The following is a 72,089-nucleotide window of genomic DNA, read 5'->3' as shown; positions in this document are numbered from 1 at the left end:
CCTGATCAGAATAGAGCGAGAGAGGAAACCGCCAATGAAAGCCCCCAGGGGCATCTCCAGGAAACTCTAAAGTAAGAACAATCATAGCATGATCCGAAACATCATATCCCCCAATCTCCGCCGAGCTCACCTGCGAAAACAGGGAGTCCGTGAGCAACCAATAATCAATACCGGACTGCGTTGCATGGGCGCTAGACGTATGAGTGTATTCGCGGTCTCCAGGGTGTAACATCCGCCACACATCAATCAAAGACATAGAAGAAGCAAATAAGGGAAGGCCTCTAGTCGGGGCATACCTGTCATGAGGAAGGGGAGTAGACTTGTCAATAGTGGGATCAAAAGCTTGATTAAAATCCCCCCCCAACACCACGGGGAGATCCTGATGAAGGAGTCTGGTGAGGGAATGCATAAAGGACCCATCCCAAGTGTTAGGAGCATATATGTTACACAAGAGCAAATCCTGCCTATTAAGTGTGACTTTAGCTAGAAGATAACGCCCCTTCGGGTCAGACCATACCTTATGGGTAGTCAGATGCAGACCCTTGCGACATAAGATGACCACACCTGCTCTCCGGTGCAGACCCGGAGACTCCAAAAGCTCGCCAACCCACCAACGGCAGAGTTTAACATGTTCCGCAGAAGAGAGGTGGGTCTCCTGCAAAAATGCTATATCCGCCTTTTGTCGATTCAACACACTAAGAATTTTTTGGCGTTTAACAGGAGATGTGATACCATGGACATTCCAGGAGATAAACTAAATTACCATGAGTAGGAAAGGCTAAGGTAAAAAAGAAAGATAGCTGAATAGACAACCGGGGGAACCGTCCCAGCCAGCGGCTCCTTTCCGGAATAAAAGATCACCCATAGTCCAAAAAAAACAAACAAACAAAACCAAACTCCAGCACCCCGGGTCTCACAGCCACATCCATTCACACCCAAGCACACCCACCCATACACTCCACACATACAAACCCCCCTCCCAAGCCCTGCCCCAGACCACTCAACACCCCCCCCACCACCCCCAGCAACCTCCCAATCTCCACACCCCAAAATCCCATGCACGGATCTGGGAGAAACCCAGATACAAGTCACGCTGAAAAGCCCTCCCGAGCCCACCCCCCAACTTCCAGATAAACTAAACACCATCCCACGAAGAGGAATTACATTAAAAAAAAAAGGAGTTTATATATATAACTAAATAAATAACTCAAGAAATAAAAATAAGAATAAAATAATTACTGAAGAGGAACAGGCAGCTATGCGGGGGAAAACACTCCCAACACAAACCCCAAATAAGACAGCAAAGCAGAAAATAAAATAAACACGCATTATGCTGAGAGAGAACAGAACGAGAAGCTATAGCAAAAGCAAAAGGAGCACCATGGCAGGAAAACTGGCTATCCACAACGGGGGATCAGTGCCATGAAATCCAACACACAGTCAAACAAAGACAGCAGAAACATAACCAAAGGGCTGGAGTCCGCGGACATGGGTCTGGCGGAGAAGATGTCAGCAGCCGCCAAACCTCCAGCGATGCCGCTCCAACGGCAGCCTATGGCAAAGTCCCGAGGCTGCATGCTAGCAGCAGCAAAACAGCAAGAAAACCAGCCCAGCAAAGCCCAGGAACCAGGAACAAGGAAAAAGAGAAAGGTCAAGGGCTAGGTGCCGCTCCCGCTAGGCGTTGCACAAAAGCCAAGGCAGCGGCTGCGGAGTCAAAAAGGTGAGAGCGACCCTCATGTTGAACTTTGAGACGTGCAGGATAGAGAAGCGCGAACTGGATGTGCAGCTCATGGAGTTGACTGCAAACAGCAGCAAACTCCTTTCTCCGGGCAGCCAATTGAACTGAGAAGTCCTGGAAACACAAAATCTTCTGATTTTCATAGGTGAGGGGGCCCTTCGCCCGAATAGCCCGCAGGATCTCCACCTTGTGGACATAATTCAACACCTTGAAGATCACCACCCTAGGACGGGTAGCATCCTGGCGGCAAACTCCCAGACGATGCGCTCTTTCAATCCGCAGGGGCCCCGCAGTCAAAGGAAGCTGAAGAGACTGCACCAACCAGGATTCCAGAAAGGAATGCAGCTGCCCATCCAACACCGACTCGGGAACGCCAACAAGTCGCAAATTGCTGCACCTGGAGCGATTCTCCAGGTCCTCCACCTTGAGTTCCAGCTGGCGTATTTTTGAGTCTGCCGCTGTCTGGGCCTCCCGAGACTGCCCAGCCGAGTCCTCCAAATCGGACACCCTTTGCTGAAAGGAACCAAACTCCGCTCTAAGATGGCTCACAGAATCATCCAATCCATCCATTTTGTCAGAGAGCTTTTGGAGCTGGGAGGTAAGGGTGTCTTGAATCGCTGCCCGCACCTCCGTGATAATATCCGCCACCCACTCAGAGCGTGGTGAAGAAGAAGACACGAGGGCCGGTTCCGCCATTTTGGAGTCAGCAACCCGAGGCTTCTCCCAATCCTTGCGGGTCACTTTAGCAGCCATAGCTCCCCAAAAAGAGCACGAAACGCTGCAGGGACTTCCCCTCCGAAACCGGAAGTCGGGGAAAGCAAACTGCGCCAATAGCAACGCCGGCAGAGCACAGGAAAAGCGAGCGGGCCCAGGAGCTCCTTTCATACGCGTCGGCTCACCAAGACGGCATCACGTGACTCCTCGTACTCACCTTTATAGGACCCCCAGGGACCCCTGAAGAAGACTTTTTGTCGAAACGCGGACCGTGTTGGGTCCTGTATCCCTAGCGGTCTAGGTCCTTTAAGGCTCTTATGTGGATGGAATTATTTTATTTGGATGATTTTAGTGTACCTTTGGAACTTTGATACTTTCAAATAAAGTCCATTTGGGAACATCGTCACTCCACAGAGTATGTTACAGTAGTCTAAGAGTCCTAGGATTAATGCCTGTACTATGAGTTTGAATTGCTCATTGTTTGTTTGTTTTTTTTAAATATTCTTTATTAATTTTTAAAACTTATAATAAGTGCAACAGCATATAACATCAATTTATATTTAAATATATCACTTAATATCCTATTAAAATTTAATTCAGATCCCATAACCCTCCCTCCCCCATATACAATCTTTCATAAAACATAAGAAGACATATAATAACCCTCCCTTCTCCACATTATTTGCACTCATAAGAAAACCAAAATGCCTGCCCCACCCTTCTCCCCGCCCCCCCCCCCCACCTTGGATGTGTATATTTAAGGGGAAAAAATGATATTCATTCATTACAGTATTTTGTTAATGGTTCCCAAATGTTCATTGTTGAAGTATTTTCTGACTCGTCTTAAGTTGCGCATGGTTGCGAATGCCTTCTGAACCGTTTTGCTGATTTGAAGTTGCATGGTGCAATATATTGTTAGCTGCTAGTATATTAGGCCAAGAAAACCCTGGCCTAATTTTTTTTATTTTAGGCATTTCTATACCGCCTATCAAGGTTATCTAAGCGGTTTTACAATCAGGTACTCAAGCATTTTCCCTATCTGTCCCAATGGGCTCGCAATCTATCTAACGTACCTGGGGCTATGGAGCAGTGGCGTACCAAGGGGGGGTGGGGGGGCGGTGCGCCCCGGGTGCCAGCCCTAAGGGGGTGCTCCCGGCCTTGCCGTTCAGTCCCCCCCCACCCCCGAAGTACCGTTCGCCCCACTGACCTTCCTGCACCACTTGTGAAGCAGCCCGCAGCAGGATCGCTAAGTCAGCGTCAGCGATCCCTGCGCTGCTTCCTGCGCCGTGATCCCGCCCCTCCTCTGATGTCAGAGGAGGGGCGGGACCGTGGCGCAGGAAGCAGCGCAGGGATCGCTGACGCTGACTTCGCGATCCTGCTGCGGCTGCTTCATAGGTGGTGCGGGGAGGCCAGGGGGGCGAGCGGTCCTTCGGGGTGGGTCGGGGCATCAGGCCTTCAGGGTGGGGCGGGCGGGCAGGCAGGCAGGCTTTCAAGGGGGAGGGGGTGACAGGCAGGCCTTCAAGGGGGGACAGGCCTTCGGGGGGGGTGCAGACCTTCAAGGGGTGCATGCCTTTAAGGGGGGGCAGGCAGGCCTTCAGGGGGGTGCAGGCCTTCGGGGGGGTGTAGGCCTTTGGGGGGGTGCAGACCTTCAAGGGGGTGCAGGCCTTCAAGGGGGAGGGACAGGCCTTCAAGGGGGGAAAGGCAGGCAGGCCTTCAAGGGGGGGACAGGCCTACAAGGGGGGGACAGGCCTACAAGGGGGTGGGACAGGCCTTCAAGGGGGGGGACAGGCCTTCGGGGGGGTGCAGACCTTCAAGGGAGTGCAGGCCTTCAAGGGGGAGTGCAGGCCTTCAAGGGGGGTGCAGGCCTTCAAGGGGGAGACAGGCCTTCAAGGGGGGGAAAGGCAGGCAGGCAGACCTTCAAGGGGGGACAGGCCTACAAGGGGGGACAGGCCTACAAGGGGGTGGGACAGGCCTTCAAGGGGGGGACAGGCCTACGGGGGGGTTCAGACCTTCAAGGGAGTGCAGGCCTTCGGGGGGGGTGCAGGCCTTCAAGGGGGTACAGGCCTTCAAGGGGGGGAAAGGCAGGCAGGCCTTCAAGGGGGGACAGGCCTACAAGGGGGGGGAGAAGCTACAAGGGGGTGGGACAGGCCTTCAAGTGGGGGACAGGCCTTCGGGGGGGTGCAGGCCTTCGGGGGGTGCAGGCCTTCAAGGGGGGACAGGCCTTTGGGGGGGGACCATGATTTAGAAGTACACGGAGGGAAGGGGGTGTTCAAAGAGACGTGCATATGCCAAACTTTGGGGGGGGGAAGAAATAATGGGTCTGAAAATAGAGGAGAGGGAGAGAGATGATGGACCATGGGATTTAGGGAGGGAAGGAACAGAAAGGGAGAGAAATTGGACACAAGGGATGGTGTGGAGGAGGGATAGAGATACTGGATAGGAGGGTAATTAGGAAAAGAAAGGGAGAGATGGTGGACTGGGGTGGTGGGGAAGGAGGGAGAGATGCCGGATGAAAGGGTATTTAAGAAAAGGTGGATCTGTGGAGGGAGATTAAAAAAAGGAAAAATACCAGACTTCCTGGGAAGGGAAGGGAAATGGAAAGGGAGGACAGAGTTGGCAGATGGATGGTTAGCATGCAGAAAGAAGGAGACCCTGGCAAGCAAGTTATCAGAAGAAAACCAGAGCCTTGGACCAACAAGATTTGAAATATAACCAGACAACAAAAGGTAGAAAAATTAATTTTATTTTCTGTTTTGTGATTATAATATGTCAGATTTGAAATGTGTATCCTGCCAGAGCTAGTGTTGGACTGCAAACGTGAGCTAGGATTTAACAGAGAGAGGAAAAGTCCTTTTTGTTTCTTTATTTTATTTACACCACAGCGCCAGTGTGGTTAGGAGAAGCCAAAGGGGGTGAAAAAGCTATAAAACCCACCAGGAGTTTTGAAAAAAATCACCCAACTGGGCAGGAAAATCGAATTGAAAAACCAATTCAATAGGGCTGAATCGAATCAAAATTTTTTTTCCTGTATCTGGCAGCATTAGTTTGCGCTACTGTCTTAGACTTTAGGACCTGAGATTGGGGATAGATGGCATCCTCAGTACTTTATAATGCAAGTGAAATGAGGATTTGGTCAGACTTTTGAAGGGTCTGCAGAAAAAAAATATTGTATAAGCCGGGGACATGAGACAGCAGGAAATGGGAACTATTCTTCCTTCTATTTTTGTGAATGGAAAGGCTGAGGATGTCAGAGAGTTCAGTTAAAATATGTGCTTTATAAGAAAATATAATAATGTGTTTTATAAAGTTTATAGCATAGCTGGCCTACCCAGTGAGGTGTTCCTAGTGGTGATGGTGGCAGCGTGTCAATGTGTTGAGAGGAAGAGGTGGTCTGGGAAATTCTGCTGAGCAAACTCCGGGCCCATTTCCACCCCCCAGTTAGTCTACTCCACTCAACTGGTTCACACACTGAGTGGGTCTTTGGGTGTTGTTTTGGGATCTCTTCCAGTGGTTTATCTCCTTCTGGTCCAAGGAAGGAAACTTTGTTATCCTTAGCATTGACCTACAGAATATGTTTGTAACAGCGCTGCTTGTGTGGCATTAGGCTATGTAGTGATCGAAAGAAAAAAACAGACCTTTGCACATTTTTGCACTATATGATGGGTGTATGAGGAGATTCACATTTCCTGCACAGCTAAGTCCATGTGAAGTTACCTTGTGCTGTATTTGACATCTAGCAAGGTCTCTGTTTGAAAGGAAAGATCTAAACTTAAAAATGAAGTGGCCAGAAGTTATGGTAAAAGCAGATAGTGTAGCTGGTTTTAAGAAAGATTTGGACAAATTCCTGGAGGAAAAGTCCATAATCTGTTATTAAGACATGGGGGAAGTGTCTGCTTGCCCTGGATCGGTAGCATGGAATGTTGCTACTCTTTGGGTTTTGACCAAGTATTAGTGTCCTGGATTGGCTACCATGAGAATGGGCTACTGGGCATGATGGACCATTGGTCTGACCCAGTTAGGCTATTCTTATTTTATGTTCTCATCTGTAGGGGCCTTTGTTTTCACTTCTTATTTTAATGTATTTTTTTTCTAGGAACTTATCAGTGTTTTTTAGAATGGGAACAAAAATGGAAGAGAATTAATGTGTGTGGGATGAGGGGGTAACTAATTTCTTCAGCTAAATAATTCAATCCACTTCAAACAGACATAGGAGAACTCATGCACCATTCACACCATTCACACACCCTCCAACCAAAAACGTCAAAAGAAAAAAACTGTTCGACAACCTCCTAGCCATTCGAGCTGCAACACTCGACCCCCAACTCTACAATCAATTGACATCGACCACCAAGACTGCAAAACCTTCAAAAAGAAATAAAAACCCTTCTATTCAAAAAACACATAAAACCGAACTAACACAATCAGAACTGTCCCAAGCATCACCTGCAACTACTCCATATGTACTTTTGATGTCATGACAATTCAGACATAATTTATGTTATGTTATGTTTGGAATATAAGAAAATTTTCACTGCCTGTTTCTATTCTGACCATTTATTCTGTTTCATGGTCATTACAAAAAATATTTTTTTACATAGGGGGGGTGTCAAAAAATGATGGGCCCCGGGTGCCACATACCCTAGGTACGCCACTGCTATGGAGGACTAAGTGAGTTGCTCAGGGTCACAAGTAGCAGTGTGGGATTTAAACCCACAACCTCAGGATGCTGAGGCTGTAGCTCTAGCCACTAGGCCACTACCTCCACATCCGGTGCCTAGCATTATAATGCCTACTTGTGCCTCACGTTCTCTACGATCAACCAACCATAAACTTTTAACGGTTCCCTCCTTAAAAGTTATTGGAACCCGCCGACAAGATATGTTCTCTGTATCAGCACCGCAACTCTGGAATTCATTACCATTACAGTTAAGAGATGAAAATAACTTAAGCGATTTTAAAAAGAACTTAAAATGCTTTTTATTCAAGGATACCTTTAACTTATAAATCACTTTTGAGCTCTTCTTCTTTCCCTTTCTTCTTCTTTTCCACGCTTCTTTTCCTAATTCTTTCTTTTTTATGTTGATATCTTTTTCATCGTTGTATAAATTTATTAGCCCATTATATATATTCGCTATGTAAATCCTCCCTTTTTTTTTTTTTTAAATTGTATTCATTGTATAAATTGCTAGTTTTATAGTATCTTATATGTTATTTCTTATTTTAGTATTATGTTTAATTATATGTCACTTTTATATATTGTAATTCGCTTAGAAACAATTTTAATTAAGCGATTAATCAAATATAAATAAAACTTGAAAAACTTGAAAACTTAAGGCATGATTCTACAAACAGCACCTCTGATTGCCATAGCAAACTAGGTGCCTACCAAATTAGATGCCGTTTATTGAATCTGGCCTATTATTTGGAACTCGGCACCAAATTATATAAGAGAAATTTCATCACTTGATAAATTTAAAAGTAACTTAAAGACGCATCTGGAGTACAATAGTCCTTCTAAGGACGGTAATGGAAACTTGTTCCTTGCCATCTTTTAATCATTTTAACCTATTTTACAAGTACCTGACTATTTATTTTTTCGTTCCCCTCCCTTTTGTTTTGATCCTGCTCCCTCTCTTTGGGCTCCTTTTATCAAGGTGCGCTACGGGGGGAGGTCAGCGCGTCGGACATTTCATCGTGCGCTAACCTCCGCGGCACGCCCAAAAAACTAACGCCTCATCAATGGAGGCGTTAGCGACTAGCGCGGCAGGTGGTTGAACGCGCGGTATTCCGTGCGTTAACCGCTTACCGCAGCTTGATAAAAGGAGCCTTTTGTCTTTATTTAAAATGTATTTCTGCCCTTTTCCATCGTGTATCGGTACGTTAATGTTTGTCAGTGCGTTTTGATTGTTTGTAATATTAATTGTCATTTGTTTTTCACTTGTCCTTTTTATTCTTTGTTCTCATATTATGTAAAACCGCTTTGAATTTTGATAAGGCGGTATATCCAATTTTTAAATAAACCTGAAACCTGAAACTTTAAACAGTCCCTTAGGAAGGTCATTCTAAGTGCTGCAAAGACTATGCACTTTTTTTTTAGCCACACTATAATAAGGGCAATCAACTCGCATGCATAAATTACTATTCACCCATGTAAATAACTTTGGAAATTTGCCCTCTGATAGCTTACAAGACATTAAAAAAAAACCAACTACATCAAAGCCAATTTTCAGCCATGCTGAGAAGATAAAGTGAAATGTCTAATCTAGACATTATCAAATTATAACAATATTCAACAGTGCTAGCTTACTGTGTAACTTGACCCATGTAAATTGCATATTTCAAGTGAAACCTGTTATTTGTGTGACCCGCTTGGCTATCCTTTGTAAACAATTATCTACGGAATCTTGCTGCTTAAATTTAGAATATAAGAACATAAGAAATGCCTTCACCGAATCAGACCTTTGGTCCATCTAGTCCAGCGACCCGCACACGCGGAGGCCAATCTAGGTGTTCCCTGATGGAGACCTAGGTGTTATTTCTAAAATTTCTTAACCGCCTATAACTAAGCGTAAAACAGTCAGAATGATTTAAAGAGCAACATATAACGATACTTTCAGTACACACATTTAACCCACTAAAAATAGCGGGGAACTGCAGTAGGATTACATATCATCAGTCGTTAATGACTCAAGAACATTATTCAGAGTTCAGATTCCTCTTTAAGTATATATGAGAGATGTCCAAGTGATACTACCTACTGGAAAACTCCAAATCTCACCCCGTTTTTGAATGGATAAGCTGTGGTATCTGAAGGGAAATGCTATAACTGAGGCTCCAACAAGCTAATATAAGGGGAACTTAAAACAGTCACTTAAGGTACAATACAAATTTTGCCCTCCACCCTCCCCCATTAATATATATATTTCATCGATCCTCAGCTTTCTTCGCTGTCTTTCAATGATGTTTAAGTGCTCAACGCATTAGCCACTTTTGGCATTTGATCATGCTATTTTATTCTCCAAAATTAATTCTATCCTTTATATACTCGGTGTGAAAAATTAAAAATAAAGAAAAAAAGAATGTTGGAGGAGTCTCAACCTTGAAGAAGTTATTTGAAACATGGACATGTCGGGAGAGGGAAATTTTGCAACGGTTTAAATTCAGATAAGTGATTTCATTAATTCAATTACGGATTATTTATACAGGATAGAATTAATTTTGGAGAAAAAAGGAAAAAAAAAAATAGTATGATGCAATGACGAAAGTGGCAAAAGCACTGAGCGTTTGACCATCATTGAAAGCCAGCAAAGCCAGCTGAGGATCAATGACACAACTAAGGCTCCACCATTTACAGGTGCGTTACATGCGTAAATGTTTAGAAAACTTGCACTTACTCTTAAGATGACCAAATGCTAAAAGAATGTTTGGGTACATAAAGAGAGGAAAGACCAGCAGGAAAAAGGAGGTGATAATGCCTCTGTAGAAGTCTCTAATGAGGCCCCGTGTAGAATACTGTAGAAAATTCTGGATACCACACCTTCAAATAGGTATAAACAGGACGGAGCCAGTCTAGAGGGCTACTAAAATGATCAACAGACTTTGTGAAATCCAAAAGAAAAAACTGCAGACAGTATGTACAAGATGCAGGCTGTGTTTATTAAACCAAATATAAAATGCGGTAACTATTGTCACCCTTTGTTTTACAAACCCTGGGAACCGACACGGTCCGTGTTTCGGAGGACACGCCTTCTTCAGGGGTCCACGAGTTGTAAGGGCTAAAACAAACGGCAATATAAATTGGTAATAAGCAAAGCGCCTGTGTTAAAGCAATCAATGCGATCCGACTGTACGCCGCAAAAGCGAGGGTTTGTAAAACAACAGGGTGACAATAGTTACCGCATTTTATATTTAGGGCTCCTTTTATCAAGTTGCGCTACGGGGGTTAGCGCGTCTGACATTTCATCGCGCGCTAACCCCGCGGCAAGCCAAAATACTAATGCCTCGTCAATGGAGGCGTTAGCGGCTAGCGCGGCAGGCGGTTTAACGCGCGGCATTCCGCGCGTTAATCCCCTACCGCGCCTTGATGAAAGGGACCCCTTAGTTTAATAAACACAGCCTGCATCTTGTACATACTGTCTGCAGTTTTTTCTTTTGGTTTTTGCTTGCTGTTCTTGAATCCGTTGGATTTCCTTCTTGTTTGCCAACGGACTTTGTGAGAAATCATAAGGGGGTAGACTTAAAGATCTCAATGCGTATACTTTGGATGAAAAGCAGGAGAGAGAAGATAGGATGGACACGTTTAAATACCAAATAGCAGAAGGGAAGATTGACACCCCTCCCTCTACCCCCCCCCACACAACAATCGCAGAAGGAAATCAAAACAGGAGTGGGAATGACCAAATCAACGGACCAGTAAACAGGAAAACAATTCAACATCTTGCAAGTAAGATGTATAATGACAAACTTGGGTCCGCTTTTGAAGTTTGGCATCATACATCCTAATGGGAAATATATTTGTAGATTTTGCTTCTGCTCAAACACTGCCCAAACCACACCCACTTGTGATCTACATGTGGGTGTGGTTTGGGTAAGTATTTATATGTGTATATACAAATACCAGCATTTATATATACACACTAGTATTTTAGCCCGTTACTTTAATGGGTGCTAGAATATATGTCTGTGTATCTTTATTTCTGTCTCTCTCTCCCTCCCGCTGTCTGTCTGTCTCCCTGGCCCCCTTTGTCTGTCTGTCTTTCTGTGTCTCTCCCTGCCCATGTGTCTTTTCTTTCTATCTATCTGTCTCTCTCCCTGCCTCCTATGCAGCAGCATTTCTCTCCCACCACTTCCCTGTGCAGCAGCCACAGCAGCATTCCCTCCCCCTCCATTTCCCTCCCCCCACACCACTTCCCTGTGCAGCAGCAGCGTTTCCCCTACCCCCCTTTCCTTTCCCGTGGTCTGGCCGGCTCCCTTAGTCCCTCTGCACATGCTGCTTCAGGGCCTTCTACTGCCCAGCAAATCAGAGCCGATAGGCTCTGCGCTGCTGTGCGCATGCGCACTCCTACCTGCGGGTCCCTACAGCGCACGGAAAACGGGAGCACGCAGGTGGGAGAGCGCATGTGCGCTTAGGGCTTTATTATATTAGATATAGATGCTGGTATTTTTAGCGGCAAATCATGACTATGGTTTTTAAAAAGAGAACCCTCATCCCCTTCAGATCATTGTTGGATTACAAGTGGTGTTTACATATCTGTCTGGTACATTATATTGCTGTAGTCTTCAGCTTCACGCAATAATGGCTGCCTCTCCTCAGGGATTATCTTGCTCTTCTTCCGGCACACCACAGCAAACAGACCTGCAATCAGAGCAGTAATTAAGCCACCAACCACAGCTGCTCCAACCAGCCACTGCCAGATCTGTCGGGCTTGCTCCAGGAATACCAGGAGGGTATCCTGAGAGAAACCAGAGCCTGAAAGAGAAAAAAAAACCAAGAATAACCAGTAGCCAAAATGCCATAGGGTGACTTAAGCTGGAAGATGTTGAAATGATAGAGTTCCATGACAAATTTTTGCAAAACCTGAAACTGATACATAGAATAATTTCACCCCTAAAGGTAATGCTTCAAAAACATTTTTATACGCAATAGGTCAGATATTTTTTTTAAAAAGTCAAGATCCTCAATGTGTGGCCTGTTTCAGACAAATTTAAAAGTCTACGTTTTCAGCTGAAAATGCCTCTTAATTTAAGAGCCTAGCACTGAAACTTAGGGGCGGATTCTATAAACGGCGCCGGTCTCGGTGGCTGCCTACAAAATGGCCACCAGTCGTGTGCCAACCACACGTAGGCACTGTTGATAGAATTGCAGCTGTCTTTTAAAGCAGGCGCCATAAATGTAGGCCAGAATTTTAAAGGCCTACATTTAAGGCGCTAGCCTCACACCTAGGCGGGCGCATACGGATGCCTACGTATATCTAAGGCCACTTCTAGTGCAAACCATGACCCTGCCGGACTTAGGTGACCGTAACCATCCCTAGGCACCTCCATAGGCACAAAGCAAGCACCTTAGAATGGCAACCTCAATTTTTTTAAATAAAAAAGAAGTGCTCCCTGATTGGTCAGTTAGGTGGCAGTAGCAGTTAGGTGGCAGTTAAAAAACCACGATAGTGTTTTTTAGTGCAGGTTAGCACACTGAATGCTCCGCGCTGCTCCTGATGCTCATAGGAACTCTATAGGAACATAAGAATAGCCTTGGGTCAGGCTAATGATCTATCTAGCCCAGTATCCCGTCTTCATGGAGGCCAATCCAAGTCACAAGTACCTGGCAAAAACCCAAATAGTAGCAGCATTCCATGCTACCATTCCATGGACTTTTCCTCCAGGAATTTGTCCAAACCTTTTTTTAAAATCAGCTACATTAACCACTCTTACCACATCCTCTGGCAACATGTTCCAGAGCTTAACTATTCTCTGAGTGAAAAGAATATGTCTTCCTATTGGTTTTAAAAGCATTTCCCTGTAACTTCATCGAGTGTCCCCTAGTCTATGTAATTTTTGACGGAGTGAAAAATCGATACACTTGTACCCGTTCTACTCCGCTCAGCATTTTGTAGACTACAGATCACATCCTTTTTTTTTTCTTTTCAGCTAATTTTTGCCTCAAAATGGGGGAGGTCTCAACCAGGTCACCCTGCTCCTGTTCTCTTCCTGCTGGAAAACATGGCTGCACCGGGTGATGGCCCAATTTAAAAAACCCGTCGCTAGCCTTGCCCTGCCCCCCTTTCCCCCCCCCCCCATTGGCTCCTCTACTCCTTCCTGCCTTTCCCCCTGCTCTTCTATCCATCCTGACCTGGGAGGACCCTCCTTTTGTGGCAGGCCTCGTGATTTGCTCTGGCCTGCTTCTTTCCCTTGAGCTACTTGGCAATCATTAGACTCGGTCTGTTTCCCCTGTTTAGTGTACATCAGTGTCTCAGTCCTCATCATATCATTCCATCCTTGGATTTATTCATCCCATATGCATAACCTTGCACTTTTAATTTAACCGATGCTCATGACCACTTCTCATTCTGCCTAATCTGCAGTGATAGATCTCAGTTAAAGCTGCAAAAAAGTTATAGTGGTCTAAGGAGGAGAGTTATTCCACGAGTTTTATTTCTTAGTTTAAAAATTATCTTTTGGTGGGTTTTTTTCCCCCCTATATTGGAATTTACTCTGTATTTCTAGAACAAGTGTTGTAATTTGTAATGATTGAATAAATTTATACAAATAAAATAAAAAAGCTGCAAAAAATAGAAAAGCTTTTCCTACGAGCAAGCAGAAATCAATTTCTCTGTACAGTACTCCCCCGAAATTCAAATTTCAAAAAACCACGAATGCAGTTTTTCACCTGTCAAGAGGCAGGGGAGGGCAGCTGAAGAGGAAGGAGAGGGCAGCTGGAGCGTCGGCAGGTGAAGAAAATCACTCGCAGTCTGCTCCGACTGCCTCTTCCTGTGGTAAAGTCGGGCTACACCAATCAGGAGCTTCTTTGACACGCAGCTCCTGATTGGTGTAGCCCGACTTTACTACAGGAAGAGGTGGTCGGAGCAGACCGTGAATGAGTGAGTTCACGATTCGCAAACCGCGAATTCACGGGAGAACACTGTATATAATAGCAGAAGGGGTTTTGTCCATCTGTCTATCTTAATACTCTATTGTGCTGAAGCTTTTGTGAGCTTAATAAAGAGCCGTGTGATGTCCCATGAATAAGTACACGCTGACAGTCTAAGAGTGTTGGATCTATTCTCCTTATTGGCTACTAAACAGACCCAGTGGCTAAGTGTCAATGTGCCCTGTTGGTTGCTATGACACATGACACATAACAGGGCAGATATGATTCAGACGTTCAAATACTTGAAGGGTATTAACGTAGAACAAAATCTTTTCCAGAGAAAGGAAAATGGTAAAACCAGAGGACATAATTTGAGGTTGAGGGGTGGTAGATTCAAAGGCAATGTTAGGAAATTCTATTTTACGGAGAGGGTGGTGGATGCCTGGAATGCGCTCCCGAGAGAGGTGGTGGAGAGGAAAACGGTGACGGAGTTCAAAGAAGCGTGGGATGAACACAGAGGATCTAGAATCAGAAAATGATATTAAATATTGAACTAAGGCCAGTACTTGCACGGTCCGTGTCTGTGTATGGCCGTTTGGTGAAGGATGGGCTGGAGTAGGTTTTAACGGAGATTTCGGCAGTAGGAACCCAAGCACAGTACCAGGTAGAGCTTTGGATTCTTGCCCAGAAATAGCTAAGAAGAAAAAGTTTTAAAAAATTTAAATTAAATCAAGTTGGGCAGACTGGATGGACCATTCGGGTCTTTATCTGCCGTCATCTACTATGTTACATGGAGTTACTAAGAAAATCATAGGGCTCCTTTTACCTAGGTGCACTAGTGTTTTTAGTGTATGTAGGATTTTAGCGCATGCTAAACCTGCGCTACGCTTCTAGAACTGTCAGCTCAATGCTGGCGTTAAGGTCTAGCACGCACAGCAATTCAGCGTGCGCTATTCCCGCGTTAAAGCCCTAACGCACCTTTGTAAAAGGATCCCATAGTGTTTTACACTGAAACTGGAAATCTTTTTTTTTTTTTTCTTCTTCTAGTTAAATTTGTAGATTACAGATATATTGCACAAGTAATCTAAGAAAATACTTCTTCACGGAATGGGTGGTGAATTTGTGGATATGAAAACTATCTGAATTTAAGAAAGCTCGAGAAAAGTACAAAGGATCTCTAAGGGAGAGCAGATGGGGTGGAAGGGCAGACTCGAAAGGCCTTTATTTGTCTTCATTTTTTCCTGTTTCTATATTTCTAATTATCCTCGGCACCACTCCACTTCCAGCTTTCACTTTAAACGTGCAGGTCAAGCTAGCAAGGGTTGCAAGTAACGCATTATCGGGTAAGAGTTCTTTGACGCTGCGAGAAGATAAAACAGCCACACTATGCTCCATTGTCCTCTGTCTGAAGATGCTCTGAATGACATTCGAATGCCCAAGAAGTGATAGCTCTCCAAGAGCTTATTATCAAACGCATAATTGAAAGTGGAATGCCATTCACATTAGCGTTAAACAGAAATGGCACAGCACTCCTGAATAAGAATAACATAAGGAAAAAGAATAAAACATCTCCAGATTTCACTATCCACTGACCTGTTGATCACAGAATCAGTATTTTGATGGGGGCTTTGGCTCAAGTGGAAAGTGTTAACCAGGGCCGGCTTAACATTTAGAGCAGGTGAGGCTCTGACTGAGGGCGCTGACGTTAAAGGGCACCACACACCCAGGGCTGTGACATCACCATAAGTTAAGCTAACCTGCAGCTGAACACTTCCCTCTTTCTCCTCCTTCTGATGCTGCTGCCCTGTCGCGGCAGTTCTGGCTTCATAGGCCACCTGCCACCAAGGAGGGCCAGCGTCAGAGAAGGGCAGTGCAGCACATTCCTCTTCTGACGCTACTGCTTGATATTGACACTGGCCTATGAAGCTGCATCCTGTCAGGACCAGGAAGTAGCATCTGAGGTGGGAGGAGAGATCTGGCCGGGGGCGGGGCATAGACTGCGGCGAGGCGTAGACCAGGGGTTTCAAAGTCCCTCCTCGAGGGCCGCAATCCAGTCGGGTTTTCAGGATTTCCCCAATGAATATGCATGAGATCTATTTGCATGCACTGCTTTCATTGTATGCTAATAGATCTCATGCATATTCATTGGGGAAATCCTGAAAACCCGACTGGATTGCGGCCCTTAAGAAGGGACTTTGACACCCCTGGCATAGACCAAGGAGTGGGTCATGGATCGGAAAGCAGTGCTACATGCAGAAAGTGAAAAACGATCTAAACTTCACTTTCTGCATGTTTATCGGTTGTCATTTACGATGTTACTATACCAGACAGGTGATCGGTTGAGCTCAGCATCTTGACATTCACTTTGCTTGGTCAGAGGGAATCTATACCCTCTGCATTTCCTCTCTTTTTTTTTTTTTTTTCCTTTTCTTTCTTTAAAATATTACCTCCTATTTCCAACAGGTTTTTTTTTAATGAGATCTTGATCTATTGTACTCACCCTTTCTGGGTTGTTGTGTTTTTTTAAATTCTTTATTCGTTTTTGAAATCAATTAAATAGTGCAAAACAGATGAACAATCAAGTATTATAACATATTGCACTCTATTCCAACAAATTGATACAAAGCTGTTTAACCCCCCCCAACCTAACCCTCCCCTATAGCATGTGCTAAAACCGCTAGTGCACCTTCATAAAAGGAGCCCTATATTTAAGTTATCCCAACTTTTCCAATTTTTCATTATAAGCTGCATGGCTACTCCTGTCATGATGAGGAACAATTTATTCTGGTTTGTATTGATTAGTTTCTTGGGGAATGATATCATTCCAAACAATATTACATCATATGATAATGGAACTTCCAATATCGTAATAATTTGACCCCCAAATGGATTTCCAGAATTTAAGCATCCCTATAGCCTTTCTGTTTTATTCTGAACTAACAGAGAGGATAGTTTGAAAGCTCTAGTGGTTGATGCATCAATGTCAGGTTTTTATATTGCGTTTTATTGTTCAAGCTATGTTAGCACTTGGGAAAATGTTGAGATTGACATTGCTTGAATTGCATTTCTGAGCTGATCCATATTACATGTATAGCGGGAGCAGCATTTCAAAGTATCAAGGAACCTAAGAACATGGAAAGCGGAGTGAAAAACAAAAAACCTGTCCAGAATGGTAAGGAGCTAATCAACCACATACAAATGCAAAGTTATTACACAGAATTCCTAATACAATTGCTAGCAAAGAAAGCTGGTTTTCTAAATGTTGGCTTCCCCCAAAGCTTTTCTAGCCTTAAGAATCAGGGACGGAACACTGAAATGTCATAAAACAGATATTGACAAAAAAAAAAAAGAGGTCCCCGCAGGAACACAATCAAACGAAACCAGCGGCGATGACCGAGGGGGAAAAAAAAATCAACATGAATAACGCAGGAAAAATATTTATGCCGAAAGGCAAGAAATCCATCAAGCAACACAAAATGCCCTGCAGCCGTGGAGGGAAGACAAGGACGTATTCTTCATAGGCAGTAGGATGTGCCCCTGACATGGCCCCTCAGGAAGAGAATGAAATGGGGGACTCTGTAGGGCATTCGGCCGAGGCATCCCCTAAAAGAGAGAGCTTGGACTCCTTGCGGACTCACGAAAGCTAAGTTTTCCTTCATATTTGATTTAGTGGAGGAAACTGCTCTTGTCAAGAACTGTTTGATTGGAACGTTTTTATTGATACCCTGACGATTTCTGTGATTCTAAACTTGCACGTGGCACTTTATTATTTATTTTTTCATATATGAAAAAGGCACTTTTGCACTTAAAAGGTTCACAGGGTGACGGAAGGTGATGTTTGTGGGTAAAACCTTGTAGGGCGCTTTCTGCGCTCATGCGCTGAGGATATACCCAGGTGAACCCCTTGTAAAAAAAAAAGTTTTTAGGAAGTTCCCATGAGCTGATTAGTCACCCTGTGTAAACCATAACAAATTTAACTTAATCTAATTTCCTACTTATGAATGGTAGGTGTGCATGTGCAGCTTACAAAGCAACAAAACAACAAAAGAACCAGAGGTCCAACTTGTAGTGACGAACTTGTAGTGCATTTCGGAGATTCACTGGTGTGCTACCAAATGCTATTTTTCCAGGCTTCTTTTTGTGATATTTTTCTTTTTACCTTTATTACCATGGACCCCTGATGAAGGTTGTCCGAAACACGGACCGTGTTGGGTCCCCCGTCTGGTAAAAGGTTTTTAGTTAAGATTTATTTGTCAAAATAAAATTTGCCTGCACAGTGTACAAGTCTGCAGTTTTGGTTTGTTTGCTCTGTGCAGCTTACAAAACCATTCCTATACCATCATAAATATATTAAGATTTTTACCCTTAGTACTCTCTAATTTTCTAGTTACCAAACATTATCTAAAACCCATAATTCTCCCTTAAAATTTTATCTCATCGTTTAATCCAGTGGTTCTCAACCCTGTCCTGGAGGACCACCAAGCCAGTCGGGTTTTAGGGATAGCCCAAATGAATATGCATGGGGCAGATATGCATGCCTCTCACCTCCATTATATGCAAATTTCTCTCATGCATATTCATTAGGGCTATCCCAAAAACCCGACTGGCCTGGTGGTCCTCCAGGACAGGGTTGAGAACCACTGGTTTAATCTATTACTTCAAAGTTGAAATGTAATTCTTGTTTTAGTTTGGATGTAATCCGCCTTGAACCGCAAGGTAATGGCGAAATAGAAATCACTAATGTAATGTAATTTTTAAAAAAAAAAAAAGATTTTTGTTAGTGATCATAAAAAGTTGATAGACTACCAAAGCCTAAATAGATCAATAGCAGCATACTCAACAAGACGTGATCATCGCACCAACATCAGGGTCCTCAATGAATCTTTCAACAATGTACAGTACTTATCACAGAAAGTTTTAAGCTGTTCATTCACTGGCAGGAGCTGTTCTTAATTGGTTAAATAGAATTTATTTATTTTAGCATTTATATACCACTTATAGCGAAAGTGGTTTACATTCAGGTGGTACTCAAACATTTTTCCCTATCTGTCCCAATAGGCTCACACTCTATTTAATATATCTGGGATAGTGGGGGTTTAAGTGACTTGCCCAGGGGTCACAAGGAGCAGCATGGGATTTGAACCCACAACCTCAGGATGCTGAGGCTGTAGCTCTAACCACTACGCCACACTCTCCTCCAATACAATATCAGAAGTGAGCCAAGTATAGACCAATGAAGCCATTGTGACATCAATGATGAGGTTGGCTTTTATTGGTGGAATGAGGCATTATGACATCAGGGAAAGGGTTTGGGACTTGTATACTGTCTTTTTGTAGTTTTACAAACACAGTCAAAGCGGTTTACATACAGGCACTTCAAGCACTTTCCCTCTCTGTCCTGGTGGGCTCACAGTCTATCTAAACTAAACTAAACTAAACCTTAGGTTTGTATACCGCGCCATCTCCGCAAGCGCAGAGCTCGGCACGGTTTACAGAATTAAGAGGAAAGGAACTACAATGAAGGATAAAGGAGAGGGACTAAGAGGATAGAGAGGGACAGAATACTGGAGAATGGGAGGTGATTAGATTTTTGCAAAGAGCCAAGTTTTCAAGTGTTTGCGGAAGGATTGGAAGGAGCTTGAGTTTCTGAGTGGGGATGAGAGGTTGTTCCAGAGTTCTGTGGTTCTAAAGGGGAGAGATGATCCAAGTTTTCCTGCGCGGGATATACCTTTTATAGAGGGGAATGATAGTTTCAGTTTTTGGGAGGGTCTGGTGGGAGTGTGGTTTTGAGGAATTCCAAAAGAGTGGGATAACGGGAGGAAGGACGCCATGTAGGATCTTGAAGGCTAAGCAGGCACATTTAAAGAGGACTCTGGAGTATACTGGGAGCCAGTGAAGCTTGGAGAGGAGTGGGGAGACATGATCGAACTTGCCTTTTGCGAAAATAAGCTTAGCTGCGGCGTTCTGAATTAGCTGAAGTCTATGGAGGTTTTTCATAGTTAGGCTTATATAGATGTACATGGGGCAGTAGAGGATTAAGTGATGTGCCCAGGGTCACAAGGAGCAGCATGGGATTTAAACCCACAACCTCAGGGTGCTGAGGCTGTAGCTCTAACCACTACGCCACACTCTCCTCCAATACAATATCAGAAGCGAGCCAAGTATAGAACAATGAAGTTATTGTGACATCACTGATGAGGCTGGCTCTTAGGCATTGGTGGAATGAGGCATTATGACATCAGGCAAAGGGATTGGGACTTGCATACTGCCTTTTTGTAGTTATACAACCACTCTCAAAGCTATTTGCATACAGGTACTTCAAGCATTTTCCCTATCTGTCCCGGTGAGCTCACAATCTATCTAGTGTATCTGGAGCAGTGGAGGATTAAGTGACTTGCCCAGTGTCACAAGGAGCAGCATGGGATTTGAACCCACAACCTCAGGGTGCTGAGGCTGTAGCTCTGATCACTGTGCCACACGCTCCTCGTGAGCCAGTGAAATGTTATTATTCAGCACAAGATGGCTGATGAAAGACAAAAACAAAACCCCCAAAAGCTGGAAATTCAATGCTGGTCTCCAGCTATAGCCTAGTATTGAATTTCCGGATTCGCCGCCAACCGCAAGAGTCAGTTCAGCTTACTCCTGTGGTCTGAAGCCTGTATATAACTAACAGTTGAAAATGGTAAAGATCGTGAAACTTAGCTCATGTCAGGACCAATGTGCCCTCTAAGGGTTGATGAGGTATGTGCAAAAAAAAAATATGCATGAGCGACAAGCCGTGCATGCGCACTCCTATCTGCTCCGAGGAGAATGACAAGCGCTGGAATTGCGCCACTTCCGTCCCCTTTTGCGGTGCCGCGCCAGAGCTTGGCCCGAGCCGCCGCCGCCGCTTCCTCTCACCTCCGCCCGCGCTCGATTCCAGTGAGCGACACGAGAAAAAGTATGAGCGACGCCAATGAAAATAGTGAGCAATCGCTCATGCTCAGCTTAGACCCTACTTGCATGGACTCTAGGGGCCTGATATTTAGACCGTGGGAGTTAGCGGCACATTTCGGGCACCTTTTATATAATAGCAATCAGCGCTATATTTCCTTTGCCAATTTTTCTAAGCACCATTTATACAATCTAGGCCTTACCTCCTCTTTTGCAAAGGTGTGCGCTAAGCTTTATAGCGCACGCTAAATATTAGTGCGGGCTAAACACTAACACGTGCATGTTATCCTATGGACGCATTAGCAGTTAGCGCACGCTTTGATTTAGCACGCACTAAATCCGTGCTAAAACGCTTAGCGCGCCTTTGTGAAAGAGGGCCTTAGTGCTTTTGTGTTAACTAGGAGCAAGCGCCAACATAGGCCCGAATAAAGATTCAACAGTCCCCAAACTAGAATTCCTTCAAAACTTCCAAGGAAAAGCCGTGCTGCTAGTTTTATTGGTTTTGGAATCAGAATGGAAGTCAGCTTGGAAAGCGCTTTTCTATTTTTTTTTTTTAATAGTAATGAGAAGTTTTACAGCTGTTGCTAGGGCAACCCAGTCGCATAGGCAGAGATTTCTGAACCTCAGATGGAAATGGGTGCACATTTTTTTCATTATTTATACTTGTAAAGGCAAAATTAAATTAGATTTGATCAGAAATCGTAAGGCCTTTTTAGTCACATTGCCTGCTTATCTATTTTTTTGAAAGCTTACTATTTCCAGTTTGAAATGTTAAAATCTACCTCTCCAATTTCTCGAGGTCCAATTCTTGAAGGTTAAATTTGTTTGATCTTTTGTTCTAAATTGATAATTTTACAGTGCTCTTCCCCCCATCTCTCTCAATCTAAGCACCCTCCTCCCCTTGTGATCCAAGATCCGCCCCCCCCCCACAAGATTCCATTATAGAATAGCCTTCTAACATATGTCCACGGGAAACTGAAATGGAAGCCCCCATTACAGAATTATCCCCTATGAGATACACCTACATCAAATGCTGTGCAGCCTTTTCCTGATGCATGCATTCTCCTAAACTAAACTAAAGCTTAACTTTATATACTGGGTCAGCAACCTAAGGAAGCTCGACTCAGTTTACAACAATTAAATAAGAAATGAAAGAAATAAGAATAGAGGTTTCAAAAGAAAATTTTCAAAATGTTTAGCAAATAGAAAAGTTTTTAGAAATTTACAAAAAGATTGGAAAGGACTAGGGCTCCTCAAAGTTAAGGGGAGTTCATTTCATAGTTGCGAAAGTTTAAAAGCCAAAGATTGGCTATAAATCTTAACTCCTTTAATTCCTTTTCTGGAAGGAAGGGAGAGTTTGAATTGTTGGGTGCCTCTTGCATTGGAAAATCTATAAACGTTCCATAATAAGGGAACGAGGGGAATAAAAATGCCATATAAAATTTTGAAAGAGATGCAAGCACATTTGAATTGAATTCTAAGATAAACCGGGAGCCAATGAAGACTCTGGAGCAAAGGGGAGGGTCACATGGTCAAATTTACTTTTTCCAAAAATCAACTTTGCAGCGGTATTCTGGATTAATTGCTATCTTTGGAGACAGATCTTTGTGATGCCAAAGTAAATAGAATTGCAGTAATCTAGTTGGGATAATATGATTGATTGGACCCAGAGAGAAGTGTCAATGATGAAAAAGATGTCTAACCTAAATGTGCTGCTCACCCAGTATAAAATAGAGAAGAAAAAAAATTAAAATATATATATATATATACTAGCTTTATAGCCCGTTACATTAACGGGTGCTAGAATATATGTGTGTGTGTCTGTCTTTATTTCTTTCTCTCTCTGTCTCCTTAGCCGCTTTCTGTATTTGTCTTTCTTTCTTTCTATCTTTCTTTTGGCTGTCCACCACCACCCCTTGCGTGCTCCCCCTGTCCATTCTCCCTTCCTTTTACCTCCCCTGTGCCCACCACCACCCCTTCACCTTTCTCCCTTTGTTTTACCTCCCCCCTGTCCATCAGCACCTCTTCCTGCTCCCCCTGTCCAGCAGTAGGCCTCCCTTCCTTTTTTAAATTAAAACAGTATAAAACAAATACAATCATATAGGCAAAATGGGGATAGAAAAACCAAGTCCTCTATTAATTACACCCAGGAACTGTATATGGAACCAATGCATGGCTTAAAGGAATTTGAGAAGTACATACTCGCAAAGTCTCGTCCTCGTTCGGCGTCAGTTCATGTGGACCTGCACTCCCGTCCTCCTTGAGCCGCCTCCCTCCCCTAGGCCGGTTGCCGGCATCGACCAGGACCCGCTTCTCCCCCGCAGCCTCCCCGCCCTAGCGCAGCCTGGGCCTAAAAGAAGCGCATTCGCCTCAGAGGCAGCCACAGGGAAGGCTCACCGCCCCGGCTCCGTCCCCATCTGCAGCCCGGCACAGGCCTCCCACGCTTTCTCACTGTCCCGGCTCGCTCGGTTGGTTGTTGTTTTTTTTTACCTGACTGATCCGCTTCCTGCATCCGGCGGCAAGTCGCGCGACAGGTAACGCCGAGGAGGTTCCTGCGATGCAGCTGCTCTCCGTCCTGGCCCTGCGTCTGCCCTCCGCTGACAGCCTCCTCCCGGCAGCCGCCACTCCACGCGTCCTGGAGTCCTGCTGTAGCACATCTTGACGGCACATCCCGACAGATCAGATCTCAGGGAACACGCGGCGAGAGTGCGCATGCGCGCTTACCATTTTATTATTATAGATTGCATATATTTATTAGGAACACGAGTAAGCCATTTAAAATTGTAAGTATAGATATTCAGCACTATTTAGCCAGACAGGAGAGGCCTCTATCTGGTTACATAGTGTTGACAGGTTGAGACATAATGACCCGGATTCTCCATATGGATCCGATATCAGTGGCCACCTAAAAAGTGGCCTCTGATTGCATGTCAGTCACCCAGTGGAACCATATGCAGAATCACGCCTCCGGAAAAGATGCATGCTGGAAATGTAGGCCAGGGTTTTCGAGGCCTACATTTCCTGCACTTATCTTTGTCGTAAATCACGCCTACGTAGGTGCTTTAGGTGGCCTAATGCCACTTCTGGTGTTAGCCACGCCCACAGTGGTGTTAGGTGGCCTAAAGTACTTACAGACGCACGATTCTGGCGCCGATGTTTTAGGCGCTGGTTAGCCGCTTCAACTTTAAAGTTTTTGCTATTTCAAACGATGTTTCTTTATTAACTTAAGCGCTGGTAGAGTGCCATTTGTAGAATTTCCCCCAATATTCAGGGACACTTATCTGGATAGTGTCTCTGAATATTGCATCTGACTGCAGCGGTACTATTTGGATAGTACAGGGACAGTCCGAGGACGGAGGCAGAGTAGGACCAACTACAAAGCAAACCAGAGAGTGGTAGAAATCTGGAATGCTCTTCCGGAGGCTGTTATTGGAGAAAACACCCTCCAGGGATTCAAGACAAAGTTAGACAAATTCCTGCTGAACCAGAATGTACGCAGGTAGGGCTAGTCTCAGTTAGGGCGCTGGTCTTTGATCTAAAGTTCCGCTGCGGGAGCGGACTAATGGACGCGATGGTCTGACCCAGCAGTGGCAATCCTTATGTTTTAACCATACCCGGTTATTTATTTGATCAGGATAGATTGGAGTCAGGGACGGATTTTACTATAGGCTAACTAGGCTTCAGCCTAGGGCCTCAAGATCAGTGTCACATTTTTTATAAAGGTTAGTACCAATAACAACATGTTTCATTTAACATATTGATATATATCAGAGTAATGATGTATTTTATTATCTCTCATGTAATTTACAAACTTAAAAATGGGAGGTGAAAGGGCCTCATAAGTGGAATAGCCTAGGTCCTCTTTTCATCTAAATCCGACCCTGGTTGGAGTGAGCTTTGATGGCAACTCTGGTAGCTGGGAAGTAGAGCCAGCGTGGGGCAGATATTTTTAAGGTCTAAGCCCTGAAAATGTCAAGGATGAATTAAGAGCTAGTATGCGTACTTGATACCACATTCATATTATATGAGTTAGCTTAGCAGGGTTAAAGAAAAGGTTTGGATAACTTCCTAAAAGAAACGTCCATAAGTCATTATTAAGACAGACTTGAAGAAATCCGCTTCTTCTTCCTAGGATAACAGCATAAAATATGTTCTACTCTTTGGGTTCTTGACAGATACTTGTGACCTGGTTTAGAAACAGGATACTGGGCTTAATGGGCCTTCAGTCTGTTCCAATATGGCAACCCTTATGCTCTTACATTCTTAAGGTCTTGTATATTTCAGCGGGGGAGGGGAAGGCATGTTATAGTGGAACTTAGCAAGTAAAATTTAATAATGCCACTGGATTGTTGGTTCAAGGCCATACAAGTCTTTATCTGCTGTCATTTACTACATTATGTTGCTATGATACTGGCAGCACCTAGAAAACTTCCAATGACAGGTCTGACAATGAATACCTTTGTCTAATTCAGCCTACAGCAATCAGTGTTTAAAATTAGAGAATGACATGGGGACTAATTTGTCCCCGCCTCTGTGGGAACTCATTTTCCCATCCCGTCAAGTTCTTTTCCTGTCTCTGCCCCATTCCTGCAAGCTCCGTCCTCATCTGCACAAGCCTCAAACACTTTAAAATCACAAGTAGCAACATTCTAGAGCTCAGATTGTGATGTCATAATGCCTCATTCCACCAATGCCTAAGTTCCGTCCTCCTCTGCACAAGCATCAAATACTTTAAAATCACAAGTAGCAACATTCTAGAGCTCAGATTGTGATGTCATAATGCCTCATTCCACCAATGCCTAAGTTCCGTCCTCTTCTGCACAAGCATCAAACACTTTAAAATCACAAGTAGCAACATTCTAGAGCTCAGACTGTGATGTCATAATGCCTCATTCCACCAATGCCTAAGCTCTGTCCTCTTCTGCACCAGCCTCAAGCACTTTAAAATCATAAGTGTTCGAGGCTTGTGTGGTTAAGGCAGAGCTTATAGGAATGGGGCAGGGACAGTGACAGTGACAAAACTCACGTGGACAGGATGGGGAAATTGAGTTCCTGCGGGGATGGGAACAAATTTCTCCCCATGTCATTCTTTATTTAAAATAATACTGCCTATCATAAATTTAATACTGGGAGAAAATACTAAGCTTGATGACAGGAGAATAATACCTGGACTTAAATATTCATAGTCGTATCCCAGATCCCTGGATGGGATAAAGAAATCACCATTTTTATAGAGAGGAATAAATGGGACCATAAAATATTCACGATTGTGACCAATTGGAGCATTGGCGGCTGGGTAGACATCTAATAAAGGGCGGTGTCTTCTTAGCCATTGTTCATAAATGCTGCGAAAGAAAAATCTCATTAATATCATTTATAATGCAGAGTCATTTATCAAAGTAAAAAAATTGGCCCTGTTGACAGTTTGCCTTTCAAAAATCTTTTTACCATAAAACACAGTTACTTACCGTAACAGGTGTTATCCAGGGACAGCAGGCAGATATTCTTAACGCATGGGTGACGTCACCGACGGAGCCCCGGTACGGACATTTTTAACTAGAAAGTTCTAGTTGGCCGCACTGCGCATGCGCGAGTGCCTTCCCGCCCGATGGAGGAGTGCGTGGTCCCCAGTTAAGATAAGCCAGCTAAGAAGCCAACCCGGGGAGGAGGGTGGGACGTAAGAATATCTGCCTGCTGTCCCTGGATAACACCTGTTACGGTAAGTAACTGTGCTTTATGCCAGGACAAGCAGACAGCATATTCTTAACGCATGGGTGACCTCCAAGCTAACAGAGAGGGAGGAGGGATGGTTGGCCATCAGGAAAATAAATTTTGTAACACAGATTGGCCGAAGTGTCCATCCCGTCTGGAGAAGGCATCCAGACAGTAGTGAGTAGTGAACGTGTGAACTGAGGACCAAGTGGCAGCCTTGCAGATTTCCTCGATGGGCGTGGAACGGAGGAAAGCCACAGAAGCAGCCATAGCTCTGACCCTGTGGGCCGTGACAGCACCTTTCAGTGAGAGACCGGCCCGAGCATGACAGAACGCAATGCAGGCAGCAAGCCAGTTGGAAAGCGTCAGTTTAGAGACAGGACGACCTAGACGGTTAGGATCGAAGGTCAGAAAGAGCTGAGGAGACGAACGGTGAGCCCTGGTACGGTCAAGGTAGTATGCAAGGGCACGTTTACAATCCAGCGCGTGCAACGCCTGTTCCCCAGGATGAGAATGGGGTTTAGGGAAAAAGACAGGCAACACAATGGACTGGTTGAGGTGAAAAGCCGAGACCACCTTGGGAAGGAATTTAGGATGGGTACGCAGAACCACCTTGTCATGGTGAAAAACAGTGAAAGGTGGGTCGGCAACCAGTGCATGCAGCTCACTAACCCTCCTGGCAGAGGTGATGGCAATGAGGAAAAGCACCTTCCATGTAAGAAATTTGAGCGAAGTTGTGGCGAGGGGCTCAAACGGGGGTTTCATGAGGGCCGATAAAACCACATTCAGGTCCCAGACGACTGGAGGAGGCTTCAGAGGTGGTTTGACATTGAAGAGGCCTCTCATGAACCGGGAAACCAGAGGATGAGCCGTGAGAGGTTTTCCGAGGATAGGCTCATGAAATGCAGTGATGGCACTGAGGTGGACTCTGATTGAGGTAGACTTGAGGCCAGCATCGGACAGAGAGAGTAAATAGTCCAGTACAGTTTCCACCGCCAATGAGGTGGGATCGTGATGATGCAGGAGACACCAAGAGGAAAACCGGGTCCACTTCTGATGGTAACATTGGAGAGTGGCCGGTTTCCTGGAGGCATCCAAAATGCGATGGACAGGCTGAGACAGATTCTCTGGAGAGGTCAGCCCGAGAGAAACCAAGCTGTCAGGTGGAGCGAAGACAGATTGGGATGTAGTAGAGACCGATGCTGCTGTGTAAGTAGAGTAGGAAACACAGGAAGAGGAATGGGCTCCTTGAGCTGAGCTGAAGCAGAAGGGAGAACCAGTGTTGGCGAGGCCACCGAGGAGCGATGAGAATCATGGTGGCTCTGTCCCTGCGGAGTTTGGATAATGTCCGCAACATCAGAGGTAGTGGAGGAAAGGCATAGAGGAACCGATCCGTCCAGTCGAGCAGGAATGCATCCGGGGCCAGACGGTGAGGAGAGAAGAGTCTGGAACAGAACTGGGGCAGCTGATGGTTGTGAGGAGCTGCAAAGAGGTCCACCTGTGGAGTGCCCCAGCGAGCAAAGATGGAGCGGAGTGTTGGAGGGTCCAGAGTCCACTCGTGAGGTTGAAGGATGCGGCTGAGATTGTCGGCCAGGGAGTTCTGTTCGCCCTGGATGTAGACAGCCTTGAGGAAGAGACTGTGGTCCGTGGCCCAGGTCCAGATGCGGAAAGCCTCCTGACAGAGGAGGCGAGATCCGGTGCCGCCTTGCTTGTTTATGTAGTACATGGCGACTTGATTGTCTGTGCACAGGAGAAGAACCTGAGGGCAGAGAAGGTGCTGGAAGGCCTTGAGAGCATAGAACATGGCTCTGAGTTCCAGGAAATTGATGTGATATTGACGCTCCTGAGGGGTCCAGAGTCCCTGGGTGCGTAGATCTCCCAGATGAGCACCCCACGCATAGGGGGAGGCATCTGTGGTGATGATCATGGAGTGAGGGGGTAGATGAAAGTGGAGACCCCTGGAAAGATTGGAGGAGTTCAACCACCATTGAAGAGATCGCTGAAGAGACGATGTCACAGAGATGGGATGAGAAAGAGGATCCGTGGTTTGTGACCATTGGTTGGCTAGAGTCCACTGAGGTGTCCTGAGGTGGAGTCGCGCCAGAGGAAGTACATGGACCGTTGAGGCCATGTGGGCCAAGAGGACCATCATCTGTCGAGCTGGGATGGTTTGATGAAGGAGCACCTGATGACAGAGGTGGAGCAGGGTCCGGTGGCGGTCGAAGGGGAGAAACACCCTCATCAGAGTGGTGTCGAGAACTGCTCCGATGAACTGAAGTCGCTGTGTGGGAAGCAGATGCGATTTGGGGTAGTTGATCTCGAACCCCAAGAGATGGAGGAAAGAGATGGTGTGATGAGTGGCTTGCAGCACAAGTGGAGACGTAGTTGCTTTCACCAACCAAACGTCCAAGTAGGGGAACACCTGGCGGTTGTGAGACCTGAGGAAGGCCGCTACCACAATAAGGCACTTGGTGAACACCCTGGGCGATGATGCGAGGCCAAAAGGTAGTACCTTGTACTGATAGTGGTGGTGCTGAATCTGAAAGCGGAGGTAGCGACGTGAATTCAGATGGATTGGAATGTGAGTGTAGGCCTCTTTATGGTCCAGGGAACATAGCCAGTCGTGTTGAGAGAGAAGAGGTTAAAGCGTGGCCAGGGAGAGCATTCTGAACTTCTCTTTGACCAGACACTTGTTGAGGTCCCTGAGATCGAGGATGGGGCGGAGGTCTCCTGTCTTCTTGGGAACCAGGAAGTAGCGGGAGTAGAATCCCTGACTCCTTTGGTCCGGAGGCACCTCTTCGATGGCATTGAGAAGAAGGAGGGATTGGACCTCCCTCAGGAGGAGGGGGGTTTGGGAGGAGTGAGAAGCAGACTCTATGGGAGGATTGTCTGGTGGAAGAGTCTGGAAGTTGAGAGAGTAGCCGTGGCGAATGATGTTGAGGACCCATTGGTCTGATGTGATGACCTCCCAACAGCTGAGGAAAAGGTGTAGGCGACCTCCGATAGGCTTAGGAAGAGGCAATGATGTTGGGAGACTGGCTATGCCCTGGAGAAAAGAGTCAAAAGGGCTGAGATGGTTTTGACGGAGGCAGAGGCTTGGCAGGTTGGTGAGACTGAGAGCGAGCCTGAGTTTGATGTTGCTGTCGAGGTCGGCGTGGCTGCTGTTGAGGCGGGTTGAGAGGTCTGGCCGAGAACCTGCGCTGGTAGGAAGGCTGCTGTCTGTAAGTGCGAGCAGGTGGAATCTTCTTTTTAGGTTTAATCAGAGTGTCCCACTCATGTGCGGAGAGTTTTTGGGTTGTTGAGTCGAGGGACTCACTGAACAGTTCATCACCCAGACAAGGTGCGTTAGCCAGGCGGTCCTGGTGGTTAATGTCTAGGTCAGAGACTCTCAGCCATGCCAAACGGCGCATGGCCACCACCATGGCAGATGCGCGAGATGTCAGCTCAAATGAGTCATAGATGGAGCGAACCATGAATTTCCTGAGTTGAAGGAGGCTGGAAATATGTTGCTGGAAAAGAGGGACCTTACGTTCAGGAAGATATTTCTGTAAGGAGGAGAGCTGTTGCACCAGATGCTTCATGTAGAAGGAGAAGTGGAAGGTGTAGTTGTTGGCTCTGTTGGCTAACATGGCATTTTGGAAAGGCGCTTACCAAATTTATCCATGGTTTTTCCCTCTCTGCCAGGAGGGGTGGAGGCATATACACTGGAACCCTGAGATTTTTTCAAAGTAGATTCCACCAGGAGGGACTCGTGGGGCAATTGAGGTTTGTCAAACCCTGGGATTGGAATAACCCGGTACAAGCTATCCAATTTACGAGGGGCTCCAGGAATCGTGAGGGGAGCTTCCCAGTTTTTATAGAAAGTTTCCCGTAAGATGTCGTGGACGGGCAACTTCAGAAATTCTTTGGGAGGTTGCTCAAAGTCTAGGGCATCGAGGAAAGCCTGAGACTTTTTAGAGTCGGACTCTAAGGGAATGGAAAGAGCTGCTGACATCTCCCTAAGGAATTTGGAGAAAGAGGATTGCTCAGGTTTGAAGACGGTGTCGGTCATGGAGGGTTCTTCATCGGTTGATGAAGCGTCCTCCTCGGTACCGTGAGGGGAGTCTTCCCACAAATCTGGGTCCCTAACGTCGGGATGCGTACGTTTGGACATCGGTGTGGAGGGCTCGGCATAGCGGGTCTTTGAAAGAGATTTGCCCGAGCGCACTGAGGCGGTACCGGGTGAAGAAGACCGATGTCGTTCCTGGGACCGGAGGGGGTCGGCAGCATCACGGGTATGTACGGTAGGTGTTTCTGCCAAGAGCACCGGCATGGAAGTATTAATCGGTACCGAGGGGGTCGACACCGATGGAACAGTGTGAGGCTCGGACCGGTCCTGTACCGGAAGGTGCGGTGCCAGCAACGCCGGCAAAAGTTGTTGGAGCTGTCGTTGCAGCTGCTCCTGTAACTGTGTTTGGAGTATGGCTGCGATGCGGTCGTCCAGGGGAGGCATCGGTACCGCTTTTTTCTTCTTCGGTACCATAGGTGCCGCTCTACGCTCTGGTGATGAGGAGGCCGATAATGAGGCACTCACCGAGATCGGAGCGGAGCGTTTGCGGGGCCGGTGCGGTGCCGGGAGGGCCGGTGTCACAACCGTGGTAGGAGGGCGCTCAAGGGAAGTGGGAGGCTTCTTAGCCGGCTTACCTTGGCCCAACGACCCCGAGGAAGGGTCCTGTGGTGTCGATGTCGTCTGTGCCGACTTTTGTGGTGCCGTCGACGTCGCAGCCGGTTCCATGGCAGATCCGGTACCAAACAAAATATTTTGCTGGATCTGCCGATTTTTCAAAGTACGCTTTTTAAGCGTAGCACATCGGGTGCAGGTGTCAGCCCGATGCTCTGGACCCAAGCACTGGAGGCACCAATTGTGTGGGTCGGTGAGGGAGATCGGGCGTGCACACCACTGGCACTTCTTAAAACCCGGTTGAGGGGGCATGAAGGGAAACACGGCCTCCGCAAAATTGAATCCGGAGGCCTGTATGGTGGCAACAGGCCTTGCCGGGGCCAGCCTGAAAAAATAAGGAAAACTCGATGAGTTTTTTTTTTTTTTTTTTAAACAAAAATAAAGGGAATCTGAAAAGAAAAATAGGAAAAAAGTGAGAAAATACGCGAGCGGGAAGGCAAAAATTAGTTTTTCAACGGCCGTTGAAAACACATGCATCTTCTTCGCTCCGCGGAAACGAAGAAACTGGGGACCACGCACTTCTCCGTCGGGCGGGAAGGCACTCGCGCATGCGCGGTGCGGCCAACTAGAACTTTCTAGTTAAAAATGTCCGTACCGGGGCTCCGTCGGTGACGTCACCCATGCGTTAAGAATATGCTGCCTGCTTGTCCTGGGAGAAATAATCTAACTGCTTTATACAAATGTATTAATATATCAAACAGTAGCATAGCTGAGACAAATGGAACCCACTAGGGGAGGAGCAATGCTAAATCTTGCACTCACAAATGGAAACAGTAATGCCGATATTCATTACTTCCTGCAGTGGTCCCATATATTCAATGAAAATGGTAAAACCAGAGGACATAATTTGAGGTTGAGGATTGGTAGATTGAAAGGCAATGTTAGGAAATTCTACTTTACGGAGAGGGTGGTGGATGCCTGGAATGCGCTCCCGAGAGAGGTGGTGGAGAGGAAACCGGTGACTAAGTTCATAGAAGCGTGGGATGAACACAGAAGATTTAGAATCAAAAAATAATATTAAAAATTGAACTAGGCCAGTACTGGGCAGACTTGCACGGTCTGTGTCTATATACGGCTGTTTTGGTGGAGGATGGGTTTTAGAGGACTTCAATGGCTGGGAGGGTGTAGATGGGCTGGAGTAGGTTTTAACGGAGATTTCGGCAGTTGGAACCCAAGCACAGTACCGGGTAGAGCTTTGTACTCTTGGCCAGAAATAGCTAAGAAGAAAAAATTAAAAAAAATTTAAATTGAATCAGGTTGGGCAGACTGGATGGACCATTCGGGTCTTTATCTGCCGTCATCTACTATGTTACTATGTATCCGGCCACCAGCATTGAATATTCTGTGCAATATTCACCACTGTGGACTTAGTTGGCCATGCTGGCCGGCTAAGGCTAATGACCAAAGATAGACCTGCTTTTCAGGTGGGTCTATCTGGCCAGCCAATGGAAATCAGCAGCTGTATATTCAGCAGGAGAGAGTTGGCTCTGTCCCGCTAAATATTGATGGATAGCTAGCGAAACGGGACTTAGCGGTCAGGGCGTTGTTCCCAGCTGGCTAAGTCTCGCTGAATATTGGAGGGAGTTTGCTGTACCATGCAGTGATCACTGGATGCCAGATGATCCACCCACTGTAACATCAGAAACGCATTCCCCGTTTGTAAACACTAAGGGCTTCTTTTGCAAAGGTGCGCTAGCGTTTTTAGCACACGCAGCAGGTTAGCACGCGCTACGCGGCTAGAACTAACACCAGCTCAATGCTGGCGTTGGCATCTCGCGCGTGTGCGGCATTGTAGCACGCGGGTTAAAGCCCTAACGCAGCTTAGTAAAAGGAGCCCTGAAAGTCCAGTATGACTAGTGTGACCATATGGCTCCAGAAAAAAGGGGACGGATTGAGACATCCGGGTTTTACTTCCATTGAACGCAACCAAGATGTCTCAATCTGTTCTCCTTACTTCCATTGCTTTCAATGGAAGTAAAACCCGGATGTCTCGATCCATCCCCTTTTTTCTGGAGCCAAAAACCCGGATGTCTCAATCCGTCCCCTTTTTTCTGGAGCCAAAAACCCGGATGTCTCAATCCGTCCCCTTTTTTCTGGAGCCATATGGTCACACTAAGTATGACCCCATTCCACGTAGGTTCCATTACCAACTGCCTATCGAACATAAAATTAGTTATAAAATTTTACTATTAACCTTTGCTACTCGTTCATACAGTCAACCAGAGTTTATTGATAGACTCCTTACTCCTTATTATCAGGGTTGTGGAGTCGGAGTCGAGGAGTCGGAGTCGGAGGAAATTTCGGGTACCTGGAGTCAGAGTCGGAGTCAGAAGTACAAAAAACTGAGGAGTCGGAGGAAATTTCGGGTACCTGGAGTCGGAGTCAGAAGTACAAAAAACTGAGGAGTCGGAATCGGAACATTTATCTACCGACTCCATTTTTGAACTTGGCATACCAATCACGAGCGATTCTTTCAGCTACAGCACCCACTATATACACAGCACAAATGTTGCGAGCAGCTTCTGCGGCCTTAGAACCTTGATTAAAAGCAAAAAGGTGGTGGTGTCGAAAATGCTCATTTCTCTCAACTTGACATTCCATTTTAACGATCTGAAAATTAACCAGTGCTGTGGAGTCGGAGTCGGAGGAAATTTCGGGTACCTGGAGTCGGAGTCGGAGTCTGAAGTACAAAAAACTGAGGAGTCGGCATCGGAACATTTATCTACCGACTCCACAGCCCTGATTATTATCCCGCTAAATCTCTTCGCTCTATGTCACAAAACCTCCTAGTCGTACCATCTTTAAAATGAATTAATACATTGAGATCTAATAACTTCGCCGTCATTTGCACCTTCCCTATGGAATTCTTTGCCTAATCACTTGCGAGCAGAATCTTCGACAAAGCAATTTAAAACAAAACTCAAAACATTTTTATTTGAGGATGCTTATGGATAAAACTGTCCTTTTTAGGACTAAATCAACTAAAGTCCCTCCCCTACCTATTGTTTTATCCCTAAGTGTGCTTTATTTAAAAACTGTAGTTCAGCCCTTCTTTCCCAATGGTTTGTAGTCTGTATATGTGTCTTTTGTTAATATCAATTAACCTAACATTGTCTTGCATAATATTTTAATTTTAATTTGTTTTGTCTCTTTTAAAGATATCTCTTTTATTATTGCTGCACGCCGCCTAGAAATCTGAATAAGCGGTATAAATTTTTTAAAATTAATCACACTTGGTGTGCATCCACGAGGATGCGGCAGAGATGCTTGATTTGTGGCTTCAGTATTATAATCCTGACAAACTGAAGGTCTCGCACTTCTAGGGTGTGATGGAACTGATCATTGAGGAGCCTTGGGGTGGGTGGGGAAGGAATGGCTGTGTGTTGCATTTGCTCACGTTTCATGATCTGTCCTTGCTTAATAATTCTCAGTGTCTGCAGTTATTTGTTGAGAATGTGCTAGAAATGGTGGTGAGTGGGAGATCCTAGATTCTGAGTGATTTTACTAATGCAATTTGATTTGTACCTTTCTTTAAGCTCTCGTGTGGGTAAGTGGTAAATAATTATGAGCTTTGGGCTGTTCTTGTGTTGCATGGTGCTGCTTTGATCCTCTTATGCTGTCTGTCTTGGGGCTTCAGTCTGCTTTATTCTTCTCATAATGTCGGAGGTGTTGATGCTACTGGTGGTCTGCACTTGTCACAGTGCCTCGGGGCGATCGAGGCATTCTCTGCCTCTTTACTTCATGTCTCTGCTGCCAATACCGCTTGCAGGTTTCATAAAGCTTGGATGTAAACTTTAGCACAGAAAAATAAGATGAGTCATTTCCCCATTGACTTTAATGGAAATGACAGCAAAGAAAATAAGGGCTCCTTTTGCTACGCTGTGATAGCATTTTTAGCGCACGCCAAACCCGCGCTACACGGCTAGAACTCATGCCAGCTCAAAGCTGGCATCAGCGTCTAACTCGCGTGGCAATTCTGTGTGTGCTAAGGGTGTGCTAAAACCGCTATCGCAGCTTAGTAAAAGGAGCCCTAAATCTGTACCATGAAACAAAGGAAAAATGAAAATAAATGAAAATAAATTACAAAAATAAATTAAAAAATAAATAAATTACAAAAATAAATAAAAAATAATAAATTATAAAAAATAATAAATTACAAAAATAAATTAAAAAATAATAAATTACAAAAAATAATAAATTACATAAATAAATTAAAAAATAAATACAAGAATGAAACAAAGTAAAGTTGGGATTGTTCATATTTCTAAACATTGAAACATTTTAAAATTGAAAATAATCAGGTAATTTTGAAATACTTACAGCCAAGATAAGTCACATGATCTATGTCTTAGTTACAGTATAACTAATTATGGGGGCCTTTTACTAAGGTGCGCTAACTGTTTTGGTGCATGCCAATTGATTTAGCGCGTGCTAAGGCTAGATTCACTAACCCGTCTTCCATGGGCGATCTGTGGGCAATCCCAGCAGGCCCGACGAATTCACAACATGAAAAAATTCAAATGAGGGCGATCGGAGGAATGCCCTCATCTGCCGACACGTATCGCTAGTGTTCGATCCTGTGCATGCGCAGACCATCTGTAGATGGTCTGCGCATGCGTCTAAAACCCCTCTGAACCGTGACTTTTTTTTTTTTTTAATTTTAACTTTTTAACTTTTTTTGAAGCCCAGCGAGCCCGTGGTTTTAACCCGCAGGTTAAAAACCACAGGCTTGAAGTGCAAGGAAGGGCAGGAGAGATTCGGGGCGGCAGGCAGGAGAAAACCGGGGACAAGCATGGCGGCAATTCGGGGAAGAGCATCGGGGTGGCAGGCAGGAAAGATCAGGGCATGCAGAGAGCAGGGCTTCAGTGGAGCTGGAGAGTCGGAAAGACGTTTGCAACTAGTCCCCAGCAGTCGCTTCTTGGGTCGATCGGCCAGCCCAGTCGGTTTCAAAAATTTCTTTGGTGAATCGCGTCCCTGTCTACTTTGCATGCGTTTCCCCTCATTTGCATGCACGGATTGGAAGAGGATCGCAGGTAGAGAATGACACGGTGACAAAATTCATCATCGTCCCCGCCCCCGCAGATAACCCCGGGAAACCATCTTCATGTCATTCTTTAAGGAGAGAGGGAAGAATCAGAGTATGAATGGCCACAACCACTGAAGAATACTGGTGTAGAAGGACTGAGGTTGAAACAGACACTACAGAATGACAGTCTCTGGTATCCAGAGCAGATATTGTGATGTCATAATGCCTCATTCCACCAGTGCCTAAGAGCCAATCACATCAGTGATGTCACAATGGCTTCATTATCCTTGGCTCACATAAGAATCAGAGTATGAATGGCCACAACCACTGACCACAAGCTTTGCTTTGAAAACTGCTGGTGTAGAAGGACTGAGGTTGAAATAGAAACTAGAAAATGACATGGGATTATTTCCCGTGGTTATCCGCGGGGACGGGAACGGTGATGAATTTTGTCACCGTGTCATTCTCTAATCGCAGGAGAGGTTAGTGAATCAGGCCGGAGGGAAATCGGGTTGCAAACTGATTGGTACACGATCGGTTTGCTTAGTAAATCTAGCCCAAAATCGGTTAGTGCGCCTTAGTAAAAGGACCCCTATTTTAGGCCACTCATTGTGACTCTGTTTTCATTTTGCTGCCATATTCCTCTGTATTAACTCATTTTCTCTGCTCTGCAACAGAAAACCGAATTATGTAAAGGAGAAAATCCTGTACCAAAGTCATATTTGAATAATAATTTAGTTGGCTTAGAATCTCATCCTAATATAAATGATTGTCTAAGGATATTTTGTACTTTGAAATCTGATGAAAGCAGTAATCATCTCCAAAGGAGGATTTAAACTGAATCTTTGGGTTCTTTAATTCCAAAGCAGTTCTTTCTGAAATTGAATAGGGACAATGAAATAACCATTCCCCAGACATAAGTTATTACTAGCTATAAAATAATAATAATAATTTAAAATAATTCAAGGGATAATTTAAGAAATATTAACATGCACTGTCTTAACATCAAGTTACTTTAAAACTTCAACATCTGGAAAGTTGGTAGACTCGGAAAAAGTCCACAGTTGATGCAATGTGGGGGTGTCGGTACCTTTTCAACTCTCTGCCCCCCTGCTACTTCCTGCCCCCCCCCCCCCCAGTACCACATGCACGCTCCCTTCCCTCGTACCTCTAATGTTCGCGGTGCAAGCAGCAACCCCCAACCTGCTGATCATGCCAGCGTCGGATCTTCTTCTGACATCACTTCCTGGACCCGCACATAGGAAGTGACATCAGAGGAACAGCCGACATTGGCACGAGCAGCAGGTTGTTGGGGTTGCTGCTCGCGCTGGGAACATTAAAGAGGTACGGGGAAGGGAAGGGGCGAGGAAGGAGTGGATGGGGGTGGGGGATGCAGAAGAGGGAGGGGGGAGGAGCACCTCTCACTCTCGCTAGGCCACTGCAACATCCATTCATGCACCTGACTCAATCGAGGTGGGAATAGGAGATTGATCCTCCAGAGGCGGGAACAGCACTGGATTTTTCTTTTAAATACAGTACAACCGCTTGGTTTGAGCCATGCCATTGATTGGTTCTGTTTTAATTAATGAACATTTTCATCAATGAACGCCATGCCTGGTTTCAATTGGCTGTTTGCTTTGCATCCTTTGTGTCCTGATTGGAGCAGTGTTGCTCTGTAGGCATGCTGATTGGATCTGCCTCGGGGTGTGTTTATCTTTTTCAGCCTATTAGCCATGATTGAACCCAGCCATTTAAAGCACTGCGACCCTATTGCTGCGGTGATTCGGATTTCGACCTGCGAGCGTAAATGCACCAATTAGATTCGCTACAATATTGCAAAAGGTGAAGTGGGGAAATATAAATAAAGTAGTGCAAAAAAAAAAAACTCCACTTAAAGCAGGGGTGTCAAAGTCCCTCCTGGAGGGCGGCAAATCAGTCGGGTTTTCAGGATTTCCCCAATGACTATGCATGAGATCTAGTTGCATGCACTGCTTTCATTGTACGCTGATAGATCTCATGCATAGTCATTGGGAAATCCTGAAAACCTGACTGGATTGCAGCCCTCCAGGAGGGATTTTGACACCCCTGACTTAAAGGTAGCGGAGAGTCTGCTCCAATGGAAGAAAAAGCCTCCGGTTTTATTGACAGAGCTCAAGTTCAAACCACCACCTCCACATGGGCTAAAAAATTTCCATAGAGTGACAACTTGCTGTGAGATCGTGAGCACAACACTGTCACTCTGTGAAGATTCAAGCAAGGTCACATTAGCCCTGAAGAAACTGCTTAGTGCTGTGAAATGTTAGCATTTTAACAGACTGCTTTAAACACTCACAGTGGTTTAAGTTACAAAATATCTCAGTCCTCAATTATTTTAAACCTCAACAGCGAGTTGTCACTCGATGGAAGTTTTTTTAGCCAATGATAGTGGTGGTTTGAGCTTGAGCTCTGCCGATATAACCTGAGGCTTTTTCTTCCATTGGAGCAGACTCTGAGCGACCTATAAGAGGAGTTTGGGGTTTTTTTTGCACTACTTGACTCGATTAGATTCACTGCATTTTTTTCTTGTTTTGTTATGAATTGTCATATTAATTACTTTTAAAAATATCTCTAGCTGATCCTGTGCCCTGAAGCAGCGGCATGTTCGAGCTGCGAAACGATGGCCACTGTCGGGGGATCATAATGCTGTTCTCCTGCTCAGATAAAAAAAAATAAAAATTTGTGGAGTGAAGATGTTCCTAAATGGACTTTATTTGAAAGTGTCAAATTTCCAAAGGTACACTGAAATCATCCACATAAGAGCCTTAAAGGACCTAGTCCGCTAGGGATACAGGACCCAACACGGTCCGTGTTTCGACAAAAAGTCTTCTTCAGGGGTCCCTCGGGGTCCTATAAAGGTGAGTATGTGGGAAACAATTGTGTGGTGAACCGGAAGTGAGACACTGCTTGCATTTGCAATGGAAAGACTTTTTGTCAAAACGCGGATCGTGTTGGGTCCTGTATCCCTAGCGGACTAGGTCCTTTAAGGCTTTTATGTGGATGGAATTATTTTATGTGGATGATTTCAGTGTACCTTTGGAACTTTGACACTTTCAAATAAAGTCCATTTAGGAACATCGTCACTCCACAGAGTTGTTTTTTTTTTGTTTGTTTTCTCTGGATTTTCTTCTTTGTGGATATTTTGGGGTCAATTCCTTTTGTTTTTTGCTTGTTGCTTTTTATTAAAAGCCCTTTCTATTGCAAATGTAAGCAGTGTCTCACTTCTAGTTCACCACACAATTGTTTCCCACGTACTCACCTTTATAGGACCCCTGAAGAAGACTTTTTGTCGAAACGCGGACCGTGTTGGTTCCTGTATCCCTTAGGGCTCCTTTTACGAAGCTGCGAGAGCGTTTTTAGCGCACGCAGCATTTTAGCGTGCGCTAAACCCGTGCTACGCAGCTAGAACTAACGCCAGCTCAATGCTGGCGTTAGCATCTAGTGCGTTCGGCATTTTAGCTTGCGCTATTCCGCGCGTTAATGCCCCAACGCAGCTTAGTAAAAGGAGCCCTTAGTCTGTCCAAAGTGCCTTATCTGCCGGGATCACCTGCCAGGATTTCCCTTCTATCATCTACACCAGTATTTTTCAACCATTTTACACCTGTGGACCGGCAGAAATAAAAAAATTATTCTGTGGACCGGCATCGGTCTGTGGACCGGCGATTGAGGAACATTGGGCTAAGTCGTGGGCCAGACCCCGCCCATCTCTACCCAATCTCCACCCCAGAACCCGCCCCCATAATAGTACTAATTGCACCTTGCACGTCCCGTGCCTCATCTTGAAGCATTCCCTCTGACGTTGAGACGTCAGCGAGAAGGCTTCCGGTTCAGGCGCAGGATGCCCGTAGGAGCAGCTGCCCGTGGCTTTGTGCACTGAATCAGTTAGGAAGAGGGAGCTGGCTCGAAGATAACGCTGCATCGATCGCACCGTGGGCCGGTGGTTGAAGAACACTGTTTTGGCTGATGCACGTGCTGGCCTTGTGGACCGGCAAGAAATTTCTGTGGACCGGCACTGGTCCATGGACCGATGGTTGAAGAACACTGATCTACACTTCTTTGTCTCCAGCTTCAAACACTATCCTGACTTTGTTAGTATCTATTCTGGCAATGTCTAGTATAAAATCCATAGCAATATGCTTCACCCGCCCACATATGATATCTTTGTTTCAAATTTAATTTCATTGATTGAACAATGCTTGTCCTTTTCAGAATATTAAATAAATTGAGAGAAAGCACAAGCTCCACTTATGAATGTGTGCTGCTGATACGGCATCATTTACCCTAGCCTTATACAAAACCGCGAAACTGTTTTGTAGCGCCGGCTGGTGCACTAAATGCTCCGCACTGCGCCCAACACTCATAGAGCATTCAGCGCACTGGCCTGTGCTAAAAATCGTTTCCGCTGTTTTGTAAAAAAAAAAAAAAAAAAGGGGGGGGGGTTAGTTGTTTCCTTTCTGATGAAACCTGGAGAGATTCAAATCTCTGAAACTGTTGTAAATCAAATTTGTGGTCTTAAATCAAAATATAACAAGGCTAAACTAAACCTTAAGTTTGTCTAGCGCATCATCTCCATAAAGATAGAGCTTGACACGGTTTACAGGTAATTCAACAAATGGGGGAAGGACATAATAAGAAATTAGAGGTTATGAAGAGGATAGCAAGCTTTACACTTTTAAAAAGCTTTACGTTTTGCAGAAAAGCCAGGTTTTCAGATGCTTTCGGAATAATTGGAATGAGCCTAGGTTCTGCAGCGGGGCAGGGAGGTTGTTCCAAAGCTCAGTGAATTTGAAGAAAAGGGATTTCCCTAATTTACCTGCATACATGACACCTTTTAATGAGAAAGAGAGAAAAAAAGAAGAGAGAGAGAGAGAAAAGAGACATAAAGAGAGAGAGAAAAAAAAAAGAGAGGAAGAGAGAGAGAGGAGGAGAGAGGGAGAGAGAGAAAAAAGAGAGGAAGAGAAACAAAACTAAACTAAACCTTAAGTTTGTATACCGCATCATCTCCATAAAGATAGAGCTCGACATGGTTTACAGGTAATGAGGGAAGGACATAATAAGAAATTAGAGGTTATGAAGAGGATAGCTAGCTTTACATTTTAAATAGATAGCTTTACGATTTGGAGAAAAGCCAGGTTTTCAGATGCTTTCGGAATAATTGGAATGAGCCTAGGTTCTGCAGCGGGGCAGGAAGGTTGTTCCAAAGCTCAGTGAATTTGAAGAAAAGGGATTTCCCTAATTTACCTGCGTACATAACGCCTTTTAATGAGAATGAGAAAGTGAGAGAAAAAAAAGAGAGAAAAAGAGACACAAAGAGAGAGAAAAAAAGAGGAAGAGAGAGAGAAAAAAAAAGAAGAGAGAAAAGAGAGGAAGAGAGAGAGAGAGAGAGAGAGAGAGAAAAAAAAGGAGAGAGAGATAGGATGAGAGAGAAAAAAAGAGGAAGAGAGAGAAAAAAGAGAGAGGAAGAGAGAGAGAAAAAAAGAAGAGAGAGAGCAAAAAAAGAGAGAGGACGAGAGAGAGAAAAAAAAAGAAGAGAGGAAGAGAGAGAGAGAGAGAAAAAAAGGAGAGAGAGATAGGATGAGAGAGAAAAAAAGAGGAAGAGAGAAAAAAAAGAGAGAGAGAGAAAAAAGAGAGAGGAAGAGAGAGAGAAAAAAAGAAGAGAGAGAGCAAAAAAAGAGAGAGGAAGAGAGAGAAACAAAAAGAGAGGAAGAGAGAGAGAGAGAAAAAGAGAGAGAGAGAGGAAGAGAAAATAAACTAAACTAAACCTTAAGTTTGTATACCGCATCATCTCCATAAAGATAGAGCTTGGCATGGTTTACAGGTAAATTCAATAAATGAGGGAAGGACATAAGAAATTAGAGGTTATGAAGAGGATAGCTAGCTTTACATTTTAAATAGATAGCTTTACGATTTGGAGAAAAGCCAGGTTTTCAGATGCTTTCGGAATAATTGGAATGAGCCTAGGTTCTGCAGCGGGGCAGGGAGGTTATTCCAAAGCTCAGCGAATTTGAAGAAAAGGGATTTCCCTAATTTACCTGCATACATGACGCCTTTTAACGAGGGGAAAGATAGTTTGAGTATGTGGGCGGATCTGGTAGTGTCAGGTCTCAAAGAATTCCAGGATAGTGGGATTAGGGGAGGAAGAATGCCATGTAGGATCTTGAAAATTAGGCAGGTACATTTAAAGTGAATCCTAGAAATCACCGGAAGCCATTGAAGTTTTGACAGAAGGCTAATACATTAATTTAGATTGAAATTTAATCCTTCCAGTGTGGATATATAAAAGACATTCAAATATGTCAAAGTTGTAAATATTTTTTTTTTAAGTGGCATTTCACACAAAAACAACTAATACCCAGCAAAAGAAGAAAGGCATGTTTGTTCATTATTAATTAATCATTCATAAAATGTTTCAACGATTAAAAATGTTTTTCATAAAAGCTCAGAAAGTAGAAGCCCCATTGGTTTCATATTGCATTGCACTATGACATTGTTGGGATGTTTTTTTTATTGTTTTTTTTTTTTTAATTAACAGCTTTATTGAGTATTCCAACAGACACAAACAGTAAAGCACAATACTCAACTCATAATGCCAGCAAGTATAACAAACAAATACTGTAACCAGGCAGTATCAACCAAACTACCCCGCTAATACAAAGGACAAAACTAACAGCAAAACCAGAGCACACTAACCTCCAATCCCCTCCAAAACTTACAGCCTTCCATCCACCCGACCCTTCTTCCATAACACAAATCAACCCCATTTTAGGGTAAAAGAACCCCAAGACCAGTATATCATAGCAGTAAACCTATAAAGGACATACCAATCATCCAGCTTTCTTGTCTCAGTAGTGAATAATTGCCAAAAAGGTGTGTTTTCTCCTAAAAGATAGACACACTGAGCTCAAAATATCTAGCAAATAGCCACTTTTGAAACAAAGAGTTGGGACATTTTTTGGGGTTTGAAAATGGCAATTTTCTCTACTGGATTTCTGAACATATTTTCCAAAATGTCCAAAATCGGATATAGATGTTTTATTGAAAATGCCTCTTTTAGTTTTGAGTATGAGGCAAGAAGTAAAAAGTTTGGGAGCCACTTTTCTTTTAAGTTATCCCTGTAAATGTTTAGTTACATATGCTGGGACCATATGTGTTTTCGTCGTTCCTGAGCAACTTCAAAGCTTTTTGGATGTTAAGAACTTAGTGCTTCTTTTACAAAGCCGCATTAGCGGCTTTATATCGCACGCACATTTTTAGCGCGGGCTAACCCCCGCGCTAGCCGAAAAAACTACCGCCTGCTCAAGAGGAGGCGGTAGCAGCTAGCGCAGCCAGCAAATTAGCGCGCCCTATTACGCGCGTTAAACTAACACGGCTTCGTAAAAGGAGCTCTTAATTCATAGTTGAAAGCAGCAAGAAGTTTGAATGTAAACGGAGTATTATTAGGCCTTTTCATTATTAATGTAAATTGTTGCATAAAAAGAGATCTCCTTATCTCTTTACCTCTTGTTCCTCTCAATTTTCTTTCTAAGAAAGAGGTTAATTGTTCCAACTTAAGAATAGTGGAATGAAAGAATTCTTTAAATTAATTTTTTCTTTTAATTTGGTTTGGGAATTATTTTATTTTGAATAATTTTGCCTGACTGTGGAAAAAATGCAAAGTGATGCACTTAGGCAGAAAAAATAAGGAACACAAGTATAGTATGTCAGGTGCAACTCTGGGAAAATCTGAACAGGAAAAGGACCTGGGAGTATTAATCGATAGGACACTGAAGCCGTCGGTGCAATGTGCGGCGGCAGCGAAGAACGCGAATAGAATGCTAGGCATGATAAAGAAGGGAATCACGAGTAGATCGGAGAACGTCATAATGCCGCTTTATAGAGCTATGGTCAGACCACACTTGGAATACTGCGTCCAGCATTGGTCTCCATACCTAAAGAAGGATATCAAACTGCTAGAGAGGGTGCAGAGACGAGCAACAAAGCTGGTGAAAGGTATGGAGAACCTGGATTACGAGGAAAGACTTAAGAGACTGGGGTTGTTCTCCCTTGAGAAAAGGAGACTACGAGGGGATATGATCGAGACATTCAAAATACTGAAAGGAATCGACAAAATAGAGCAGGAAAAAACGTTATTTACAATGTCCAATGTGGCACGGACAAGAGGTCATGGGCTGAAGCTAAGGGGGGACAAGTTCAGGACAAATATCAGGAAGTTCTGCTTCACGCAATGAGTGGTGGACACCTGGAATGCTCTCCCAGAAGAGGTAATTGCGGAATCCACCATTCTAGGATTTAAAGGTAAGTTAGATGTACATCTCCTTATGAGTGGCATGAAGTGACATGGGTAGGGGTAGGCTAGATGCACTTCTCTTTACGAGAAGCTTGGAGCGATATGGGGACCAAAACTATGCCAGGGTACGCCTGGCGGGGCCTCCGCGTGTGCGGATCGCCGGACTTGATTGACCTAGGGTCTGTTCCGGAGATGGCGCTTCTTATGTTCTTATGACTCTGTATCTCTGTAACAAGTTAATGCTTGTGAAAATTATTGTGAAAAATTATAAATAAATAATAATAAAAAAAGAAAATGCTTCTTTATTCACTATTTATAACCCCACTATACTTATAAATGCTCCCACATCTGGTGGGGGGAGGGGTGTACGGGGGGGGCTGAAAACTCCTGAACAGCGAGAGAACAGAAGTTTTCAGTGAATTGAGGGGTTCCCCCTCCCTAACCCACCCCCAATGGGAGCACGACCACTTACAAGTATACTGGGGTGTTCCACCCCCTCAAAACGCTCCCGGTAAGCCGTAAAACCGCTGGAAACAGCGGCGCACAATCGCACGCAGGACGATTGTGTGCCACTGTTTCCAGCGGTTTTACGGCTTACCGGGAGCGTTTTGAGGGGGTGGAACACCCCAGTATACTTGTAAGTGGTCGTGCTCCCATTGGGGGTGGGTTAGGGAGTCATTGCGCCATTGACCTGCGTGCTTTAGTTACGGAACCTTTTACCTTCTGGGCATCCATCAGTTCAATGAACCCCTGTTTTGGTTCAGATGCATTTGAAAGGTGTTTGGCACTAATTATTGTCTCTGCAGCAAGCTTCTTTTTTCAAAATGTCTCCTGGCTGCCTTTTTGCTTTTTTTTTTTTTTTTTTACCTCTAACTCTTCAGCGTTTGTGTTCATTTGCATTGTCTTAATTGGTGTCTACTTTCCATTTTCTGAAAGACGCCATTTGGGCTTTCACTACCTCTTTCATCTCGCCGTTAAACCACGCTGGCTGTCATTTGTCCTTCTTCCAGGTTTATTTAATACACGGCGGTGATCTGACACACTGCGTATGGGCTGCGGGAAGAAAGATGAGGGTCTGGACCAGGACCCTGCTATAGAGATGAGGAATCATAGTCGGGATTAGTTTCAGAACTTCCTGCAATCCAGGACATTTTTCTGTGCTTTGATAAATGGTGTGTCAAAAAAAGGGAATGAAATAGGTTATGCTAAACCTTGCTTGTACAAGGATCCTTGTAAAGAATTTGCTCAGAGTATGGCAGAGGCAACGCGTTCATTTAGAAGGAGCTATCATCTGCCTGCTTCATTTGTTATGATTCACCTATAGAACTGATTTATGTGCTTAGATATAACGCTTTTACCAACGGATGGCATTAAGACCTGCCTCTGAAAAGTGAAAGAAATTCATCATTTAATACATATTTTGTATTTAAGTAATCTGAATGCTTGGTTGGTTGTTCTCTGGTTAATATCTAATCTAGTCTTTGATTTATATACCGGTTCATCACCCAGCGGAGCTCAACTCAATTTACAAGTAATTAAAGACCAGCAAAAAAAAAAAAAAGCAAACAAGAGCATAAGAGAAAATAAGTGTTGTAGAGCAATCAATTTGTTGAATCTTTAGGTAAATTGTTCAAGTATTGTGTAAATAATAAAGTTTGTAAGACTTTACAAAATGGTTGCAACTGACCTATCAATCTGACAGAATCAGGAAGCCCATTCCACATTTCTACCAATTTCTAAGCAAAAGATTTAATTCCTCTGAAGGAAAGGAACAGTAGTTTATATCTCTGTGTATTCCTTGAATAGCAAGATCGAAGGGTATTCCAGTAAGAACATAAGAACATAAGCAGTGCCTCCGCCGGGTCAGACTATAGGTCCATCCTGCCCAGCAGTCCGCTCCCGCGGCGGCCCAAACAGGTCACGACCTGTCTAAATCACCAGAAGGGGCCCCCATGCCACCTCGGTTTCCTAATTAAGTCCTATCTTCCCATCAAAGTCCTAGCCCTCCGGTCTTGCACCTGCACGACCTGGTTGGGTTTCTACATTTATTTTCTGGTTAGCTTTCTCAGTATCCCATGATCCCTTTATCCCTCAGGAATCCATCCAGTCTCTGTTTGAATCCCTGTACCGTACTCTGCCTGATCACTTCCTCCGGTAGCGCATTCCAAGTGTCCACGACCCTCTGGGTGAAAAAAAAACTTCCTTGCATTCGTTCTGAACCTATCTCCCTTCAGTTTCTCCGAGTGCCCCCTCGTACCTGTTGTCCCCTTCAGCCTGAAGAATCTGTCCCTATCCACCCTCTCCAGTATAATGGAACCAAAGGACCACAGGCGCATTTAAACTTTTTCACCATCATCATGTACCGCCTAGGTATTTCCTTAATCTGGAGTGGCCTAGTGGTTAGAGCAGCTGTCTTAGCACCCTGAGGTTGTGAGTTCAGCTCTTGCTGTGGCTCCAAGCAAGCCACTTAATTGCCCCGGGTACAAAAATAAGTCCCTGTCTGAAATATATAAACTGTTTTGATTGTGTATACATAATAAATGACAGCAGATAAAGACCTGAATGGTATTTCCAGTCTGTCCATTCAGTTACACTCATTATAAATTCATGCTTAAATTGAATCATCATTTTCTTTGATATTACTGGGTGCCAGACCGTAGAAGTCCACCCAGAACTACTGGAGTTACTGTCAAAGCTCGATACCTTGGGTTCCACCCAGGGCAGGATTAACCAATAGGCCAAGTAGGCATGTGCCTAGGGCACAAAATGGTCAGGGGGCCCAATGAAGGAGGGCATCAACATTGTTTTTTTCCAAATGGCGACGGACCCCTCCAGCATTGATCGGCAATGCGGGCCCCCCCCAAATCAGCAACGCAGGCCCCCCCAATTGGCAATGCAGCAGCCCCCCCCCACCCATCGACGGAAAGTAAAACAAGCAAGCAACGTGGGTAAGAAAGGCAACGGGAACTGTAATTGTGCAAGCGGTGCTGCTTGCCCAAAGCTTCCCTCTGACGCAGCTTCCTGTTTCCGCCTGGGTGAATGGTGGGGCGGGGTGGGGCAGGGGGGCCAGTGTACTTGTGTGCCTAGGGGCCATCGACGAATTAATCCTGGCCTGGTTCCACCTATGGGAGCTGCCATCAAAGCTCACTCCAGCCTATCCAAACCATCGCATCATTTGCGTGATACAGACCATAAAAGCCAATCCCCCCCCCACCTTTTACATGTTTTAAATTACTGGAATTCCCATCGAAGCCCTCCCCAGGCCACCCTAAGTCAAATCACCATGTACAGGGCACAGATTGTGCAAGTCTGCCTAGTACCGGCCCTTGTTCTTCAATTAATGCCTTTCATTTTCTAATTAGAAAAAGCAGTATATCAAGTCCCATTCCCTTTACCAACGATCATATATTATAAATGGCATTGAAGATTCAGTGACCCTCCCAGGTCCATGCATCCAGGCTTATGTCCATAAAATAGACAATGTAATCAAAGCATATTCTAATGGGAATGGAGGAGAAGCCCACAGGTTAATGCAGTGGCCAGGGAATCAAGGTGGAGAGAGGAATTCCTTTAGGAAAATGTTGAAGACCCAACTCTTTGTAGATGCATTTTTTTGAGCAAATGATTTTATGTTAGACTGAATACGTATGTTTCGATGGTATCAATGCACTTGGTTCATAGACAACCCTGCGAAAGACAAAGGCGAGTGCCGACAACTGAGCGCAAGATGGAGGCGTGCGCCGAAGAAAATTACAGTTTTTAGGGGCTCCAACGGGGGGTTTTGTTGGGGAGCCCCCCCCAGTTTACTTAATAGAGATCGCACCGGCGTTGTGGGGGGTTTGGGGGATTGTAACCCTCCACATTTTACTGTAAACTTAACTTTTTCCCTAAAAACAGGGAAAAAGTGAAGTTTTCAGTAAAATGTGGGGGGCTACAACCCTCCAAACCCCCCAACGCCCCCACAACGTGGCACAATCTCTATTAAGTAAAGTGGGGGCGTTCCCCCCAAGCGCCCCCCCCCCGTCAGAGCCCTAAAAACAGTAATTGTCTGTGCGCGTCTTTGTCCCAGCGCGCTTTTGACCTTGACACCAATGCACTTTCTAGGCAATTGATTTTATGTTAAACTAAATATGTCTGTTTCATCTTTTTATTTTTGTATGGATTCTTAACTCTTTATGTATGTAACCCGTTGTAAACCATTTTGGATAAAAACGGTGTCGAAATTTTTAAAATAAATAACAACATCAAACTAGCCTTACTGGGTCAGACCAATGGTCCATTAAGGCCAGTAGCCCGTTCTCATGGTGGCCAATCCAGGTCACTAGAACTTGGCCAAAACCCAAGGAGTAGCAACATTCCAGGGCAAGCAGTGGCTTCCCCCCATTTCTTTCTCAATACTACGGACTTTTCCTCCAGGAAATTGCCTAAACCCTTCTTAAAAACCAGCTACGCTATCCGCTCTTACCACAACCTCTGGCAACGCGTTCCAGAGCTTAACTAATCTCCGAGTGAAAAAATATTTCCTCCTATTGGTTTTAAAAGTATTTCCCTTTAAATTCATCGAGTGTCCCCCCTAGTCTTTGTAGTTTTTGACAACGTGAAAAATTGATCCACTTATACCCGTTCTACTCCACTCAGGATTGTGTAGACTTCAGTTAAAGTAATATTGAATAATGGAACTTAGAGGCCTAGGCTCCTTTGTAGAAGAAGTTACCCACCGTCCTCCTCCAAGATACCTACCAGTAACTCTTCATATAGTTTCAGAATTGCCCTTTTTATAGCTTTCATAGTTTTGGCACTTTTTTTTAACATTTAGCGGCCTTTCTCAACCAATAGACATAAGAGAAGTTCACGTTTGAATTTTGTTTCTCCACCGGTTAGAGGATGTAAATTTAAAAGACATTATCAACATCTTTTCTCATATCAGGCAGCATTAAGGCGTAAAGATCTGGAACAATTACTTATGCTTGTTAATATTTATGGGGAATTTAGGAGACACCTAAAAACATATCTATTCCTGAATTATTTAGGTAGCTGATTTGTACAATCTTTCCCACAATAACTGGTCTCTAGAGCTGTTAGTCACTAGTTTTTAACTTTGTTAGTTCTACTCAATTTGTAGCATTTTTAATCATTGTAAACCGCATAGAACGTCACGGTCCTGCGGTATATAAACGGTTATTATTATTATTTGGTTAAAAAAGAGTAACACGTATTATGCTGTTCCAAAACTCTTTTCATTTTTAACTTTTCTTCATCTTTGTGTCACACATGCCTTGTAATAAGGCCCTGCCAATCATTTTTAATTAATTTTGACATTACCATCTTGGTAGTCCATTCTTAATTGAAACAAAGCAGTCACACAGTTTAATTATAGGCTTATAACTACCAATACAAATTAGAGAAGCAAAATTTAATGCCTATATAAAGTATGCTACCACTATCTGACACAACATGGACCCTTATATTACAAATACAAGTGGTATACAGACAGTAAGAATGTAAAATGATTATCTGCCAATGTAGAAGTGTTATCATTAGCTTGGCAAAGAAGAGGCTGGAAACTCACCTGTCAACAAAGGCATGGTGGATTAAGAAGATGGGATCATTAGCCGACCCTTGTACTTGGGACATTGAGCCATTCATAATCATATGCAAAGCATTATGCAATGTACTCCGAGTCCTGCTTGCTATTCCATTACTTGGACTGGAAAATCCTGTTGGAGACATAAAGACAGGCTATCATAGTCACTCGAGATGCGTATATTTGGGGATTGGATTTGAACTGGACAAACTTGAGCTTGGCCTGAGCTTGGCAGAATCCATCACAGTTTCCACAGATTCTCTGGTTGAATTATTTCAGATTTGCCCAACAAATTAGCCCAACAGATCAGATCTGGCAAGGTTTAACGTAGACGGAAAGAGATCTGCTCATCGTTGGACTGGATGGTCTCTTCTTGGGTTTGTTAGTTTGCATTACTCTGTTTAATTAAAGTTTTTCATAAGAACATAAGAATTGCCGCTGCTGGGTCAGACCTGTGATCCATCGTGGCCAGCAGTCCGCTCACGCGGCGGCCCTCTGGTCAAAGACCAGCGCCCTAGCTGCCTGTTTCGTGTGTGTGTGTATGTCCTATCACTGACTTTCAGCTCATTTAGGGATAGATTCACTAAGCCCACCGATCATGTCTCGACTAGTTTGCGACCACTTTGCGACACAGATCCGATTCACTAACCTTCCTCTCGATCCGACCCGGGTCTGCGCACGCAAATGAGGGGAAGGGCATCCAAAAGTAGGAAGGCCGCGATTCACAAAACAAATTCAGGCGCACCGACTGGGCCGGCCGATCAAAAAAGAAGCGACCGCTGAGGACCAGTCGCTCACGTCCTTGCTGACTGTCCTGCTCTCTGCCGCCCTGAAATCCCAGCCCTGCCGCCCTGAAACCATCAAAAAAGCGCCCTGCTCTTTGCCACCCTGCCTCTCTGCGAACCCGTGTTTTTTTAACCTGCAGGTTAAAAGCAGGGCTACACTAACACTGACTTGACAACTGCCCCGAAATCCTTGCGACCAGGCTCACTTTATCTCTGGCCAAGCCCCCCCCCCCCCTTGTGGTATGTTAAGTTCCATTAGAGCCCCACCCCCCGTGCGGAAAGCAAGCACATGCGCGGACCGCTTCTATGGCAAAAAGATGATCTGCGCATGCATCAGGATCGCTTTGCAACGATCCATGGGGTCAGTGTGGAGCGTGCCTCCGATCGGGTTAATTTGCATGAAAACTGGTAGAGAATCGGTCATCCGGCCACGGATCGCCCACGGATCGAATGAGAATCTAGGCCTTAGACTTTCAGAGGGATAGCTGTGCTTGTTGTTTATCCTAATGATCAGCCTACAAGGGCTGATCCTATGGCACAATAGAGGCAAACAGGTGATTGCCTAAGGCAGCAAACTACTCAGGAGTACAGGCAATCAATTTCACTTTCAAGGCAGTATAAATATTAGAAGAAAGAAGTCTACTCTGGCAAGGCAGAGCATTTATTTATTATTTACTTTGCAATATTTATAGACCACTTCCACTGGAACGCCACGGTGGATTTCTGGCAGTCACTGGTTTATAAATCAGAAAAGGCATAAAAACAAGCGTTGCATGATCCACAGAAATGTGAAAACAAAAGCGCTGATGCCCTGATCTGCCTCTCAGGGTGAGATTCTTCTGCGTGCGAACTCTATCCCTTTCTCTCCCACGTGAAACTGTAGAACTTCCATCAGATGGGAGAGATCTAGCGCAGCCACTGCTACACACGGCAGCGCTGCTGTAGCAGCATGGAGGGGTAATTCTCTAGCGCCCCCTAGATGAATTGTAAATGTACAAATGAGGTATTGTAGTCATTTGTTCGTGTATGTTAACACATATGTACGTAAATGACAGCAATCTGGGAGCTCACTATTTTGTACGTATGGTCTCCTTTTACGAAGGTGCGCTAGCGTTTTTAGCGCACGCACTGAATTAGTACACGCTAGCCAAAAAACTACGAAGGCGTATTAACGAAGGCGTGTTAGGGCCTTAACGCGTGGAATAGTGCACACTAAAATGCCGTGCCCACTAGCGGCTAGTGGGCACGGCATTTTAGTGCGCACTATTCCACGCGTTAAGGCCCTAATACGCCTTCGTTAAAGGAGCCCTGTGTGTATAATGCACTAGTTGTTTTTCTAGGGTTCCAAAAATTCAACCTAAAACTAGGACCTAATAGTTTTAGACAGTTGTAACAAGCTAACAACTGACGTTTGGTTTGGGGGTTTTGTTTGGTTTTTGGAGGGGGAGCGTATGGCGCAGTGGTTAGAGCTCCAACCTCAGCACCCTGAGGTCGTAGGCTCAAATCCCATGCTGCTCCTTGGGACAAGTCACTCAATCCCCCATTGCCCCAGGTACATTAAGGGCTCCTTTTACTAAGCTGCGATAGCGTTTTTAGCGCACGCAGGATTTTAGCGCTCGCTAAACCCGTGCTACACGGGCTAGCTCAATGCTGGCGTTAAGGTCTAGTGCGCGCGGTAATTCAGTCTGGACTGTAGGGAGCATGAGGTAACGGTTCGACAACTCGGCGAAAGACAAAGGCGCACGTCGACAACTGAGCGCAAGACGGAGGCGCGCACCGAAGAAAATTACAGTTTTTAGGGGCTCCGATGGGGGTTTTTGTTGGGAGCCCCCCCCAGTTTACTTAATAGAGATCACGCCGGCATTGTGGGGGGTTTGGTGGGTTGTAACCCTCCACATTTTACTGTAAACTTAACTTTTTCCCTAAAAACAGGGAAAAAGTGAAGTTTTCAGTAAAATGTGGGGGGTTACACCCCCCCACACCCCCCACAACGCCCCCACAATGCGGCGCGATCTCTATTAAGTAAAGTGGGGGGTTCCCCCCCACGCCCCCCCCTGTCGGAGCCCTAAAAACAGTAATTTTCTTCGGCGCACGCCTCCGCGCTGCGCTCAATTGTCTGCGCGCGCCTTTGTCCCGGCGTGCTTTTTGACCTGACACCTGAGGTAACATCTCCCAGCCATATTCGCATACTTTTTCAATGACGACATTCCCTATGTGCGGGCGAGCGTTGTCGTGAAGAATGAGTGGCCCGGCCAAGAGCAACTGAGGTCAGGATTTGTGCATTTTTCTGCAAATTTTTTTTTTACAAAAATATCACATTAATACACTGCTGTGACACTTCTTCCACATGGAACTTTGTCTGTAATGATGACGCCTTCATGATCATAAGCAAAAATCATCATTTTGATTGAGCTCGTCAAAATTTTTATGGCCGTGGGGAAGATGGAACTCTCCACTCGTCATTGAAAAACTGCGCAAATACGGCTGGGAGTGGTTACCTCATGCTCTCTACGGTCCAGACATGAGTCCGCCATACTTTGACCTTTTTCCAAAGTTGAAACAACCTATGCGTGGACATCGTTTTACATCTCTGGAAGAGCTTTCTTCCAGCATTACCCAAGCCATTCTGAACAAAAACGGTGTCTTGGATGGAAAAATGAAGCTTCCCGGACGTTGGTACTCAGTCATTGCAAAGCAGGGAGACTATATTGAAGGATTGTAAAGAAATACTTGAAAAAAATAAATAAATAAAACATGTAAATTTAAAAAATAGTGTATTGGCTTAACTGCCGCGGGCAGATTTGCGTTTATGTAGATTGCTCATTATGTAGCCACTTTGAATAGGACCAATTTGCAATCTGCTCATCAAGAACTATTGTCTACAGCCTACACTCTTGGCTCTCAAATGCCAATTCCACTTAAGTTTCATCTGAGACACCTGAAGGATGAGACCCCCTTGCCGGACTATATTCATCTTCAGACTGTGTGGTCTTAGGATTTGAATATTGTACTTCCGGAAGACACTATATCACGGGCTGTAGCTCGGCTGCCAGCCCTGAAAAAATATGTTTACTTTTGGGAAATGCAATTTAAGTTATTATTTAGAATCTATGTATCTCCTTATAGAGCTTACTGTGCTAAATTTCGACCATCGCCAGAGTGTGATAAATGTGGTCATCGGATTGCTGAGCTGGGCCATATGTTATGGTCATAGAAACATAGAAATAGACGGCAGATAAGGGCCACGGCCCATCTAGTCTGCCCACCCTAATGTCCCTCCCCTACCTTTGTCCAGCGGTTCAAACTTTTTGGAGGCAAATTTTTGCTTTTATAGGGACTCTTTGGACTGTGACTATACGACCCTCATCTCTTCTTTTATGTGGTGTTTCTCCTTCTTGTCATCCGAGGCCACCTGGATTGAAAGCTTTTCTTAGGTGGTCCATTTTATGTGCCCTCAAATGTATGTTTCTCAAGTGGCTGGACATGGATGTTCCCACAATTTACACGTGGCGTACTCAGATGATTCAACTGCTTATTTGGGAGCGTCGAGATGTGCCTGATCTTTCAACTGGGCGGGGTGAGCGTTTCACAGTTATCTGGGAACGTTTTTGGGATACCAAGACTCCTGTTGCACGAAATCGAGTGCTGAATTGTTGACTGTGTCTTGTCAGTGTTGCTGACTGTTTCTGGGAACTACGACCAGTGGGAGGGGAGTGGGGGGGGGGGGGGAAGGGAGCAGGGATAGGGTTTGGTTTGTATAAAATGTTCTTTTAGGAACACTGCTTATCCGGCTGAGTTTTGGTATTTGTTTTCTTGTCTGTTCCAATAAAAATTATTTTACCATAAAAATAGTGTGCATTATTTATGAAATGACCCTTGTATATCACCTTGCAAGGGCATTCCAAATACACTGAAAAGTATTGAATAATAGCAAAAGCATTGAGCTTTGAATGGGAGAACATTTCTAGTCATACAACACATTCCAGGCACCTAACAGAAAATAATCTGAAGTCTCCAAAAAAAAAAAAAAAAAAAGGGACTGGATGACTTCCTGGAAGCGAAGGGGATAACAGGGTACAGATAGAGGTTTACCTTACAGGACATTGAGCGAATAGGGTATGGACATTAGGTTAGGTAGGAAAAACTTTCAGGTCATAGACCTGGAGGGCCGCCGCGGGAGCGGACTGCCAGGCACGATGGACCCCTAGTCTGACCCGGCAGAGGCAATGCTTATGTTCTTATGTTCTTATGATTTTCAGTGTTCCTGTCAAATTATTTATGACCTCATCAGCAAAGCCGTACATGGCACCTTTTTTTTTTATATTTGAGTACAATATTGTGTTGGTTTTTATTTTTACAGACCTAGAAGGACTAATGCATCATCCGTTCGACTTCACCAAGGCTTTACAATACCTTGTGCTACTTCAGACACGACCACCCATCGGATTTTCAGAAGACGATCTCGCTCTGATTCTGCTTCTAAAATAAAATTACCTTCCAATGTGTTTCTAAAGCTAAAATTAGCAGATCTGTTCATGGGCTCTGTTTCATATTCGGTCAGACTGAGACAAAATTCCACTTCTGCTGATGTGGGGTACCCGGGAGTCCTGCTTCTGTCTTGATTGCCGGGGTTTCGCAGTATAGGCCCTTCCGCTGTGCCATTGCACAAAGTCTGCTGCTTGTTGTACTCTTCAAGTCGGGTACAAATGATCTAGGAAACGCATCATTGAAAAGAAAGCAAATATGTATTCAGTAGGATAAAATGATCAAATTAAACAACAGCACATTTATAATAATAATAATAATAACTTTATTCTTGTATACCGCCATACCCAGTGAGTTCTAGGCGGTTCACATTAGTTAAACATGGATTACATGCAGTTAAGAATTAGTTGAGCAGATTTATATTAATTAAACACAGTTACATGCATAGTTACAAGCGGTTCACATTAATTAAACATAGTTATATGCAGTTAAATAATAATTGAACAGAATTGCATAGAGTTAGGTGTTAAATTGAGCAGGGAAGCAGGCAATGGAGTAGATGAAATTGGGGAGTAGGATAAGGTGGATCGGGAGGGGGGGTGGGGGGGGCAAGATGAGAAAAAGGGGGGGAGGGGGGATTCTTTGAGGAGGGGGCAATTAAGTGTCATGGCGTTGGAAGAGGTGAATGAACAGTTTCTGTTCTGGATCTCAAAAGTCAATCTCATGCTATTGCCAATCAATACAACCAAACAAGGCTGTGGAAATACAATGTTCTTGACGCTGATTTTATTCAACAAATCCTTTAAAATACAAAATCCAATGCCTAAGAGCCAACCTCATCAGTGATAGAAGGACCCAACACGGGCCGTGATAGAAGGACCCAACACGGGCCCTGTTTCGGCAAAACACGCCTTCCTCAGGGATCCGAGATGTTGGTAACGTGAACTTTACGAATGTGGAATAACGTCAAAGGCTGGACCAGATTTGAGAAAGCTAAATGTAATCGTCCAGCCTTTGACGTCATTCCACATTTGTAAAGTCCACGTTACCAACATCTCGGAAATGAATGAGCGTCGGAGCATTTACCTCGCCGGCCTGCAGGAAAAAGCTCTTTTGCAGGAGCCCTTAGTCGTCTCCCTGCCCCCGACGCAGCAGGCATAGCTCTACCTCCCCTAAAGCGGCTCAGTCTCATTGAGGGAGTGATCAGGGTCGGAGCCCAGCCATGTATCACCCACTCCCTCACAATGGGTCCTTTACTAACAGTACATGCTAATATGGTCACAGTGAGTTATTTCCTGGGTTCTATAGTAGATAATGTGTAATAATTGCATTAGAATTCATTGTTGGTAAATGATTCACCTCCACAGGGCTAAGATCACAGATGAGCCTATTTTGACCAAACAGTCTGAGATGATTGCCTTGATATTTTTCTAAACCAACATTTTCTACCCTCTGAAAAAGAGATTTGTGGAATGACTTTGCACAAATACGATTATTTATACACATAATTAGCCTTTCAATTCTACGATTCTGTGACGTGGGCGCCGGAAATGTAGGGTAGGGTTTTAAAGGCCTACCTACATGACTACAGAGGCGCTTTATGATGCATAAGGCCACTTCTGGCATTAGCCATGCCTATATGGAGGAGTGTGTGGTGCAGTGGTTGAAGCTACAGCCTCGGCACCCTGAGGTTGTGGGTTCAAACCCACACTGCTCCTTGTGACCCTGGGCAAGTCACTTAATCCCTCCATTGCCCCAGGTACATTACATAGAGTTTGAGCCCACCGGGACAGACAGGGGAAAATGCTTGAGAACCTGAATAAATTCATGTAAACTGTTCTGAGCTCCCCTGGGAGAACAGTATAGACAATTGAATAAATTGCAGCCTCTGATAGCCACAGCTGGTATTGTGATGTCATAATGCCTCATTCCACCAATGCCTAAGAGCCAACCTCATCATTGATGTCACAATGGCTTCATTATACTATACTTAGCTCACTTTTGCTACATTTTGATTTCCAGTGTGGTGCAGTGGTTGAAGCTACAGCCTCAGCACCCTAGGGTTGTGGGTTCAAACCCACGCTGCTCCTTGTGACCCTGGGCAAGTCACTTAATCCCCCCATTATATTAGATAGATTGTGAGCCCACTGGGACAGACAGGAAAAATGCTTGAGTACCTGAATAAATTCATGCAAACCATTCTGAGCTCCCCTGAGAGAACAGTATAGAAAATTGAATACATAAATAAATAAATGATGTAGGAGCATGGTTTGCACTTATGTGTGATATTATAGAACGATGTCATTAATGGTGACTCGTTTCTCATGACTCATCATCAGGCTACTATAGTTTTCTTATTTGTAAATTCCTCAACCTATAAAAATTCTTTATTACTTCTTGCACTTTAAAAAAAAATGTATATGCAATATGACTTATCTTTAATTATCTTTAAATATTGCCTCTTTGGATCTGGTCTTATTATATGGGAAAGTCCTGCGTGAACATACACTAAGACCAGATTCTAGTAAAAGGGCTCCTTCGTGTCTTCTCCCTTTTCTTTAAAACAAACACTGTACAATGCCAAAGTCATAGACGCGATCACCCTGCTGAAAATCTGGTACCGAGCACGAATGACCGTTAGCAGCGTTAGTCGGCTGGCAGACAGCCCGCATTCTGTCAGCCTTTTAATGGAAAGTAGACACTGAAAATAAGATGACTGATGGCGCACCCCGTTTCATTAGGGTCGACAATGTTAAGGCCACTTCTGAATAATCCAGACACGCTCACCCATCTTTCTGCAATAGTTTGAGCTTCATTACATGGTGATTTGTATCGTGCATTCCAATATATTGTTAACTTGTTCCAATCCCAAAGGTAGAAAAACTGTGACTTTTGCTGAGTAAGGAGTGTTAGTTTTCCAATCAGTTCAGGTCCCTGATTTCATTACTTTTTTATTTTTTTTGATCATTGATTATATAAACAGGCGTTCGTCGCCAAGGTGGTGCTTAATATTCTCAGACAATGTATTAAGGAAAAATAATTCACATCTCAGTCAATATTCCTCTTCTAATGAATACTGACTCTGCTCGTTTATACTAATTAGACAATACTGTCATATAAATATTGCCTGTGCATACATTCCTCCCTTATTAATGTCATCTCATAGTTGTAAACAACCTGAAGCCAAAATGACTTCATGAAGAGATCTTGTTTTTAAAAGTAAGTACTCTAAATATACAAGATATATACATGGACATTAAGTTTCCTCTAAGCTGAGTAGGAGTGTGGCGCAGTGGTTAAAGCTACTGCCTCAGCACCCTTAGGTTGTGGGTTTAAAACCACTCTGCTCCTTGTGACCCTGGGCATGTCACTTAATCCCCCCATTGCCCCAGGTACATTAGATAGATTAGGAGCCTGCCAGGACAGACAAGGGAAAATGCCTACCTGAATAAATTCATGTAAACCATTCTGAGCTCCCTTGAGAGAATGGTATAGAAAGTTGAATAAATAAATAAATATAGTCCTGCCAGTGGAGGGCGCTGTTTCACTATTGCATTTTCTATAGTGGGAGACAGGCAAGTTCTGCAGGACTCCTTCTCCTATACTCCAAGCTCCTGATTCCTGCCCTGCTGTGCCTTATGCCTGGGACATCCTGCCTGACTCAGTGCGTTGGGCCCCATCTCTCATGGTGTTCAAAAAAAAGTCTTGGGCATCATCATTGATTCCACATTGTCCTTCAATGACCACCTCCAATCCTTGGTAAAAAAAATGCTTTTTCAGCCTTCGTATGCTGAGGAAAGTTAGATCCTGCTTCCATCAAAAACATTTTGTCCAATCCATCATCCTCTCCAGATTGGACTATTGCAACTCTATCTACTTAAGCCTAACTAAGAAAAACCTCCACAGATTCCAACTGATTCAGAATGCCGCGGCCAAGCTCATCTTCGCTAAAAGTAAATTTGACCATGTCTCCCCGCTCCTGGCCAAGCTCCACTGGCTTCCGATAATCGCCAGGGTCCACTATAAATGCGCCTGTTTAACTTTCAAAATCCTATATAGTATCCTCCCTCCTTTTATCCCTCTTTCTTGGAATTCCTCAAACCCTAATACCACCAGATCCTCCCACAAATTAAAACTATCCTTCCCCTCGCTAAAAAGCATTTCCCACACAGGAAAGCTAGGGACCTCCCTCCACTTCAAAATCACTCAGCTCTGGAACAACCCTCCCCTCTTTGGAACTTGAGCTCTCTTCAAGTTTTCCGCAAACATCTGAAAACCTGGCTTTTCACAAAAAATGTAAGTCTCCCTCCAACTTAGGAATCCAGGAAACTCTTATATCTTGGCATCCCAAGTCCTCCAAATTTTCTTCACACTTCTACCTCTAACCCTCTGTTGTAGTTCCTTCCTATTTCTCCTACTGTAAACCGCGTCGAGCTCTACGAACGTGGAGATGATGCGGTATACAAACCTAAGGATTAGGTTAGATTAGATTATTAGTAACCAGGTCTAATTGCTTAAAATAAGACCCGTGTTAAAATAGCATGAGTTAGTGGCTAAATAACACATCTTAACAGTAACCCAGATTGATAACTGCACCTTATTTGATAGAATCACTCGTTAATGTGTTTATATAGATAGATGCAGTAGAGAGAGAGATATGAAGCGAGAGAGAGAGATTATTACTTTAGGCTTTAAAGATTTCTCTTTCTTGGTAGCATATTAGTTAAGTGATTTTTTTTTAGGTGCATACATTTGAGTCTGCATGCATACATTCTATTTGTGTGCAAATAAAACTGATTTTATACACATACCAGAATTAAATAAATATGGAATGAAGATATAAACAAGTCAAAAGGAAACAAACTCTAATTGGATGGCAGGGGTAGAGCCTTGCATCGATTGTGAAATTTAGTGTCTCACCCCGCTACTGTTTTGGCGCCCAGGCTGGGATTACTGAAGCATAGCGCTCTTCCTAATGAAACTTTGGACTTTTCAGGCCATTCTCCAAAGGATTCAATGATCATAAAATGTATTCTTTCCCTCCTTTACACACATGCAAATAAGGAAGACATAAACCTACTTCAAATTCCATTCTCTCGCCCGTACTTGGAGTTGAATATTTGAAACATTAAATGAAAAGTATTTGGAGCCCCTTCAATTTTTTTCTTCACAACGTGTAATGTCACACTGAGATTTGTTCTTAATATTTTTCTGATTCTGAAATGCAACACTTTCTTTTCTTTTCCCAGAAATGAAATGTGGATATTGACATTTTTAAAAATTAACAAGCGAGGGTCATTTCATAAATAATGCACACTATTTTTTATTTATTTTTTTATAATTCTTTATTCATTTTGACATAAACAACAAGTGTACAATGAAATAACAAACAATTTGAAATAGCATCACTTGACATTCTATAATAATATATACCAAGAAAGTTAAAACCCCTACCCCCCACCCGACTTCATCAATAACCAAAATACACCCTATGAATATATCATCTTATTTTTTGATCACATATACAATTAGTAAATCATCCATATACCCATCCCCCACCCAAAACCACAAGTAAATCATAATTGGGAAAAATGTAAATTATTCATTATAATACTTTAAAAATGGCCCCCACACATCCTTAAATTTATTATAACAACCTTTTTGAACTGCTAGCGCTCGTTCCAATTTATAAACTTGATATACTGAGTTCCACCAGAAACAATAGTTCAATCTTTTATAGTCCTTCCAATTGTATGTTATTTGTTGGATGGCAACTCCTGTCAAAATCATTAATAGCTTATTATTATTAGCAGATATTTGACCTTTATATCTCATGGACACACCAAACAAAATTGTATCATAAGACAACCCTACATGATTTTCTAATAAGCTATTTACTTGATCTCATATAGACTGCCAGAATGCCTTAATGAATGGACAGTAAAACAATAAATGATCTAAAGTTCCAGCTCCAAGATGACAATGCCAACATCTATTAGACTTAGAGCAATCCAATTTTTGTAAACGAACAGGGGTCCAGAGTGCTCTATGTAACAGGAAAAATCATGTTTGCCTCATAGACGCAGACATTGTACATTTCATCCTCCAGGACCAAATAATTTACATGTTTGTTTGTTTTTCAACTATTTCTTTACAATCCTTCAATATAGTCTCCCTGCTTTGCAATGACTGAGTCCCAACGTTTGGGAAGCTTCATTATTCCATCCAAGACACCATTTTTGTTCAGAATGGCTTGGGTAATGGTGGAAGAAAGCTCTTCCAGAGGTGTAAAACGATGTCCACGCATAGGTTGTTTCAACTTTGGAAAAAGGTCGAAGTATGGCGGACTCATGTCTGGACTGTAGAGAGCATGAGGTAACCTCTCAGCCGTATTCGCGCAGTTTTTCAATAAGTGGAGAGTTCCATCTTCTCCACGGCCCAAAGAATTTTGACGAGCTCAATCAAAAGTCAAACAAATGATGATTTTTGCTTATGATCATGAAGGCATCATCATTAGAGACAAAGTTCCATGTGAAAGAAGTGTCACTGCAGTGTATTAATGTGATTTTTTGTAAAATAAATTTGCAGAAAAATGCACAAATCCTGACCTCAGTTGCTCTTGGCTGGGCCACTCATTCTTCACGACAATGCTCACCCGCACATAGGGAATGTTGTCATTGAAAAAGTATGCGAATATGGCTGGGAGATGTTACCATGCTCCCTACAATCCAGACATGAGTCCACCAGACTTTGACCTTTTCCCAAAGTTGAAACAACCTATGCGTGGACATCATTTTGCATCTCTGGAAGAACTTTTATTCTGCGGGTACCCGAGCCATTCAACAACTGAACATAATCAGTGTCTTGGATGGAATAATGAAGCTTCCCGGACGTTGATACTCAGTCATTGCAAAGCAGGGAGACTATATTGAAGGATTGTAAAGAAATACTTAAAAAAAAAAAAAACATGGAAATTTTTAAAAATAGTGTGCATTATTGGGGAGTGTGTGGCGCAGTGGTTAAAGCTACAGCTTCAGCACCCTGGGGTTGTGGGTTCAAACCCACGCTGTTCCTTGTGACCCTGGGCAAGTCACTTAATCCCCCCATTGCCCCAGGTACATTAGCTAGATTGTGAGCCCGCCAGGACAGACAGGGAAAATGCTTGAGTACCTGAATAAATTCATGTAAACCGTTCTGAACTTCCCTGGGAGAACGGTATAGAAAAATTGAATAAATAAAATAAAAAAAAATAAAAAATATTTATGAAATGACCTTCGTATTAAAAGACATGTAACTAGCAAGAGGAAATACTATCCAGGAACAGATTCATTTTGCAAGATATGTGGCCTCCTTATTTTCACACGTCTTAAAATGTACCCCAACCTTTTCAATGTCACGCTAGTGTTTCTAGCGTTGGTCGCCATGGTAACAGCTCCGACGCTGAAAGAATTCCTATGAGCGTCCGAGCTGCTACTGCCACAGCCGACGCTAAAAACACTTGCATGGCTTTGTAAAGGGGGGGAGTAGAGACTTATAGCAAATCTACCCCCTCCTTTACTGACATGTAGCATGGGTTTTAGCGCCAGCAGTGCCAGTAACTGCTCCGACGCTTATAGAATTATTGTGAGCATCGGAGCAGTTATCGCTGCTTCCGGCGCTAAAACCCACACCATGCGTTAGTAAAGGAGGGGGCTTGTTTCATAATGCAAATTTTAAAACCATATAAAAAAGAAAAGATTCTTCAAATATGTACCAATGCAGAATGTCCTCTAATAAAAAGGTACCATAACTAAAGCGTGCGGGACAAAAGTGCGCCGACAATCACGCACCGACAATCCCGTGCAGGACTTATGTGCACCGCCTTCAAACAGTTAGCGCTCTGAGGGGGGGTGTGGAGTAACCTAACAAGTTTTTGCACTTCCGTTGGGGGTGGGGTGGGGAGGAACCCCCTACTACACTGAAAAGTGACGTTTTCCTTAGCTTTTTGGGTATTCGGCAGTTTTCAGTGTAGTGTGGGGACACCCCCATTCCAATGGAAGCATGAACACTTGTCAGTTTAGGGGGGGGTTCCACCCAAACACCCTCTCAGATCTCTAACAGCAACTGTTTGAAGGCGGCATGCATAAGTCCTGAGTAGCATTGTCGGCGCGTAATTGTTGGCGTGCTTTAGTCCCACACGGTTTGGACATGTAGCTCCTGATTGGTGTAGCCCGACTTTACTACAGGAAGAGGCAGTCGGAGCAGACCGCGAATGAGCGAGTCTGTGATTTGCGAACCACAAATGAGTGAGTCCACGATTCGCAAATTCGCGGGGGAACAGTGTAAATCAAATTTTAAATAAAACTTGGAAACTCGGAACTCTTGGATTGTAGCAGTATGGACACGGGTGTACCCGTCCTTTTCTCCGCCCCTTCTCCGCACCTCTAGTTGTTCACCGCTTGCGAGCAACAACTTCAACCTGCTCCTCGTTACCCTGTCGGCTCTCCCTCCGTCACTTTCTGTGCGTGGCACCTGGAAGTGACGTCAGTGGGTGGGCCGACATGGTTGCGAGGAACATGAATTTGTTGCTCGCAGCAGTGAATGACTAGAAGTACAATGGACGGGAAGGGGTGAGGCGCGAGCATGGCAAGGGGACGATTAGGAAGAGGCAGGGGCATAGAGGAGGAGGTGTGCTGGCGCCCGAGGCAGGACCCCTCCCTTACTATGCCACTACAAAGCCCATTCGATTTCTATGGGTTTTGGTGCATTTGCTGTGGGAGAAGCACTACTACAGCATTGTAAAAGGTAGATGGTAAGCTCTCCAGGGTAGGGAAATACCTAGCATACCTGAAGGAATCTCACATTGAGCTACTACTGAAAAGGTGTAAGCTAAATCATTCATTCAATCAACCAATCAACCAATAATTCCTTAAAACCAAAACAAGAGTGGCTGTGTTTGTACTAGATCCTTAAACAAGGCTAGAGCACAAGACAAAAAATCCAAACTGGATCTAATGGAGAGATTTTTTTAAGGATCTCAAGCGCTCACAGCTAAAAGCCCGATGTATCTTACAAGCTGATAACCATAGGGTGAGCTATCATCGGTCCTTTTAAATTCTCCAACTTACTTTATTATTTATCAAAAACATTCTTTTTGTTCTTTTATTCTTGTTTTAATTCTTTTTTTTAAAAAAAACTTATTATTTATTAATGATTCTGATTTTCAGTTAACAGCCGGTACTCCTATATTCCACTATATAAGTCATAGAGTACTTAGCTTGATGACATGATGACGACGGAAGATCTCCGTTTCGCTCTTACAAATTTTAGAAGAGCTTCATCAGGGAAAGTGCAAACATTAGCCCTATTTATCTCGGCAACAGTTCTAACAAATGAAAGACTCCATGGTACAGAGGCACAACGTGCCCGACTTATCTCTCGCCGTCTTGTGCTCTAGCCTTGTTGAAGGATTTAGCGTGGTTCACAAAAACTTGTGTTTATACTAGGCCAACAATGTATGTCATACCCTGCAAACAAACTGAGTATATTTTTTTTTAAAAAAGACATCTGAGCAAGTAACACATTCTGTTCTTCCACATTCATTTTGTTTTGCTTAAAATTTCAGGATTCCTCGTCTGCTAGCTAAGCTACCTTTGTGATGGATGACTTCTGAGGAAAATGTTGTAAAAACATATCAAAGAACAACAGCCCTTTGTGCAAGCTCATTACAGCTCTTCTGAATGTGAAATCATGTTAAATAGAAGGATTGCATGTTCCCTGAATGCAGAATTAAATAGGCAGCGAAGCATTAAATATAAAGCCAAGTTTTTGATACAGAACGAAGCCTCTTGAGGTGCAGTGCTTGGACTCTCTCTCCTACCTAATAAGAGAAACTCCTTCAAATGCAGTTAACAGCATTCAAATATATTTTAATTGAACTGTTGCTATAGATACACAATTGGTGAGAACCTTTAATACACTGGACTATATTTAAATTGCTCTCATTCAAGCATTTCAATATCTGCTATATACAGGTATATATATAGAGAGAAAAACAATTTCTACTTGTTAAAGTTACTGTATATAGAAACTCAGGGTGTGGTTTTTAATAAAGTGCATTAAGATTTTGCACATAGTGCATCTTAAAAGCGGAACTCAGCACGAGTTAAGTGCAATGCTGGGCGCTAAGGACCAGATTCTATAAAGGACGCATACATTAGACGCTGCAAGGTACTGTAATCGCAGATGCCTAACTAAAATCCGCGCGCAACCCAAATTGTTTTAATTAGCTTAAATGGCTAATTTAAAAAAAAAAAAAAAAAAAAATCGAATTAAGGAGTTCCAAAGCGCCCTATAACACCTAACGTTGCCTACCTGAAAAATAGGCGTGAAAAGGGGGCAGAGAATAGGTGTGGTTGGCTTAGGCATCGCTAAGCATCTGAGTTAGGCGCTGGTAAATTAAGCCAAGTTAAACCTGGCCTAATGTTCTAGCGCCAACCTCTAGGATGCCCAAGGCCGGATTTTCCTATAGGCTAACTAGGCTTCAGCCTAGGGCCTCAAGATCAAGAGGGGCCTACATTCAAATTGTTAGCAAAATTAAAATTACACTATTCTAAAAACAGTGAACACTAAAACACTGAACCGAAAATAAGGAGAAATTCTACGCTTCGGGATCGGAACCGGCTCCGGCCACAACGGGGCGCCTACTTGGCTTCTCCCTTTCTTTTTCTCACCCTGGGAGGAGGATCGGGGAGGGAAAGACATCAGTCCGGAAACAGCTGGGCAAAGCCCAGCCCCGCGGGGAGAGAGGCAAAACGTGGATCCGTCAGGACAGGGCGGCCCAGACTGGCATCGGGGGGGGAGGGGGGTGTTTCAGTGGAAGGGGGATGGGAGGCAGGCAGGCTGGCATCGGAGGGGGGTGGGGGGTTTAATGGAAGGCAGGCAGGCAGGATGGCATGGGGGGTGTTCAATGGAAGGGGGATGGGAGGAAGGACGCAATGGGGGCACTATGGACATAGGAAGGGGCAATGTTGTGTGTTATGTTTGATTAGTTATTGTTACAAGTACTATATATGGTGCTGAGAATAAATGTCCAAATAAGTGTTCTCGACTTTTTTTTATTTATTATCCGTGTCACATTTTTTATAAAGGTTAGTACCAATAACAACATGTTTCATTTAACATATTGATATATATCACAGTAATGATGTATTTTATTATCTCTCATGTAATTTACAAACTTAAAAATGGGAGGTGAAAGGGCCTCATAAGTGGAATAGCCTAGGGCCTCTTTTCATCTAAATCCAGCCCTGAGGATGCCTAGCAAGGTCTAAGCATGACTAGGCACCACTAGGCGGGATTCTACAAAGGATGCCTAGTGGTTGATTGACAACCACACAAGGCGGTGCCTACAAAGTAGGTGTGCTTAGGTGCCCTTTATAAAACCAGGCTCTAATTTTTGGGAGAGTGCTAAGCATGTCCGCTGGAATTGATGCATGGACATCTACATTAACAGGTCTAATGCCTGGCAACTAAAATTCAATGCAAAGAAATGCAGAGTAATGCATTTGGGGATTAATAATAGGAAGGAACCGTATATGCTGGGAGGAGAGAAGCTGATATGCACGGACGGGGAGAGGGACCTTGGGGTGATAGTGTCCGAAGATCTAAAGGCGAAAAAACAGTGTGACAAGGCAGTGGCTGCTGCCAGGAGGATCCTGGGCTGTATAAAGAGAGGCGTAGTTAGTAGAAGGAAGAAGGTGTTGATGCCCCTGTACAGGTCATTGGTGAGGCCCCACTTGGAGTATTGTGTTCAGTTTTGGAGACCATATCTGGCGAAAGACGTAAGAAGACTTGAGGCGGTCCAGAAGAGGGCGACGAAAATGATAGGAGGCTTGCGCCAGAAGACGTATGAGGAGAGACTGGAAGCCCTGAATATGTATACCCTAGAGGAAAGGAGGGACAGGGGAGATATGATTCAGACGTTCAAATACTTAAAGGGTATTAACGTAGAACAAAATCTTTTCCAGAGAAAGGAAAATGGTAAAACCAGAGGACATAATTTGAGGTTGAGGGGTGGTAGATTCAGGGGCAATGTTAGGAAATTCTACTTTACGGAGAGGGTGGTGGATGCCTGGAATGCGCTCCCGAGAGAGGTGGTGGAGAGTAAAACTGTGACTGAGTTCAAAGAAGCGTGGGATGAACACAGAAGATTTAGAATCAGAAAATAATATTAAATATTGAACTAAGGCATGTACTGGGCAGACTTGTACGGTCTGTGTCTGTGTATGGCCGTTTGGTGGAGGATGGGCAGGGGAGGGCTTCAATGGCTGGGAGGGTGTAGATGGGCTGGAGTAAGTCTTAACAGAGATTTCGGCAGTTGGAACCCAAGCACAGTACCGGGTAAAGCTTTGGATTCTTGCCCAGAAATAGCTAAGAAGAAAAAAAAAAAAAAAATTTAAATTGAATCAGGTTGGGCAGACTGGATGGACCATTCGGGTCTTTATCTGCCGTCATCTACTATGTTACTATGTTACATAGAACCTGTCACAATTAGGACGGTTGCACTTAGGCCCTGATTCTATAAAGGATGCCTAAAACATAGGTGCCGAGGAATGTAGCACATAGCGCATGTCCGTCTTAAGTTAGACGCCACTTATAAGAATTATGCCTAGCGGCACCTTATGTGGAGTTAGACGCTGGTAGGCTTTCGAACCTTAGGTGCTCCCTATTTATACTTGGGTTGTCTTGGCTTAAATACCAGCGCCTAAGATCACTTTAGGCACCTACGTGCAAAGCATGCCCAAGATCGGCCCCCCTAACCACGCCCACTTTCTGGTAGGCACCTTGGACCTGAAAGTGGTAGGCGCCTACCAACCAATTAAATTTAGTTTAAGCCAATTATGAAGTGCTAATTGCTTGTTATCGCCGCCAATTAAGCTTTTTAAGTAATTAAGTTGGGCGCCTAGATCGGCTAGGTGTGCCAATCCAGGTGCCTAACGTTAGGCATCTTTTATTGAGCCTGGGCCTTAGCGTCTCCTATTGAGGAGATGCTAATTTGAGCCACAGTAATTATAGAAAATTAGGCCTGTTAAGTCCGATGCACTCCTCACCCATTCTTCTCCCATGGCCCACCTAGTCGCCAACCTCTAACTCAATATGCGATAAAGGTCGGATTCTGTAACCAGCGCCAATATCGTTGACCATCTTTAAAAACAGCGGCCAATCATACTTTGGTGCTGGTTTCGGAATCGCGCCTACAGGAACGATAGGTGCCAGAAATGTAGGCCAGGGTTTTCCGAGCCTATATTTCCAGCACCCTATCTTTGCATGAATCAAGCCTATGTAGATGCTTTGGGCTGCCAAACATCACGTCCAGTGTTGGCCACGCCTACTTTGGCGTTCAGCAGCCTAAAGTGCCTAAGTAGGTGGGGGGAGGGGGGTAGTATAGAGAAAAGAATAATAATTTGATATCTCATTTAAATGCAAGGCATTGATTTCAGTTAATAAGAGGAAGAAAGTGGACAAATTATTTTTGGAAGGCACTTAAAAGGCAAGACTGTCCACTAGACAGAAAGGGATACCACAGGCAGAACTTAAATTGCTACACATATTCAGTGCTGCTATTCACTTTGGTAGAAGCAGTGAAAATTTAAATAGTTCAATCAGTGGCCTAGCGAGAGTAGGAGGCGCACGAGACAGTGATGCCCCCCCCCCCCCTCGCACCCTCCTCTCTGCCCTCCCCGCTCCTTCCCTGCCATCCACACCACATGCACGCCCTCCCTTCCCTCCCGAACCTCTTTACATTTTCACCAGGGTGAGCAGGGAAAGCCGGCGTTGGCTTTCCATCTGATGTCACTTCCTGGCCCCGCTACCAGGAAGTGATTTCAGAGGGAAGCCAGACTGGCGCGAGCAATGGGCTGAAGAATCTGCTCACGCTGGCAAAGATTTAAAGAGGGAAAGGAGGATGCGAGCGTGGCAAGGGAGCGAGAGAGGTGCCAATGCCCCCACCAAGACGGCACCTGGGGCGGTCTGCCCCCCTGCCCCCCCTTACCATGCCACTGAGTTCAATCATTGCTATCTGAACATATAACTGGAAAGGTCTTTGAATGCTGACGTGCAAGTCTGCCATTGATAGAGCCACCAATGTTTACCTTTGTGGGTTTTGAATGCATATTTAAAACTAATTCCTACCTGCCATGAAGAGAAGAAGGAAGCCGGACTGAGGAGGTTAGGGACCGACGGGTGCCGGCCTCCCATTAGTTCGTCGATGCAGACTTGACAGTCTTGGGCATCTCGCCAGTCCCAGTACGGAATAGTGAAATTGGCATCGCCCGTCAGTTTTTGGATCTCGTGCTCCCAAAGGAGAAGGAAGAGCCTGTGCCACGGGAGAAAACCCGGGGCTTCGTGAGCAAAATCGATATCTGTCCAAACGTTTACCCCGTCTAAAAAGGTGTCGCGGGATGCATAGTAATGCATCCAGACGAAGAGGTCATATACATTGATATCAGCGAACAAAGGGGAGAGACCATTGCTCATTTGGGCATACGTGCCCGTGGCTATTACATAATCAACGCTGGTAGTATGTTTAGCCAAGCTGAGGTAAGCAAGGAACTGGATTTTCTCGGTGGTGTTCATCCGAAGAAGGTTCTTCCTGATCAATAGTCTCCTTTCTGTACAGTTTAACCCGGAGAAGCCGAACCTGCACTCTGCACAGTTATAGCCCATGAAGTTGGCAGTGCATTGGCAAGTTCGGTTGTAAAAGACTGCAGGCCAGTCTTCTCTGTCATCTATCCCAGAGAAAGGAAACTGGAGCCCACGAGGAGCACTGGAAAGGATTATGTCCTGGCAGGACCCTCTGCCGGACATCTGGCCACAGGGAGATCCGTCCCCTGGCCAGGCAGGACAGCATTCCTTACGAAGTAAAGCATCTTCAGTGATGCAAGCACGGGGGAATTGTCCCCAAACGAGCTGCAGGGTCCCTAGAAAGCAATTCACGATCACAAGGAGCATCTTCCCATGTAGAAGAGTGTAGTGAGGGGTGGATACGCCACTTCTTAATTTCCACCTCGACTATGGCATTCCCTCGAACTATGAAACTTCATTATCACATGTTCTGGCTTCTGCCCAGTTTCATTTCATGCTCTTCCCCCCCCCCCCCCCCAGCTTCAGACATAAAAAGACCATTCTGGCTTTTGCCTTCCTCAGCCCAGTCACATGATTGGGCTAGAGGGAGACTAGTGAATGTGTGTGCAAACCATTCCTTATATTTAATTGGGTAATGTGCTTATTTGATTAGAATGCCAATTGAGGTCAATAACTGCAAACAAGTGTGCAGAATGCATCACTGAACCAACAGTGGTGCAATAAATGCAAAGTGTTTGACTAAAGACTACAGATTATTGCATCCCAAATACCAGAAGTAATGCAAAGAAAATGTTTCATTACTTTCAGCAAATAATTTTCTTAGGGGAAAAAAAAAAAAGGTAATTGTGATGGATGCCAAGATTTCTATATTCCCAGATGTCTCAAGAACGACGCAAACAAGAAGGAAAAGATTCCTAGAACTGAAAGAAAATGTTAAAACACTGGGGGCAAAATTTCAATTGCGTTATCCATGTAAATGTGTGATTGACTTGGATCAAAGTACCTACGGGCGCCTTTTACGAAGGTGCGCTAACGTTTTTAGCACATGCACAAGATTAGCACACGTTAGCCGAAAAACTACCGCCTGCTTCAAAGGAGGCAGTAGCGGCTAGCGCGCGGGGCATTTTAGTGCGCGCTAAGCGCACGCTAAAACCGCTAGCGCACCTTTGTAAAAGGAGCCCTATGGTTTTTATGAACCCTCCCAATTGAAGTTCTTTTTTGGAAGGGAAGGGAGTAATAATGCGGAGTCCCAAATGATCCTAATTTACTGGTCCGCTTTAAAAATGTGGACGAGCTACTAATTTGATTCCCGTTAATTTCTTAAATCTTTTTAATTTTCCCTTCCCAATGGTATGTGAATTGTTTCTCTCCCTAATGTGGACTACGCAAAAGTTTGTATATATTTTATAAAAATTTGAATGACTATTTCTTTTTTCTATATTGTAAAATCGGGAAAACTTTTGTTTGTTCAATAATTTTATTTTTCTTTTCTTTTTATGTTTATTCAATTTTATAACATCACATTGTACAAGAAATAAAAGAATAAAAAGGTAATATAGATATGCTTTCTTAGACCACAAAAAGCTGTTGAGGGGGGTTAAGCATTAACCAATCATGTTGAAGAAAAAAAGTACAGTGGTGCCTCGCATAACGAACGCCTCGCACAGCGAACGCTGCGCACAACGAACTTCATGTCTTGCTTCCTACAACGAACTTCGTTTCACACAACGAAGTCGCCCGAGCTGCATCCTTCCGCGCAGGCACTGCGCTTAACTGCCCTCTCTCCGCCTGGCTCCCTGTGCAGTGGCGGACCGTCGGCTCGCAGGGGCCCGGCGCCTACTGCTGATGCATTGGGGGGGG

General features: G+C 44.3%; 1 protein-coding gene across 1 annotated transcript; it reads right to left on the bottom strand.

Moving 5' to 3' along the window:
- Positions 1-11,694: 11,694 nt before the first annotated feature.
- On the bottom strand, positions 11,695-70,595 carry TYR (tyrosinase). The gene is made up of 6 exons (XM_033949937.1): positions 69,777-70,595; positions 55,614-55,830; positions 50,320-50,467; positions 26,136-26,314; positions 19,353-19,363; positions 11,695-11,904 (listed from the first exon to the last, which is right to left on the bottom strand). The coding sequence occupies exons 1-6, from the start codon at positions 70,593-70,595 to the stop codon at positions 11,695-11,697; spliced, it is 1,584 nt and encodes a 527-aa protein (XP_033805828.1).
- Between the last annotated feature and the right edge of the window lie 1,494 nt (positions 70,596-72,089).

The sequence above is a fragment of the Geotrypetes seraphini genome, chromosome 6, assembly GCF_902459505.1.
Source record: "Geotrypetes seraphini chromosome 6, aGeoSer1.1, whole genome shotgun sequence".
Classification (NCBI taxonomy): domain Eukaryota; kingdom Metazoa; phylum Chordata; class Amphibia; order Gymnophiona; family Dermophiidae; genus Geotrypetes; species Geotrypetes seraphini.
Note: the sequence above shows the minus strand (reverse complement) of the source record. Positions and strands in the feature narration are given on the sequence as shown.

Coding starts and splice junctions, on each gene's coding strand:
- TYR (XM_033949937.1), bottom strand. CDS start 70,595: ATGCTCCTTGTGATCGTGAATTGCTTTCTAGGGACCCTGCAGCTCGTT. Junction 55,831..69,776: donor CCTTCTTCTCTTCATGGCAG/GTAGGAATTAGT, acceptor TGCGTTTCCTAG/ATCATTTGTACCCGACTTGA. Junction 26,315..50,319: donor CACCATGCCTTTGTTGACAG/GTGAGTTTCCAG, acceptor TTTCTTTCGCAG/CATTTATGAACAATGGCTAA.